The sequence below is a fragment of the Topomyia yanbarensis genome, chromosome 3 (genome assembly GCF_030247195.1).
Source record: "Topomyia yanbarensis strain Yona2022 chromosome 3, ASM3024719v1, whole genome shotgun sequence".
Lineage (NCBI taxonomy): Eukaryota > Metazoa > Arthropoda > Insecta > Diptera > Culicidae > Topomyia > Topomyia yanbarensis.
In genome coordinates this window covers 381,918,246-381,990,334 of record NC_080672.1, presented here as the reverse complement: position 1 = coordinate 381,990,334, position 72,089 = coordinate 381,918,246, and the positions used below count along the sequence as shown (strand labels likewise).

Here is a 72,089-nt window from a genome sequence, read left to right as displayed (position 1 = left end):
CTTTCGATTTGTGAATAGATTCTGAGCAGTTTCGCTCAGTAGTTTAAATTCTGGGTAGTTTCCATTAGTAGATTAAATCATTGAAATATATATTTGACATTGTCCAAAACCCCACGAATTCCGAAATAAAACCTTCAAATAAATAAATAAAACCAAAATGTTCAAATATAATATTTACTTAATCTAGGTAATCTTCTCAAGTTACAACGGTTTTGCAAGATTGTCAAAAGTCAATAGAGCTAAGGCATTCTTGCTTTGTAGTGAAATCAGTAGTTTTTGCACTCACTTTACATTTTGACTTTTACTATAGTTTTAGGGATCTAGGAAAATCAGTCTACGATATTTTTAATTCATAAGTACAATGATATAAAAAGTACCTAAAAAGAATCAACTTAAATAGATAAAAAGATAGTTATTCTGAGTTGCCTGATAATGTTGTCGAAGATAGTCTTTAACCCATTACTTATGAGAGTCAAATGAAAAAAACATGTGTTTTTTCAGGATTGTTTTGATTACGACATGATCAGTATCATTTAAATTGAAAATTTCATAAAGTCGAGTTAACGCAAACTTCGGATGAAGTCAAAGAGCTAGTAATAGTAGAAAGAAACCTGATCATGAAAATAGGAGTTGAACCTATTTTCTGCATCTACAAATCGCCTGCCTTATCAGAAGATTTGAAGCAAATTTCGACATTCACTTTGTTCGGACATTCTTTGCAACGGTAAACTTTGATTTCACACTGATATATTCCTATTCATGGGGACAACCTTGACGTTGGTTTCGTTCTTCTGATTAGCAAATGCGTGTAAAGTTTCATGAGATGGGTTTTTTGATATTTTTCTACTCATTCCAATTTAGCGTCTTCTACAAATTGTAAAGGTGTATCGAATGTGTAGCATTTTCAAGCAGCGTAGCATTTTCAAGCAGCCCTTAATACTTTGAGCTCTTGACTATTCATTTTTGTAACTAGAGAAATTTCTAACTTGTAAATCAAAAATAATCAAATTTAATTCGTCGATGCACTATAGCCTTTCTTGTAACAAGCAACATATTATTAGAGTTTTTAGTGTCTATTGTCTTATTTTTGGAATTGTTTTCACTAAGAACTTTTCATAATTACGTTCAGTTTCCAGTGATTGTTTCAAGTCATCAGAATTAATACATTTATGCAATAATTTTTAAGCCCCTCCCGAAACAAAATCCTGGCTACGGGCCTGATGTGCCTTTAGAATCGAACCAAATTCCAAGGTATTTAAAAGTCAGGACTTGGGCTATCGTTCTACCAACCAACTGAAGCTGAAGCTGAGCTGGATCACGCTTCCTTGAAAAAACAACCAACTCTGTTTTCTCCGTAGAGAAATCGATGCCTAACTTCAAAGCCCAACTTGATAAATTATCCAAACTATCTTGCAGTGGTTGTTGTAAATTTAAGGCTTTTGGTCCTGTAACAGAAACCACGCCATCATCTGCAAGTTGTCTTAGAGTGCATGGGCTGACAATACAATTATCAATATCATTCACGTAAAAATTGTAGAGAAGGGGGCTTAAACAAGAACCTTGTGGGAGGCCCATGTAACTTATTCTGAATGTTGCCAAATCGCCATATGAAAAATGCATGTGCTTTTCTGACAATAAGTTGTATAAATAATTATTTAATATTGGTGAAAGACCACATTGATGTAGTTTCTCTGAGAGAACATCAATGGAAACAGAGTCAAATGCTCCTTTTATGTCTAAGAACACAGACGCCATTTGTTCTTTTTTTGCATAAGCTAGTTGGATTTCTGACGAAAGTAGCGCCAGACAATCATTCGTTCCCTTTCCCCTCCGAAAACCAAACTGGGTATCTGATAGCAAGCCGTTCGCCTCAACCCAATTGTCGAGACGTCGTAGGATAATTTTTTCCAACAATTTCCTGATGCAGGATAACATTGCAATCGGTCGATACGAGTTATGATCGGAGGCTGGTTTTCCCGGTTTTGGAATAGCGATAACTCTCACTTGTCTCCAGTCGTGCGGGACAATGTTCTGCTCAAGAAGCTTATTGAATAAATTCAACAAGCGTCTTTTTGCTAGGTCAGGCAGATTCTTCACCAAGTTGAATTTAATTCTGTCTAGTCCCGGAGCATTATTGTTGCATGAGAGGAGTGCAATTGAGAATTCCATCATTGTCAAAGGCGAATCTATGAAATCGTTACTTGTGGGAGCATCGCGAGTGATTTTCTGCGCAGGAGCAGAATCGGGACAAATTTTCTTGGCAAAATTAAATATCCAACGATTCGAAAAATCTTCGCTTTCATTAGTCACGTTTCGATTCCTCATTCTTCTGGCTGTGTTCCAAAGAGTACTCATTGATGTTTCTCTTGACAAGCCATTAACGAAGTGTCTCCAATAACTAGATTTTTTGGCACGACGTATACTGTCAAATTTGTTTTGCAAAATGAAATAATTTTCAAAGTTCTCACGTATACCCCCTTTCTGTTTCATAATTTCTTTGTAGGCAACTTGTTTAGCTTCATATGCATCAGAGCACTCTTTGTCCCACCAAGGATTAGGGGGCCGTCTATTTATTGTCATTCCAGGATTGCATTTCGTTTGGGCTTGTTCTGCTGCTTCAATAATTAAACCCGCTAGGAATTCATATTCTTCGGTAGGGGGTAGCTCTTCTGTCGAAGCAAGAGAAGTGGAAATTAATGTTTCGTATGTTTTCCAATCAATATTTCGTGTTAAGTCATAAGGAACATTGATTGAATTCGTAAGGCCTAATTCACTGTTAATTGAAACAACGATTGGCAAATGATCGCTACCGTGAGGATCAGGTACAACCTTCCACGTGCAGTCTAACCGAAGTGATGTCGAGCACAGAGATAGATCTAATGCACTTGGACGTGCAGGAGGTCTGGGGATGCGTGTTGTTTCGCCAGTATTTAAAACTGTCATATTAAATTCGTCACAAACATTGTAAATCAAAGAGGATCGATTATCATTGTAGAGGGAACCCCACAATACTCCGTGCGAGTTGAAGTCTCCCAGTATCAGACGCGGAGCAGCCATGGATTCCACTACCTCAAAAATTTGACGTTGTCCAATTTGAACTTTGGGAGGTATATATATAGAAGCGATAGACATGTCTTTGCCTTTAATGTTCGTTTGGACAGCTACAGCCTCAATGCCCGCAAACAAGGGGATGTTAATTCTATAGAAAGAATAGCACTTTTTAATTCCTAGAAGCACTCCTCCATACGGGGTGTCTCGGTCTAGGCGAATAATGTTGAAATCATTTAAGTTGAAATTAATGTTTGAGGTAAGCCATGTTTCACATAGAGCAAAAGCATCGCATTTTAAATTATGCAGTAAAATTTTTAAGGAATCAATTTTAGGTATGATACTTCTGCAATTCCACTGTAAAACAGTGATGGAATCTTTCATTGGAGGAGGTGAATTACCCATTGAAAGATACAATCGCTGCAAGGATGGGCCATTGAGCAATCAGCTGCTCTAAAAATGTTCTAATTGTTGGGAGGAAAGCTGAAAGTATACTCTTTAGTGGTTCAGAAATATTGAATGCTTTAAAAATCCAATCAACAATTTCAGAAAATTTCAATAATCCTACCCCTGGCTGAGGCTCAGAGGAAGTCGAAATTTTATTATTACCAGTAATGGTGTTCTGTTTGGATTGTACGTTCTCAAAACCGGGCGGAATTGATTTCGGTTTTGAATCGGAATTTTTCGGTTTTGGGCGCAGTTTATCTATTGGTGGAGAAATTTTAAGGCCCTTGCTTGGCAGCTTGGGAAAAGAAGACTGTTTTCTTTTTCTGGAATTTCCGGGTAAAACAAATGATGTACCTTCGCACGCTCCGTCAGAGTCAGACTGTTCCGAAAATAGAGATGTGTAAGTGTTTTCTAAGAAGATGGGTTTAGGGGTAGCATTTTTCAACATTTCTGCATAGGAGCGCTTAGACCTCTCCTTCAAGGATCGTTTAATTTTATCCTCACGCAATTTATAAATGGGGCATGCAGGGACCTCATGTGAGTTTTCTCCGCACATTAAACATTTTTCTGAATTTTCATTACATGTATCCTCTTGATGAGAACCCAAGCTGTTTGCAATTAAGGCAATTCATTACACGAGGGATAAAAAGGCGAACAGGGAGACGAATCTTATCGATAATGACATAGTTGGGCAGCGCAGACCCAGCGAAAGTCACTCGAAATGAGTCAGACAGTCGATAAACTTTTTTATCTCCTTCGTGTGATACTGAATGCAATTGCTTGCATTCAAGTATTTTTACGTCTTTAAGTATGGTGTCTTTGAAACGACCAACCCCATGCTTAACTAAGTCATCAACAGTCAAACTCGATTCTGTGATGACCCCATCAATTTCAATTTCCTTTGAAGGAATATACGCTCTATACTCACGCGTAAAAAGCTCGCAAGAAGCAATTGCATTGGCTTGTTTGAAACTACCAACGACAATGCGTATTTTATCTTTATTGACTTTGACGATCTCTTTTACATCCGAGAATCGCGAAGTCAAATCTTTAGAAATTTGAATAATATTTAGCGCCTTTACTTTACGCCTAATAAATACAATCCATGGTCCCGTTGACGACTCTGGGTAAATTTTAATTCTAGTCGGATTTACATTTTCAGCATAAGGCTTAGGGGGAGGGTCTGTTACTCGTTCTCCCATCTCTTCATCCATTTTACCTAGCAAGAAAAACTATCACAAGAAGGAATGAAAAATATACCTGTTATACCTGTAGAACACACCTCATGTGTTACGTTTTAAACTCGGTGCCCGTTGTTTGACAATGTGACACCTGCTGTTCTTCTTCGTCGCGTTGCTTCTTCAGTAGAGAAATAGTCCTACCTGCAACACTTCAAAACTCTCTCCGATTAAGCTGCTCGTCGGTATCACCACCACTAGCGCGCTCTCTCCGTTTCCACCACCTCGGTAGACAAATGTGGCTACCTGTGGCTTGCTGCGAAAATCCCACTGTCGATGCGGCACTTTTCAGTGCCACTTGTTTTCCTTATTCGTCGTACCACTTCTGCGGTAGACAAATAGAGCAAATGGGTCTACCTGTGACGCTTCCCTCTCGTCGATTAGAATTGCCCGACGACACCAATACACTATATTTTTTTCTGTGGGTACAGGCACGATCACTGTCGATCTCTGCCACCGCGGTAGGCAAATTTGTCTACCCGCGGTTTGCTGTCAAAACACCACTTGTCGAGGATGCCGTTGACCACGCCTCCGACGTATCAACTGTCGACTCACACTTAACAAACTGATCTCTCTCTCTCTCCCACAATAACGCATACAGCGTCTCGCACTCCGTCACTCTCTCGAGAACAAATCCTTCCACCTGGAGGCACAACCGTCTCGGTCGGTTGAAAAACTGTTATGATTCTCACAATCTTAGTCTTAAAAGAACGGTATAGTATTCGCATTGATTGCTACTGTATTCCATTCGAACGATGTATTGGTTCCGGAGTAGTGAGTAAACGAATCCGATCACACGTGAATTTCTCATATAAACTTTTTTGCCTTTCTCCTATAGAAAGGTTATGCAATCACTTTGAAAACCGATTCTTCAACCGAGGCCCGGGCTTAAACTGTTATACCATTCGGCTGACTTCGTCGAGTTCGGCAAGTGTGTGTGTCACAGGTTGCTATTGAAATTAATTCTGATCCAACGCTAAAGAAGTCGATTGATAAGTCGACATTAAATGAAGTTTCCCAGTAAAGTTCAACTGGAAAGGAACTGGAATTCTGGTCCGGCTCCAGTGTCACAGCCGATTCTAACTATGAGCCGGAATACGAGCTGGAACCAGCCAGAATTCCAGTTCATTTCCGGCTGAGCTTAACTGGGTTACTGTGAGCCGCGTTTATCAACATTCCTATTAAGCTATTAAGGTCTAAAGAACTTTCGGTGAGCGTCTACACGAATTGAACGCTTGATAGTATGCGTTAGAAAAAATGCGTTGAACTTTGTCACCGGTTTATCCATATAAAGCATTTATTAAACTCTAAAAGAAGAAAATCAGTCGATTTATTAGATTATCACGATTTAAATCATGCAAAATAGTTGGTGAAAAAACAATTGACCGGGTGGAATGGTGCTTTTGAAAAAGTTACGGTGATTTTTCGTCACATCACCACACTATCCCGGGGCACGCAGCACAACTGCGTAGTGAAAAAACCACAGCCACTTTTTCAAAAGCACCATCCCGCCCGGTCAATTGTTTTTCCACCAACTATTTTGCATAATTTGTATCCTGATAATCCAAAAAATCAACTGATTTTCGTCTTTTAGAGTTTAATAAGTGCTTTATAAGGAATAATCGACGGTAAAGTTGTATACAATTTTTCCTACCCATACTACCAAGCGTTCAATTCTTACACATGCTCAAAGAAAGTAACTTGAGCCTTAAGCAATGTTGGTAAGCACGGCTCACAGTAAAAGTCAATTTTATGTCGACATGGTCAGTGTGCACAGCCTAATAGATTACGTAGTGGGCTTTTCTGTGGCCAGAGGTTTTGTTTCCCTAAGTGTTCGAATCGGAAGATCCGAAGTGAAGCTCGGCCTTTTCTCTCTTTTCATCGTGCGCCAAAGAATCAGCATGCTCGTTCGGATCTCTATGTTTATTTCCAGGGTCACGGACGCCATGTTTAATTTTACATGTATAAAACTAATACACTCAAAAGTGACAAATGTTCCCACCTTTCTTTCCCCTCATGTTGGTTTTCGGGTCCATGCGGAAACGAAGTCGCGCATTTGGCGATTCTACGTTGAAACCGCTCGCAGATAGCGCAGGAAGGAAAGTGTTACTGATTTGATTCTGTGCTGTCATAGTGCATATATTTTCTGTAAACATTGGTAAAAAACGACTTTTAAACACCAAATTACCGATCAAATTGTTGATAATTGTTTATGAAAATGAAGGAAAACCATCATTTTATAAGATGATGAGTAAACATCTTGCGAAAAGAGTGTAAAACATAGTGGTTTCTAATATTATTCGTAGAGCTATATGCGCGCTGTTTCGAAATGTAATTTGTTGAGCACCGTAGCCGCCGCAACAGCATTTCCCGTTCATCCTAAGTTAAGCTAAACCTTCATGAGATGGTGTAAATTCATGAAACTCTCCAGATCAGGCGAGGAAAGAATATATCCGGCTAATAGGAAAGTATCAGCTTTGTATCATGCACAGCCGTTCCTTCTCTCCGATAGTCTTCACTGAATCTCCTACGTAGTTCAAAATATGAAGGAGTTCGACATTGGTACTGATTGGGTCTCGGTTTCGAGTTGGAACTTTATTTATGGAACGATTTTTTATAACCACAATAATACCCCGATTACATTTCGAAGAAATATATGAGTGAAATAGTTGCAAATGGCTGTAATTTCAGAATAATTGCAAATAAAACTAAATTTATTACTCGTTTCATTCATATTTTGGCAGTGGTAAGCTTTTTCCGAGAAGATAATGAAGATTTTGTTGTAAGCTACGACTCACTTACGGGTGAAAAAAGCAAACTGTATCACTTTGCCAGTTCATGAGCTGAATCATAGGTGTCGCATGACTAATTTTGGCTTTGCCGCAAATCGCCAATAGGAAAGTGTCAGCTTTGTATCATGCACAGCCGATCCTTCTCTCCGATAGCCTTCACTGAATCTCCTACGTAGTTCAAAATATGAAGGAGTTTGACATTGGTACTGATTGGGTCTCGGTTTCGAGTTGGAACTTTATTTATGGAACGATTTTTTATAACCACAATAATACCCCGATTACATTTCGAAGAAATATATGAGTGAAATAGTTGCAAATGGCTGTAATTTCAGAATAATTGCAAATAAAACTAAATTTATTACTCGTTTCATTCATATTTTGGCAGTGGTAAGCTTTTTCCGAGAAGATAATGAAGATTTTGTTGTAAGCTACGACTCACTTACGGGTGAAAAAAAGCAAACTGTATCACTTTGCCAGTTCATGAGCTGAATCATAGGTATCGCACGACTAATTTTGGCTTTGCCGCAAATCGCCATTTGGCTATGTGTCAAAATCGCTTCACTGGTGCCATGCTCGGTGAGATGGCGAATTTCTCATAATTTAAATCGACCGTTTTTGCTATGGGCTATGTAAATTCATCTCAAGTTACATCTGTTTGTCTGTGCGTATATGTTTAATTCAATAAATAGGAGGAACTGGACCAATTCGGACCTAGTAATTTTTCTAAGTCGACTTTTTCTGATCTTTCACCGTATTGTGCATTAACGGTTCTGCGCAAAAGTACATGAAAAGTCCGAATTACCCCAACCCAATTCCAATTCAGACCACCCATTTATTATCGTTTTTTTTGCAATAGGAATGAATTCCTATTTTAGCGTAAGTTATTCCTTGTTTGATTTTCACTAAATTTCGAATAGTGAAATGAAAAATTCTCTTTGAAATATAAAGCTTTGTAGTAAATGTACAATAAAAAGTGAGAGCTCAGGTCAAATTACCCAAAAGCAGGTTTTGAGCTATACGAGTAATTAATGAAATAGTGAGGCAACCTCACTAATAGGCTCAAAGTAAGCCCTTTACCTTATCAAAGTTTGCTTATTTTAGTGTGGAAATTTTGAAACAGTTTAGACGTGGTACCATAAAAATCACAATAAGTTGCGAAAGGAGAAACTTGCTCATAGTGACAATTGGTTTCGAAAATATTGAAGAAAAGTAAAAAACGTGTCACACTTACATCGCGCCATCTTGTAAATGGCACGAGTACGAAAAAAATGTGAGACAACCACAATCACACCACTAGATGGATAGATATATATTAAATCTATGTATAAAAATCGGTCGACACGACCGAAATTAAGGCTGTCCTTTACCATCTACATGCCTTTTGAAATTATTGAAAATATAAACAATTTTTGATTACAGGACTATTTTGTTGTGCTGTTATCGTCGCAATGTGGTATAAAAGAGATTTTTCTAGCATTGTTCCGTTCAGTAATCATCAATGTGTTCAACAGTGTCAAGATGATAAAAATACCAGTATCTGTGATAATTTCGGTTTGTATCACGTTTCATTTGGCCGCTAATTAGTTGCAGTAACTTTCCATTTCAATCGATAGTTGGTTTTGTTTCTGCTGTGCAGTTTTATTCGCTCCTCAACTTCATTGCCAGCGGTCGATAGTGGCTTGGTGGACCTTGCTGGGCATAATCAACAGAAACGAGAAGTCGTATTTCGGCCACTGTTTGTGTACCAAGAGGAAGAAGTCGAAAAAGAGCAAAACTTGAAACGGGAAGAGGAAGAACAATGGCTGAACCAGGAAAAGGAAGAACAACGATTTAGACAGCAAGAACAGGAGCGTGAAGTTACTACAGTACAATCTGATTACGATTATTCGTAACTTATTACCGAATGGATATCCAGACTGAGAACCCTTGATTTGCTTATAAGTGAATATTTATAGAATATTTCTCCGTTATAATTTTAATCGAATCATATTTATTAAACTAAAGTAACGAATATTTTGCATTGTGGTTCATACTTTCGATTTAGTCACGTTTATGCTAGTTCAAAATCAGTAGTTTTAAATTATATACTGATTGAACACTACAAAAACCTATTTTAATCCACCTAGCGGTGCAATTGTGCCTTTCTCAATCATGAATCACGAGAATGTGTGCGTTGTTTATATTCATTAAAAACTTTTAAATGCATATATTACATTTTATTATTATACATCACATGACAACTATATTCACGAAAATAAATCATTATTCGAGTTCTAAAATTTTGAAAAAGAAAAAACAGCCATGGTAATATTGAACTAAAAAAAGGTGCGAAATCGGCAAAGTCCCAAAAAGTCGATCTTGATAAAAAAAAATTTCGAGATAACATAAAATCTCGACGTTTCATGCATTTTAAAGATGTTTGGCATCAAAAATACGAATTCGATTTCTGAAATTTCATGGGGTCCCCCCTTCGAAAAAAAAATTAGAGTTCCGACTTATATGGGAATTTCATATGTGACCGGACGATTTAGTCTATATTTCCGGACCCATATAAACGATCCGTACGAAATTTTATAGACATCTATGGGGATACTATAGCTATCATTTGGGACTAAGTTTGTGAAAATCGGCCAAACCATTTCCGGGAAACTGATGTGAGTTCGTAAATTTTGAAAGATGGCCGCTTTTCCCGGGCACTTCCGGAACCATCTATGGTGGTCAATGTAGTCAACGAAAGTTTGGTTGGCCATCGGTGACCTAGAACAGCAAATTTAAGTTATTTGAGAGACATTTTAGCGAAATTTTTACCTTTTTTGCTTTCATCGGAGTATCGGTTTGAATCACAATTTGCTATGTGATCGCACGCCACAGCCTGTAACTCCGGAATCGGAAGTCGGATCGGGATGAAATTAAATAGCCATTTACGGGGACGCAATACCTTTCATTTGAGACCAAGTTTAGCCGAATCGGTCTAACCATCTCCGAGAAACCGATGTGACTGTTATTCTGAATTTAGATACTTCCGCCGGGGCTTCCGGAACCGATGATGGTGGCCAATGTGGCCAAATAGACTTTGAATGGATGTTAGTGACCTAATACTACAAATCGAAGCAGTTGTGGTCATATTTTGGAAAAATTTTCACCTTTATACATTCATTGCAGAATTTCTTAAAATCGACATTTTCTGCGTGTTCGTACTCATCACCCTGTAATTCCGGAACCGGAAGTCGGATCCATTAGAAATTCCAAATCAGCCTATGGGAACGTTGCATCTTTCATTTGAGACTAAGTTTGTCAAAATCGGTTCAGCCATCTCAGTAACATTTTTGGTCACATACACACACATACGCACATACACACACATACATACATACACACATACATACACACACAGACATTTGCCGAACTCGACGAACTGAATCGAATGGTATATGTCACTCGGCCCTCCGGGCCTCCGTTTAAAAGTTTTCAGAGCAATTGCAATACCTTTCTATTGAGAAAGGCAAAAAGTGAAAAATTTATTAAACATTAATTTATCAATTAGCGCAAAAACGGATCAAATGCAACGAATCTTAGAATCTACTTTGACTTAAATGAACCTCAAGGTTCCAGAATATGTTCGCTCCAGAATACCCAATTTTGTAGAAATAACTCACAAAGTCTTTAATGGTGGTTAATAAACTCAGCGTGATATAGATGATTTTACGGAAAAACGGCTGATAATTTCTGTTTTATTATACTCTGATAAGAAACAAAAAGAGATTACAGTTAGTACTGACTACAAACATTAAGACGCCCATTTCAAGCGTTCAATCAATTATTTCATTAGAATTTACAAAAGAAATCGATTTTTGTATTGGTCTTAAATAAGCTAAATGTTTTTAGAATTATGTCTGTGTTAACCTTCTAAGTCCCAGTATTACGAAAAAAATTCTGCATGTATTCCAATCACCGCATGCAAACAACTTAATCTCGGGATGTAGTAGGTATTAGCTCTACCGATATTCCAATTATCTATTACAGAGTAACAGAGTTCTAGCGGTGCATTCCACGGCCATTTCCCCGTCGCACAGAGGCGTAACTAACTTCAAATCCTGGCCAAAATAGAAAAAAATATAGTTTTTTGTTTATTTGTCCATATTTTCAGCCTAAATTGTTCTTCGAAACATACTCTAACGTTTAGCTTAAAAAGAAAAGCGTTTTCGTTTGATAATTTTGGTATGCAATAATTTGAAATCAGTGATTTTTTTACACATTTTATTAGCTTGAAAGCCATTATCCCTAATTTTTTTTAGATTGCTCAAAAACTAATTACCCAAAGTCAATATATAAAGCAAAATCGTACTTTTCATAGCAAACTCCAGCAACTACAATCAATTAAGGCCAATTTTAGCTTTTCTGTGTCATTTTTGGGTAGGTTTTATAAAAGTGCTCACTTTTTTCAATTTTACACATATTCGTCAGTAAAAAAAGTACCTTGTCGGGAAATGTCGGGTAAATCTGCTAAAAGGAGAAAATTATTTGGAGTGTCCTCTCACTGTTCCACGAAGAAAACATTCCCAATTAATCCCATTCGGTTTTTACAGCTGTTTGAAAATGTCGTGTTTTTTGCTCAAATTTATGAGAATACAATTTAAAAAATCAGTATTGAGGCTATTTAAAGGATCTTATATGAAAAGAAAAATTTGAGACGGCGCCGGTGGTTGAGTGGTAAGCGTGACCGCCACTCATTCCGGTTGGCCTGGGTTCAATTCCAGCCAAGGTCATTGAGATTTTTCTGAGGTGAAAAAATCTGTGGTGACGTCTTCCTTCGGAAGGAAAGTAAAGCGGTTGGTCCCCGGTCCATGAATTGATGGATCGATATCTAGTCCAGAAGTGAAATCACCTCTCTGGCGTCGGTAAAGAAGAAGTTGTATCCAACGTCTCTACTTACTAACAAATATCCTCCTCCTGTGATACTTGTAGAGTGCGCTGTAGTGCGGCCTCTAGCAAAAGCAAGTATCGGACTAACCATTCCTTCACTTTCCTCCCGCGATCTACGTGACAATTTAGGATTACCAGGAGTTGCACATTGAATGATGTTTCGCTACTCCCAAATATAATTATCTACTTATTCCCTGTGCAACTTCAGCTAGTCCAGATCGATAACGGAAGAGCGGCCAGGGGTGGTCGCACAAGCTCAAGCTCAAGCTTATATGACAAGAATGATTTGAGTCCCCCATATTATTTTTTGTTAGATTGCGTCCATTAACCAAATTGAGCTATTATGACCACGATAGTCATATAAAAGAGTGTGAAATATAACTTCCACTAAACTTGCTATATGAAACGTAACGTACACAAGTTGCCTTGGAAACGTAAGCGAAGCATCAAACAAATTATGCAATCTCAATCTCAATCCAGTTCCTTGTCTCCGGATTGCAAGTGTTAACGTGAATAATCCAGATAGAATACGATAATCACTTGGATAAATTTCTATTACCGAATTTACAAAAACTTGAATATTTTTCTACTATAAGAAAACTAGAAAAGCAAAATAAACATATGAACTTGACACAAAATGTTTTAATTTATGAAAACAGTTGAAACAGACTTAATCTCAATGCGAAGTTTCTTCAAACTGATAGATTACTCTAAAAACACGTTTTCATTGAAAAATAGTAATGCTCGTGGAATTCGTTTATTTTCGGCTTTGCATCACACTGCAAGGAGGTTTAATAGTTTCATATTTTGGTCATAAATTATCTAAAATCATGAAAAACCATTTTTCATCACTTGTTATCGTATAAAAAAAGCTTAAAAACATGTGAAATAATTTTGCCATGGATTTGATATAGTTACTCCACTGTGCGTCGGCAAGCGCCTTTTAGTTATAATACCAGTATTATAATCAAAACTTTCGATTCTTTGCCACGAATGCGTGTGCAAGAAATTGACGCGTATTTAGTGCATTATATAATTTTGTCGTGAGTAACGACTTACCTTTCAATATAGGGGCCCCTTTTCAAAATTTCGGAAGAAAAGTCATGTAAGGTTTGGAACGTTTAAATCTTTTGTTGTACTACATTGAATTAAACAATTTCTTCGCCATCTTGTTGTTCAGCAATGTTGTATTAAATTTAGGAGTATGTATGACATGCATTATTAACGAAAAACGGTGTTTTGAAAAATCTTTCAAAAATTACTAGGAAATTATGAAAATTTGCAGCTCATCTCGGCCAGAGCCGTCAATATGGTGCACCCACTGAACACTTAAACGATGAAAGGTTTTAAATACAGATCCGCTACAGATTTGTTCCATTATCATTTGTGTTGAGCTGTTCTGAGCGGACACCGCATCTCCTCAAAGGGATATACAAAACCGAAAAGGAAATATTTGTAAGCTGAACACGGCTGGTGGATGAATCAGTTGGTGTCCATACGTAATATATTGCCCATGATCGGATATTTGTCCCGTTTTCTATTTGCGATCATAGGCAGTATAGCAGAGGCAATTATTTTTATTTCAAATGGTTCAAAAGTAGCGTACACAACGGAACACCGGATTTTAAAACATCTGACCGCAACCAGTTCGTGATTGTTTATAGCTAAGCTGACCAACTCTATCGAAAAAATCCATACACCATGCGGACAGTGTGCCTGACCGTGGTGAACGATTCGGCTTCGTTGAAGAATGGTGTGCGGATTTTTTCGTCAAAGTTGATCAGCTTAGTTATAGCTAATTTCATGCACTGAGTCGCAATTCTTGAACACCAGGAATTGTGATTTTAATCGGTTTCTGCTATAGTTAACCTTGTTTTAAGACTACATTGCAACATCGGGAGTGAAGCCCATTGTTAGGATTCGATTGGCTTCATGGACTTCCTGTAATAAATAGTTTGTACAGTTCCGTGCTAGTAACAGGGGCCAATTGGAAAAAAAATCTCCCGTCCATAGAATATTTTTCTTGAAAAACAAATTAGCCCTTATCAGCGCTATCACACCATCAACCAAAAATTTCAAACCAACTATTATATTTACTTCCGTCTGATTGAAACTAGCATACACACACGGAAAAAACCGTTCGTGGTTGATTCCCGCTGATTGCGTGAACCGAGCCGCAAATGTTGAACAGTTTTCGTTCGAAGCTCCACCTCTTTGACGATGGAAGTAAACTGATTTCGTTCGATGACCATCCCATTTTGCTTCGAATGTAAACTCAACCGAGTAATATAACCTAGCATCATTCGTGTGTTACATTCCTGCTGGCTACACCATAAAAACGCTCGCTATGGCTGGATGCGGTAATGGAGGAAAGATAAAGGCAAACCCAAAATCCCGCTCATTTCGTGCCGGTCTCCAGTTTCCTGTCGGCCGAATCTACCGTCTGTTGAGAAAGGGATACTTCGCCGAGCGTGTCGGTGCCCGAGCATCCTTCTAGTTAGCGGTCATAATGGAATATATCTCGCATCCGAAATATTGAAGCTAGTAGGAAACGTAGCCCGTGGAAACAAATAGACCAGGATTATTCTTCGTCGTTGCAGCTGGGCACTCGAAATGACGATGAGCTGAACAAATTGCTCGTGTATTGTTATAAAAAGTACGAAATATATTTTCTACTTTCTACATTGAAAATTTCTTTTCCAATCAAAAACACCCTTCTCAGTGCTAAAAGTTGTTCAACAGTGTAGTCACGACACTCCGGTTATGTCAAAGACATTACCACTCCTTCTTTTTTTCTAAACGTCATATCTAACAATGATAGATTTTCTTTGTTTACTTTCTCTTTTGGTTCTTACGTCACTTTTCACCACTTTTACAGTAGAGTAGAATGTGTTCAAATAGGTATGGGGATACAACAGGTATAGGGAATTATCTTTGCAGAGGTCGCTCATCCTGTATGAATTAGATACACGGTAAAGAACAACATTGACACTGTTTTTTAGGTTGATTGATACCGTGGATCAGTTGCATTAGTTACGGCGTCGCTTATGTTTTCGTGTGTTGTTGGCGGCGTGGCGGTTGGTGGGTACTATAGGTCACTGCTTATCGTCTCACAGTTAAGCAACCACGTGAGCCGCAATGACCAACTTCAATTCCACACTCTGGCAACGATGAGGACCCCGAAGAAGTCATTCGCAAGTACAAAGCCAGACGCAGCTGCCAAACAAACATGTTTTTTCAGCATTTCCTTTCGCGTTTCATTATTTTTCACAAAACCAGAGCATGAACATGAGCATGATTACCGTACAATTCGAAGTTTCTACTCCGTGATTAGCCAGAATAAGCGAAATTGCACAGAGAATCAACCAATGGGGACTGGGAGTAGCTATCTATTCTCAATGTGCACGTTTCGAAAGTGCTAAACTTTGAATGATAATAATGTTAGTGTGACAAACGTTGTTATGGAGACCGTGTATACCTCTGCATCTCGATTTTTGCCGCCGGAAGGAGTTTTTGTTAATAGGATGGAGTGAAGAGTAACACAGAATTTTCTCGTCATGTCATTGTGGTTTTTTATATAATTCGAATATTCTTTGATTGATTTTCGATAAAATGAAATCTTGGCGTTCTGAATCCGGTTTTATTGTGATATGAATTTCTCCACCGCGCAAAATCAAGTGAAACTCACAGGGACAAAGTCCTTTTCAATTGCACTATGTAAAAGGAAGTTTTCACGATGATTCCAGCTCAAGCTTGATAGAACAATATATGACAAGGAAAAATAATTTAATTCTTTTCAAAGCGGCACTAAGAAGAACATCAGTCTGCATCAGTATGTTAAACTATCGGAAAGCATTTCAGCAACGTAAAGAACGCGGCGTTCTGGACACTGGTGAGATTGTTTTATATATACAATATTTTCGCACTACCCTTCTACCATCAGGCCTAGAAGTCCTTTGTTTGGCTTCAGATTCAATCGTCAAAGCGGCCCAATTTTCGCTATCATTATTTCAGAGAGCGAGTAAAGGCGCTATAACCTTGGCGCATTATCCAGGACAGGGCTAATAACCTCTGCCCCATCCCAGGACCTTGAGATCACAGGAGTGACATGAATCCTCTTCGCCAAGTAACTCCCAACGAATTACCAAACCCCCATCAAATTGAAACGGTCGGTACGGTTGTCAACGTTTCTTCCTTATTCAAGTTTCGAAATAGTATAATTTTGAATCATCTTTATTTTGTACACTGCAAGTTGGCTTGGCCGCTTTAATGATTGTGTCACATACCATACCATTAATATTGACAAGAAAAATTGCAGGGGAATGTCTGCAATTTTCCAGGATCCCTACATGTATTGGCTGTGTATGTGTAGACTAGATAGGATGGAGTGAAGAGTAACACAAATCTGGATGCAACTCTCAGAAGTGTCATATAGTGTTTATAGCTCTGGGCAGCCGGCTGCCAAGACTTTATGGTAGATTTATCGCTTGTTGAATTATTTTGAAATGTTCGGTTTCAAAAAAAGTAACTTCAGCTCCGAACAGCTGACAGACAGTAATATGGTTTATCGAATCCAACGGCAGGTGAACAATTTTACTATTCCTTACTTCTTCAATCCAGAGAAACACGACATTCCGAAAACAATACAATATAATGAAATGCGATAACTTTTTGTGTTTCTAGACATGTGTCGATATACCAATATGTTAAGATTTCGTAATACAAGCACAATTTATCGTGAATAGACTATGATATTTTTATTTATGATTTTTTTATGTTTTTAACGACATTTAATTAGCAAGGGACTGGAAAATGACATATATTTTTTCAAAGAGCAATAGTACTCAAGGGAGAGCAAGGGGTTGAAGGAAGAAAGTTTTAGAAAAGCGTGGATAGGGTCATATGAGCAAGCTTAAAGTCTACCAGCGACTTAACCCTTTGTCTGCTACCGTAGGAATCAGTATCTTTTGGCATTGGAAATGCGAATCTCGTAAGTCTAACAATAATGTATTATTTTCTTTCTCCGCAGACGATTGATTCTTATGTTATAATTATTCGTTCGCATTGTTATGCTATCTGAGGTGCATTTCAAATGGTATAAAGTAAGCACTACCGAAATACCTGAAACGATTAACTTTGGTGGAAGTTTTTTACGATAATTCCTGGAGCAAGATTGGAGACAATCAGAACGGCAGGAAACCAACTTGTTACTTTTTGTGTTAATAATCAGCTATATTTTTATACTAATAAAGAAATATGGGTAACATGACAATAAGATGATGTGCATGTACTACTCCAAAGCTCATGAAAGTTTTCAATACAATAAGAACAATTAATATAATTGATTAACGATCTGATGGACTAAAAGCAAACCATTGAATATTACAATAAAAGATTTGTTCTTCGTGCTGATATGTTTACCGCAAATTGGTAATTCAGAATTATTCTTGCGAACTGTCAATTCTCAGCCTTTAAACATAATTCAAAGACTTCATTCACTTAGACAAGACCATGCGTATTCCCCATGTGCATTAAATCAGCTCGATTGGGATCAATCGGCGGATACATGTTCCCTTACAATGTCATCAAATCAAAGAACACTTAAAATTATATACGACAAAAGATGTTTAATATTTTTACATTAAAATAAGATCGGAACAAAATTGTTAAATAACCGAGGTGGTTCATTTTCAAAGACTTTCTAGTAATAGGTGATAAGAGACGCGGACGAAAATAGGTCGGGTTACATGTTTTGAGATTTAACTAAAAACCCCAAACAAAAATTTAGGCTGTAGAGGGTGAACAGATGAAAGTAAACAATGATTCTCGTATTGTAAGATATGACTTTTTGAAGCGCAAGATTTGAGCTTTAACTTCAATATAATAGAAAACAGCTGTATAGAGAAAACGGAAAACAACCGTCCCCAAAGCAAAACAGGTTAATTGGCAATTGGCAGCACAAGGTTACGCACGTGCCAAAAAGTTGAGTTGCCAACATAAAGCATTACCGGCCGGTAAAAACAATTCGCGATAATTTGCCACGTTACACACCCGCCTTTCGTGTGAGGTAGTAGTTGAATGAGTTTTACCCGCTACCCGGTATTTCCAATCCAGCCTTTTGCGTATCATAATAGCTATCTGCATCAACTGTTCGCAATATCTTAAGAAAGCCTATTTTGACAATAGACCTTTATACCTTCTCCCCAGTAAGAGGAAGTCGTCCCAAGTTAGTCCAATGCGTTGTACATTTGTTCAACAAACGCCAAACATTACTAACTGGGCGCTGCTGTCACACTGTCCTAATCAAGTATTGTCAGGGACTGCTTGAAAATTATGATATTAAAAAGGCTGTATATGTAAATAGAGTGTCTCGATATAATATTACCACATTACTAAATTTGAATCTGTGTAATACAATCAAAGCCCCGATCAATAGACTAGATTTTTTGCAAGTGTACACTTTGTACTATATTACAAACTAGCTAATACCCATCGCACGTTACTGTGACTTTCAACGAAGTAGGAGGAAAACACAATTTGTTCGGAAGCGCCATCTGGCGGGCAGATAATCCCCAACCAATACCACACAAACACGCTCCATAACAAATAATTTTTACGGTTTACGGTTAAGCCGTTTGGGAGTCCATAAATCACACACATACCAACATTGACTTTTATGTATATAGATATGAGTTTTACATATATTGTACATTTCATCGGTAACGTTAAGTGTAACAGGTATCAAATCCACTAAAATATATTATCAAAATTACATCATAATCATTCTCATTTTTTCGTAATGGTGATACATCTCCCGATCACACATACGAAGGCAACAATCAATTTATTAGAGTCGTAAACCCATTAAAAAGTGTATTTCTCAAGTTCAGTGTGTACTAATTGGCATTGCTGTCATTAAACATTAAATCGTCAAGAAATTGGGTTTCCAATGATTCATATTTCTTCATTTGTTTTGTTTTGAACCAAATTTTTACATATAATTACACTACATTCACCAATTGCGTGTAATTAATCCCATTAGAAAAGCTTGTGTTCGCCAAGTTTTTTTCCGTCACTTCGAGCAGTATATGATGAATTGTTTGACCTACAAATATCCTTATAGTGTGTTTTGTATCGATTGCAGTTTTAAATCACGTGCAGGATGTTACAGCTTTTTAGTAACACGCAACAAGAGTAAAGCGACGAACCCCTTCTTGTAGTGTAATCATAAAGAAGATGGCCGACCGACCCACCAATTTGATAGGCAATTTGTTTTTCACTCTAGTTGTAAACTCCTTTAATAGCAGAAGCTTGTATCGTTAACACCGCACGATTTGGGTTACCAATTATTAGCCAAAACGTAAGAAGTAAAAGTAAACTTTTTACTCCCGCATGAGATTCAGTATGTATTGAATAATTACCGATAAATGAAGAAGAATACGCTCGTTACAATGCGAAATGATCGTAGTGCAGATCGTGTGAACAAAAAGTGCGCTAGGAAATGATTGTTTGGTGTCGTAATGGGTTGCATCGTTGTTTTTCGATACTCTCTCGCTGGTGTTTCCATCATATCAGCAATATTTGTGTCAAACTCGCTTTGTAGTCTGACACAATGTGCTCTCAGTTTCGGTCTCATCAATCGTTTGACTGGGCTTTAGATTGAATCCATTAGGGGAACGCATCGGTTCGTTTTTGCCCACCGGTGCACGTTCGCACCGGCCCCTTGTGAATTGCCTTCCAATTGATAAGGATGCATAATCCAAATTGCGTCCGATTTGTCCAAATGCTGATCAGTTCGGTGGCTATCTTCGCGAAGGACGGACGCAAACTTGGCGCGAAACGCGCAACGCTTGCTGCGCGACCAGAACAGTCTTCAAACATGTGGTTGCTGCAAATATTGCTGTACTGCGGTTTATTAGCAGTAGTTTGTCGAAGTCAAGGGTCAGTGGTGATATACTGTTTATTTCGGGACACATTTTCCGAGATTTGATAGTTTTGTGTTAGTGTTGCTGTGTTTGAATTGCAGATTAGCGGAAACAAGAGTTTTAAAATAGTTGCGTTTGCGTTTGATGGTTCATTGAAAAAACCTTAAATTACGTTTTTGGTATATGGGAAGTGTTAATTTGTGTTGAGTGCTGTGATTTATGCTACATAGAGAAAACTTCTTGACACATAGACAAGTGAACATTGCCACATGACTGAAATAGTGCTCTCAGTTAATTTTAACCCGAAAAGAAACAGCTGGAATAAGCTTACGTGAAACAGACACGGAAGCATTCGTTCAAAAAATGTTGAAGATACCTACGTGAATTTTTGGTTCATTCAAAAAAATGTGTGCAACAACACTAAATCATATAAAGAGAGCTGGAATTCAAAATTCATCTAATATAGAGACTGGCTCAGATGAATCCGAAGATTTGCACGGCATTATTGTCCTGTTGGGAAGAAATTCATGAAAGGTTAAGATCTAGAAATTGGAAAGTAACAAAACAAAACGTCAAAGAAGTATTCTTCACCCTCAAAGGAATAAGTGGCACTCGGTGGCGAAGGTACGGATATAGGTACTAGGGGTAAAACGGACATATTAAAAATATACTCAAATATAATATGGTTACTATATCTTTCTATTGGAAAACATTATAATAGGACAAACCTTGAATTGTACAGGTATCCCAACGTATTCTACATATAAAATGTTACATGGTTGGCCAACATTGAACAATGTATGTATGTAAAGTATACTTTTAGTGGAATGTACTTCGATCATGTTTTTAAAATAAACAAAAAAAATATGAAAATGATCTGATGAAGGAAAGCTAACATAAGGTCAATGAATGTAAATATATGGTTTAGTTAGGTAAATAGTTAATGGATTTGTGTTTTTTCTCTAATATAATATTTCAGTTGAAAATATTTGTCCTGAATTGCATATTGCATTTTTTCAACCCTTAAATGTATGCTGTTACTATTTGGCAAACTACGGATATTAATTTGTGCGATATTTGTGATATAAACATAATCATCTCAACATAAGGTGGATATCGTATCCATCTCGGAAAATGTGAACTAAAGAAAAAAGAAATCTATGCCTTTAAGGGTTAAGTTTTATCGAAACGATGATTGACAATTGAAAATTAAATTTGATGGTATGTTGTAGCCTGTAATGATTACTCAGGTTGATATCGTTTTGGTCGTTTTCGCTGTGAAGAAATCAAAATCGAAAGCGGAAAATTTGCCCTATGACATTGAACCAAAAAATATTATTCTATCAGTAGTGTGATCGAATTAAAAACACTTTGGGATGTTGAAATTTCTTGTTGATAACAAAATAAGTATTCAATTTGACGTTTTGCTGGATAAAATCAAACAAAAGAAATATATTTTATAAAACGCAACGTATGTTATGATAGCCAATAAGACATGAACTGAATCCAAAATGAGATTTTAATTAGTTGCTGAACTAAAAACGTGATTCCTACTTGCTCTTTTTGATTTCAATTACGAGAATTCTCGTAGATATATCAACTTTGTCAAATATTCAATTTTAATAGTTTTGTTCATGTAATCTATTTTATCAATCCATATTCACTTCATTTTAATGATTTTTTACCTTTTTTTATTATTCGTTGGACTTTTTTTATTCGCTTTTTCTCACTGATTATTTATTTCATTCTTGTTATTTTTTGTATTATGGGGCCTTTCAAAAACGTATACCTTTTTTGCAAGCCGTTAATCGTGAAACAAAGGTCATAACAGAAACAAATCATTCATAGTACTTTCTAAGAAATTCTCGCTTTTTCTGTTTATGTTAACAGGCGCACGACTTCTTAAGTCAATGATTACAGGCTAAGGCTGTGCAAAACCTAAGTAGATCATCACAGGACTTAGTTAAACCTTTCGTGCCCATGCTGTTTGTGGAAAACAACGTTTATAAACAGCCATAAGTTTTGATTGAGACAAGATTTGCTCACAAAAACAAATAAGGCTAATAATGTAACTATCGCCTTTCATTTGAGTATTGACAGTGACAAGGATCAGCTCTCGAACTGAAGTCATTGCAATTAGTATGATTGGATTCCGATGGAGCAGTACTGCCAAGGACAGTTTAGGTTGACAACGGAATATGATTTTTTCATATATCTTCGTTATGTTGCAATATTACTAAAAATGATAAAACTTTTCAATTCACACTGTCTTTGGCAACGTTTTCCACACAATTGGTCTATTGTAAATATTCTAGGAGAATTGTATTGAGCACTAGAAGGTAAAAATTGAGCAGCTTCTAGCACTGCGAGTAAAACACCTATCTTTATGAAAAAAGGCTTTTCGTGTTTCTTGACCACACCGTTTTCAAGGAAAAATGGTTTTAAACCCCTACATACACTAGAAAAAAGTTGGGCATGAAATGGTTAAGGATGAAATCTGTTTATTATGGCACTCCATTTTTGACACTTCCAAATTCGTAGTCTTGTCCGTCACAAAAACATTGGTTTTCTTATCAGATGAAAAGATCCCTTACCAAATAATAATTCTTTTTCGTGAAAATAAACTTAAATCTACCAGGAAACTTGCTGCGAGCAGGAGCCTTGTAGAATTGGAGCTATAGGATTTGATTAAAATTGGCTTTCGCATATGATTCATCGTCGTTCAAGACACAACATTTTAGCTTCATCAGCATTTGGTCTTACATCATACGAGTTTCGAATTTGACCGCTGTTTGTTGTTTTTGAGGCTTCGGTTGGGTTGTTTAATTAACTTTTGTAGGCTTTTTGGAGGCGGATTCGCCATCAGTGGTATAGCGGTTAGTGTTCAGTTTTATCGCCAAATTGTTATCAGAGATGTTGGAATCAGCCTTGATTTTTCGAACGACCTTAGGTTCTTTGGAAAGAGTAATTGCGGGCAGTTATGAAAGCCTGAGCCAAAGTTGCAACGGCATGAATGGCATCTCTCGAATGGAGTGTGGTTTGCATCGGCTTCGCATCTTTTCTTCGGTTCATTTTGATCATCATTTATCGTTTATTGGATATCCGATAACACTAGTTTACCCAAAATTTGGTTAATTGCATGAAGTTAAGAAAAAAGGTGTTTTCTAAGTCAATTTTGGGTCGCTGAGCACGAAAATCATATCCATTTCCTTTCTCAAAGAACCGTTTTTGTGATTTTTTAAAAAGGTGTTTTTGAGCACTTTGTGCAGTTTTTAGTCAATATCTAAGGAACAAATCTTCGATTAACACAAACGTCGAAAGTTCGAGTTTAAAAAAAAAAGTTTTATTACAAAAAAATAATTCTTCATATATTCAGAATCTAATGTGACAGATTTTAACAATTTTAAGGTAATCGCGGAAAGCTAAGAAGAAAGGTGTTTCCTCAGTTAATTTTGGATCGTTGAATACGAAAACCATTTTTTTTTTCAAAGAAGCATTTTCAAGATTTCTTTGAAAAAGGTGTTTTTTGGGGCACTATTTTAGTTATTTGTCAATATCTTGTTCAAATAGGATCCGATCGAAACAGTTCGAAAGGTATTGATGTACCCTTTCCGAAAATGTATAACATGCGTAGATCAAATCTCGACAAACATATGATTACGGTTTAAAACCCAACTGTCAAAATTCTCTTTGAAATGAAATTTCAGACAAACTGTAACCCGCCAATCACAGATGTTAATAGTAAACAAAAGAAAAAAGAGAATTTTGACAGTTGGCTTTTAAGCCGTAATCATATGTTTGTCGAGAAATATACATTTATTATTATTACAATCAACCAAAGAAAAAAAAAGTCTAATGTTCGACCTTTTTTTTATAATAAATCAAGAACAGAAGAAAATTCTTTTAGAATCTAATGAGATAAATCATCTTTTTGTCTGTGGTGAATACATATTTTACGAATTAAAGGAATTTTAGCCTACTGCTTCAACAGGCTTCACAGCTGTTTCTCAGTTCACAGAATTTTACGTGGCTAGTGCTACGATCCCACTGAGACTCCTTCCCGATAAGGACTCGAATATTTGACGACTGGCTTATGAGACCAGTGCTACACCCTCTAAACCGCCGCACCAGGGCAGTGTCCGCTAAAATCATAAAATTTCCATTTCGCTCAATGTGCCATAGCATCAACATTTTCCATCCGATGTTAGTGATATTAGGCTCAAAAATTAACGTAAACAAATTATTTGTCATCTTAGATTCTAAAAGTTCCAAAAAAATTGTTTTTTGGTAAAAAAAAATCATTTAAAAATGAGTAACTTTAAAAAATGGTCAAAAATGCACTTTTTTAAAACTTTGGTCGCTTGCAGCACTAAAAAATTTACATATGATCGACACAATGAAAACAAAAAAATGAATTTCGTTTTCGTGTTCAGCGACCCAAAATTAGTCTAAAAAATACTTTTTCTTGAAGCTTCATTTTTCTTGTAAACTAGTGGGGAACTGGTGTCCACTAGGAGGTTGATTTCACTTGCTTGTTTTTGCTTCCATGTCACAAGAAGCGACAAAACAGAGCCTTCTTCTTCATTTCGTGCCTCTTTTAGATTTTGTAGTATATTTTTATATCCTATTTCTTCTTATCTATGCGTAAAAAGCTTTATTTTAATAAAAACGTTGGCATGCTATGTATTTGTATCACTTGTATGTCAGTTTCAGGTGTTATATCTGTCTTCACGTATAAAAAATATCGAATTGAAATTGGGTTCTCCTCGTTTTACAATTCTTATATTTTTTCATGCTTACTTTCACATTTATTTATTTATTTATTTATTTATAATTAATTAATATCAACAGACACAGTGTGGTCCTAATGATAATTTCTTAATCTATTTAAAAAGTCAAATTGTAATCTGCTACGTGGAATGTGAAGATCGAACTCGGATGAAACTCTGTTGAAGGTCCGCTGCAAACCAATGATGGCACCGTTCACTCCATAGTTAGTCCGGCGAAGAGGTAATCGGAGGAATAAATTATTGCGAAGGGCGCGAGGGCGAACGTTCATGTTTATCGCACTGAGAAGCTCGGGGCAGTCAATTCGATCTTGCAAAATATCCGAAATCGTCATAGCACGGAATAGATCCCGTCGCACTTGCAATGTATCGAGTCCAATAAGCAAACCCCGGCTTTCATAACTTGGCAGCTGGGGAGGGTTGCTCCAAGGCAATCGACGAAGGGCAAACCGAACAAATCTGCGCTGTACTGCCTCAATTCGATGGACGCCGTTGAGATAATGAGGGTTCCACACAACTGAACAATATTCCAGAGTTGATCGAACGAGTGAGCAGTAGAGAGATTTCAAGCAGTAAATATCTGAAAAGTGCTTAGATATTCTCATTATGAACCCCAAACAGCGTGATGCCTTTGCGACAATATAGCTGATATGCTGTTTAAACGTCAGTTGTTCATCGAGAAAAACTCCGAGATCTTTGACGCAATTCGCTCTGTCAATTGTGGATTCAGCTAGACAGTAATCAAATCGAATTGGCGTTTTTTTCCTCGAGAACGTAATGACCGTACATTTCTTGGGGTTTAGGGTCATTCGGTTGATCTCGCACCATTCCGCAAAGGTTTCCAGTTGGCGTTGAAGGAAAGCTGCATCATCAGTATTCCGGATTCTATGGTACAACTTGAGGTCGTCGGCGAAAGACAACCGTGGTCCTTCTAAACAAAAGTTAACGTCGTTGAAATACAGAAGAAAAATCAATGGACCGAGATGGCTGCCTTGCGGAATACCAGATGAAGCACAGAACTCTTCGGATACACAATCATTCAATCTAAAGCCGTGATGTCATTTGCTATATGAAGAATTCATTGGTCATCTACAGTTCCCTAGGCCCATGACCATTCGTCGACCTTGAGGAACTCATCTTGGTCGACCCATAAGTTTTCTCATAACATCGTCAAAAATCATGTGAATCAAAACTTATGTAACAGCAGATGAGCGCTTAGCTCGTTCGACTAATCCTATACCGTGGAAACGGGTGGAAGCCTCATATCATTTGCTGTTGGTCTGGATTGTTTCAATGTTGAGTAGTTTCCCCGACGGCAATCCCTCAATCATGAGTACCCCAATTAAGCCATCGCACGCGCGCACTTCACTCTTCGTAACTGTGCTGGGAAACTGTTCCGAAAGCTATCGACAACGGCTTTTTGCTGTCGTGATCCGTCATAATCTGGTCGTCGCTTATTAGCTTGACCAAAACAAAACAGCAAAACTGCACAGTCATCGCTGTGGTGCAACATACTCATTACACTTTTTGCTCCAAGAGAAAGATCAGATCCATATTTTATTTACAAACATGCTCTAAAAATTAGCTAACCTATCTACGTCAACAATAACGATCATGAATTGAAAAACAAACGAAATGTACATAAAAACATGAACGAGCATATTGAACAGCCAGTGACGAGATATGTTGGCTACACTACTATTGTGAATCCTTTAAAAAATCCACAGCTTTACTTTTCTATCATGCACCGTGCACCGAATTACGCACCAATTCGATCAGCTAGTGGCGGATACAGGGGAAGGGTCCGGGGGGTCCGGATCTCTCGCGAGTTTTTTAACTTGTTTAAAAATTTTACATTAGTTTGAATTTTATATGAGATTTAAGCTCATCATCATTTCAAACCAAATTTAACCACCAATACTGATTTTCGTTAAATGAGGTTTTTACGTATTACGTATTGTACAACGTTCGTTCTAATATCGAAATTTTGCACTTCTCCCGAATTTTTTATCTGGATCCGTTCCTGAGATCAGCATAAGAGCAAGAAAGATTTGAAGTTTAGTTTAGTTTCATTCGCACTCGAGAGTTTCCCATAGATCAACTACTTGCTCTTTTAAATATCAGACCGTTTTGTAAAACGCCACTGGTTTAGCCTAGCACAGTGGGGTAGACAATGGTTAGGGGAGAGTAAGGACACTTGATCCTTGGGGATATTTGATTCCCTGGCCATATCTCATACATCAAATATTCGGTCGTTTATGATGTTTAAAAAACCAATCTGATGTATTACATTTGGTTTGGAAAAGTTGTATAATATTTTAGAAAATATATGTTTAAATCCATCTCGAAGATCTTTTTACATTTTTTTGAACGGTTGTACGAGATCGTCGAACTAATTATATATAAATGTTTTCAAGTACGATCACTTTCTAAGGGCTTTTGTCTAGCAAAACACGTTTCGAATAAAAAGTTTCACAACATATACAAAAAAGATAGATTTTGTTCACCTCATACAACAGGTATGTTTGATCCCTGTAACACTGGGTATTCTTGATCCCTATCAGTAGTTCTCGCAAACACTTTCGAAATGTATAGAAATAGAAAAATAAGATTTTCATAAAGTACCTGACACTATTAAACCTAAAACGTTGCACTTGCGTTTTCCACCCTAGAAAGTTACACTGAGGTATTAATGTACTCCACGCATTTGATCGCAATTTTCACAGGTAAAATAGCAAACAAAAGAAATGTATAATACATCATTTTCTACGTTTTTTAAGTGCGAAAACAGCTGTGTAAGCGAAAGTAAGTAATTTGTTGAATCAATGATACATCAATTGGTTTGAAAAAAAAGTGAAAAACTCGCGGTTTGGACTTTTTATACAAGAATTACTATAACTTTGCTAATTTTCAGCCGATTTGAAAAAAATCAAATGATTATAAAGTTGAAAGAATGGTCTTGAAACGGTATAAAATGGAATTTCGATATTTTTGAAAATTATTTAGAGGAGTGAAAGTTTAAAAATCGTGTTTTGGAAATACCACGAAATGGGGTGGAAATTGAAATGAAAAAATTTTTCTGACCAGTAATACATTGGTAAGACGCAACGTTACTGTTACAGCAGTTATTGTGCGCAAATTATACTTGCGAGCAATTGCTTTGAAAAACTATAAAAAATAAACAATAAAACAATAAAAATCAGCAAAAATGAAAACGATTTTTTGTTCCGCTTCAATATTAAATTAAATAAATGATTAAAAACGATTATATAATACTAAGTGTTACTTACGTAGTAAAACAACAAGTATTTAAACTGGTATTGTCACGAATCACATTTCCACCGTACACTGGTGTACAAATGTACCCCACGCCAACTTGGACACCTGCTTCCACAAAGGCTATAAGCAAACAATACCACCTTTTCCTACTCTTACTAGGAACTCTAAATTGAATTATGGTTGGGGTCCCAGGTCGGTAAATGCCGAATTCTCGTTTTCACACGGCTCCAAAGAAGGCGTGGAGTACATTTTTACCCCAGTGCAACGTTCTAGGGTTAATTGATCTAAAGTGTTTTTTTTGCGTGTACAAATTGTGGTATAATTTATTGAAGGTGGGAAAAGCCAGTTAAACAGCAATATACCGCAAATACTTGCATTGACTTGACACCCTGGTTAAGGTTTGTCGTGTGGGTTTATAAAGAGGTAATCTTGTTAATTAATTTGTCACGATAGGTGATTAGCTGAACTTTCGTGTCTAGAAGTCATAGTGTGCTTTGTTTCTTTAGCCCTAGTAGGCGGGGGATCTAGTTACCACACGTTTTCACAAAAACCTCATTCAACCTTATTCACAGCTTTTACACACAGCTTTTTTTTTCATTGAAATGTTATGAGAAAAAAACAAAAGTGGGATCAGCAGTGACACACCGCAAGGAGGACGGATCTCAACAAGGGTATAGAAGTTCATCATGACCAAGGGTACAGGAAATCCATGGTCAAAAAAGGGGAAGAGAGATGCTTATAGAGGAGGAAGAGAAGAAATAACCGAAGAATGGTAACCAAAACGGCCGGAGGAAAGAGAGGTTAGCATACTATCGTCAAACAAAAGGCGAAGCCGAACATACAGAAGGAAAAGACGAAGACTCTCGAGCTTCTTCGAAAAAAAATGGGCATTGATCATCGAGGTGAAGGAAGGAATGACATTCACCGAGCTCCGTGAAAAATCGCAAGGTGAAGATCTATCCGGAGTTAATCCAGTAGGCGGAGAAGGCGGTGAAAACCGCACTAAGAAAATCGAAATGCTCTTCGAATTGAAGAAAGATCCAACGGTCAAGAGATCAGTCTCCAAGACACCTGTCGAAAAGTCGCTAAACGAGAAAGAAACCATTAAGGCCTTGACCCGAGACAGTGGTTGAGTGCAGGAACTTGGATGAGATCACAACGGATGTAATCCGGATAAGGAAGGCGTACGGCGGCGCGCAAACGACGTCGATATGGCTTTCGACGACTATATCTGGAAATCTTTTGAAAATAGGCCGAATCAAGGTTTGATGGTCAGTGTGTCCATTGTAGACTGCTTCTAGAGGCACCTAGCAACTGAAGAGATGCTTTAAATGTATGGGCTTCGGTCACAAGGGCCAGTACAAATTTTATTTATACAGAAAATGTAGGTAGAAGGATTGCGGAAGCATTGCAAGAGAATGTACGAAGCAACCGAAGCGTGAGACTGTCTATGCGATGGAGAACCAGAAGGTTCAATTTTATTCATTGCTACACTGAACCGCAACTGTTGTAGCAGTCGACAGACGTATCGAGTCCCTATCAATATGGTTATGGTAACGAAGGGTTTAAAGGTGAAATGGCACCGGGATCGAATGTATTCCCTGAGATCAGCAATCCAGGTATTCTCGGACATGTTCAGGAAAGTGATACCAAATTTTCTAGATGAAAGTCACAACTCTGCCAGATGAAAGATGCAGAAGCTAGTGCTACAGCCAATCCAGGTTATCTGCCTAAGGATTCATCGTCGTATAGACTAATGTGCCTGCTGGATTCACTTGAGGAAATCATGATCCTCAACAGACTGACAACATCTGTGGAGAGCAATCTCGGGTTTTGAAGAGCTTATTTGGATTCCGGAAGCTATCTACAGTGGAAGCTGTTTGGACCGTGTTCGAGAGAGCCCACATGGCGCACAAACAGCAAAGAAGAGGAAACTAATATTGTGCCGTGATAACAATAGTCGCCTTTATTAGCAACGCCTTTGCTGAATTACTGCATATAATGAAAGCCTCTAGATTTTTGAGAAGCTGTGTTCAGAACCTGATTCAGGTTTACGAGACTAACAGGGGACAGAAATCGGTTAGAGGAGTCCCAAAAGATTCTAGAACATATAACGGTAATTACGGAATTACGGAGTTTTCACATCCGCAACACGTGTTTGTGACCCTTTCATTTCGCTGTTACCACAGAAGTCTGATAGGGTAAAATAGGTATTTTGGTCCACTTTAGGACACAGTTATAAAATTTTGCGAATAAGACATATAAAAACTACAAAGGTTGGTAAATATACTCTTGCACAACATCGACCTGCATCTGTTTACGCAAGTATTTTAAACATCTTTTCTCGAATATGGAAGTCTGTTCTGTGTAATAACAGTATTTATTCAAAGGAAAACCTGAAGTGAATTATACCCCATTTTAGATCCCATTTACATGTTTGCCAAAGACAGTTCAGTAATAATAGTTAGATTATGCGGATCAGTCCGGTTTCTCACCTTGCTCAGTTCGGAAGCTAGAAATCGCTCCGTGTGCTCCTAGTGTGAAACGTGAACAAACAATGAGTTACAATGCAAAGCAAGTTGCGAGAAAACTGTGTTGCTATTGACTTCTCGACATTTCGAGACGATCGATTCATGAAGTGGAGCAATTGTTGAAGGTGAACAACGTAGCAGAATTTAATGTTGTGCAATTCTACCATCTATGTTATGCGTTACTGTGTTCTAAAACACTAGCCAAGCAGAATTTTTTGCTTCGCAGAACAACTTGAAACACGTCGTCGAATGTAATGACATCTTATACCACATCCCAACATATATAGATAATGACAGTATTGAAATGAAGCTACATGATCTGGCGCTACGTACCAACGGATAGTGTTAAGGAAGATACTTGGAGGAACTTCTTCCCAGGACTTTGCAGCGGCGTTCGTGTGGTGAGATTGCGTCCGCCAAAACCTATTCCCTCCTACTTGACTGTTCCATGCAAATCAGTTCAAGGTATTGCATATTCTCAACGAACACTAGACACATACCCAAGGCAGATTCCCATGTGCCAATACTACTGTACCGATTTTGCTGGCTATTTTCGGCAAATTTAAGACTAAGAGAACCGATAGCCATGAAATTGAAAGGCGGATAGGTATTCTAGAGCGAATCAGTTATAAACTTTGAACGGAAAACTAGGACTAGGCAGGCTCATATGGAGATGATCGAAAGAAAATATGAAGAATCCTTTGCCTTCTACTAAGTAGGAGTTGGGCGTTGCACCCAAGTCTACCGCATGGTCATTTATAGAACATACCTCATCATCATGTTTTACCGCCAACGCCGGCATTGCTTTCGTTTCTCTTAGTTTTAAACTTGCCAAAATAGACAACAAAATTGATACAGTGGAACCTTGCGGCAAATAAAACATAGTAACATGTGCCAATACTGTGATCAGCTCCTATACCACGAAAAACCTTGCAAAGAGGCTGCAAATGAAATACCATCTGTTACGATCAAGGCCGGTATACAGTTATTGTACACTAAACAACAACCAGTTGTTAAACTAACGACTGCGGACCGGGCAGTACGAAAGACTAGTTCAACAATGATCGGGCCCAGTACCACTAAACCAAGTGCCTTTACCAACAGTGAAGTAACAACTATTACACCAAATGCCTCCAATCCAACAACCAAAACCACCAATAAAGAATCAAATGCCGAAAGGAAAAGATATTGAAAAAGGATTACAATATTGACTGTAAGTACAAGAAACAAATAAGAACAACCAACCGTGAGTATCATGAATGCAATGCCGATGCAATGTATTTTTTCTTATAATTTACGCAATTTTACTTTCATCGATTAGTTATAATTAGAGTAATATAATTTGTTCAGTCAAACATGACGTATTTTAAATACAATATGTTTTCAAAGTAGTTCGCAATATTGCTACATTCTTAATTTTGTTCTTCATTTCGGTATAGCGGTAGATGAGTTTCCACAATTTTGTGATTTATAATGGTTATATGTAACTGCAACAATAATCTTGATATACAATAACTGTAATAAGAGTTTTTCGATAAAACTGCTTCTAGATTTTCAATTTTTTTACAAATTTGTTTAATAAACATCGAAAAAGAGATATGTGGGATGGCCCAAATAACTCTGTTACCCTAGCACCCGATCGACACCGGTCTAAAGGCCTTAGGTTTGCGTGGAGGTGCGAGATAGGAATGAACTCTACGTTATGTTGCATGTAGTCTCATAACCACATGCAAAAACTTAGTCTCGTAACCTAGTAGGTGTTAGCTCTACCGATTTTTCAATGAGCCATTTCAGAATGCGATAAATTCCGAGGGTCGTGTCGGTAAACCCCGCTCCGATTCGCTTCCGATTCCTAGCCACAAATAAGTGGGCATGAAATTGACAAATATCTAGTGTATCATATGACTTGACCTTCGGTTTTCATCCGAAATGCTAATGATGTGAACATCATCAACATATTAGAGAGCCTTGATTGTTCCCCAGCTACATGTGTTTGGCCTTTCCGAATCATAACATTGGTGGTGACATGAAAACTACCGAATAGGAATTGACAACAGCTTGATTCAACATCTGAAGTTACCCAAGTTGTCTATTCCATGCAGCCTGGTTTGCATAGCGTAATATGTAATTCGACTTATTCACTTTCATTCACCTATTGTTTTTGAAAATTGAGTGAAGTATTTCTCCAAATTCCATGAAAGGTCAAATAATTTGTCATTTGATTCCTGATTTCATATTATTTCTCATAACCTGCCATGCGCGTCCTTCAATTTCACTTTTACATTCAATTTGGAATATGCATCGCAGGTTGTTGGCAACAACATAAGACATATTCCCGACTCTATTTCAAACCTTCAAATGAAAAGTACGGGTCCAAAATTTTCCATAAACAACGAACATAATCAATTTTAATCTATACTGATCGCAAATCGTTTTTCTGTACAACAGATGTATAAAAAGATTTGAATGTATCAATTATCGAAGTATGACCAACCTTGATGTCACATCTAAGGTATTCTACCGTGCCCTGATTAACACAGTTCAAGTATCCTAGTGGCCAGTGGGAGGTGTCAGTGTGGTGATGGTTTCCTTTGTTAGATATGGTAATTACCTAATCAAATTTATGTTTCGCCTTTTAGCTTATCAATAATTGGACCTAAAATTATAAGGGTAAACCAACCGTTTGCGATAGTTTTCAGTAACTCGCTACCGCATACCGTCCGATTGGACGTTTCATTGGAGGGATCCAGTGGCGATCAAACAGTGATGAAAGAGAACTTTGAGATAATGATGAACAGTAATACGGAAAACACAACCACGTTACAGGTATTTTCTGTTGACTCTACTCAATCAATTAAGTTTATTTCAGTTATGTACAAATTGTGCGGCGATTTTTGTTCCATGTTAACAAACTGGCAGGAATTCCACAACTGCAACTAGTTCGAGTAAAATCCATAGATTTCTTTCTGTAGGTGGGGGATGTTCCTTGGGGTTCGTACAAACTCTCGATGAAGAGCATGGAGAGCGATTTCGATTTCGAAGACACCGTAGATTTAGTGTATGATCCCAAGACGACATACGTTCTGATGCAAACTGATAAACCGGTGTATAAACCAGGTGATATATTACGCTTTCGAACCATGGTGATGGACGTAGATACAAAGCCTGTCACTAGCATGCAAACTGTACGAGTCAAGCTTAAAGATGCTACTGGTAATACCATTAGACAGTGGCCCTATGCCCAGCTAAATAATGGAGTTTTTGAATCTTCTGTTCAACTACCTGCAGCACCCGTCTTGGGGAACTGGACCATGACTGTTATCACTGCGGATAGTGTAAGTCAACCATTTAGTATTAATTTTGCCCTGTTATATATTTTTCCCCATTTTTCCAGGTTGAAGAAATGAAGATAAAAGTACAGGAATACGTCTTGCCGAAGGTTTTCATAAGAGTTTACGCTCCAACGATTTTGCTAATTCCGAAACGATTAATTCGAGTAGCTGTTGAAGCAGTGGACCCATTTGGGATGCATGTTGCTGGCATGACTCGAGTAGATTTATACTTGGACAAATGGAGTCGCCGACCAGATCAATCGAAAACAGTTAATTCATCGGGGTTAGCCACCATGGAGTTTCATCTCAGAGAAGAGCTAAAACCGGATGACAAAATGCATGGTTTTAAAAATGTTTTGATAAAAGTTCAATTAACAGTGATGACTACTAGTGAGTACTTTTATATAATACATATCTATTTGCGAAAATGCGCAGCTATAACATAGGAGAATCACCTATTTACAGACCAGACGGTGAACCACGAGCAGACGATTCCAGTGTTCAAGTTTCCATACAAAATTTCACTGATGAAGGTTATGCCACGGTTCACGCCGTGTGTGCCTTTCCCGGTAGAAATTTCTCTTAAAGATCACTATGGAAAAGTTGTAAAGAATGCTGAGTTTGCTGAGGTAACAGTGCGCTACGAAGGCAGCAATCTTTTGGATGAATCTAATTTTGTTGAGCGCTTTGATGAAAGGTTCGATAAATATGGAATAGCGTCTCTTATCCTACGCCCACCTTTGAACGCGTCGCGCATAGAGATTAAGGTATGAATTTGTAGATAAATAACATGCTTGAAACTGGAAGAATAGTCAACAGATGGTCAATCAATTGTAGATATAGTGGCACGAACTGCTAATTTCAGCGGGTTTCAGACGAATGGATGACGAAGCTAGTTCACTTGTCAATTGATTCAAATGATCTGACAGAAACCGGCTACCGGAAACCTTGACTTAAATCTACTTATTTTTTTAATTTACTTTCAATATTTTCAACAAACTATCTACCACTATTTTAATAGGTAAAATATGACTCAGTTGACTATGGGATCATTGGAAGTAGCGATAGCGTTGATTCAAAGCCCAAACAGTCCATCCATGTCACAATGCAGTCTGGTTCTAAGTATGTAACCGGAAGTTTTGTAACTTTTTTACTGTCACTGACAAATGCACTATATCTCTCATTAGAATTCGTCCCAACTGCGAGGTGAACTTTGACGTGCACTGTTCGGAAAATATGGATCAATTTTCTTACGTGGTTGGGTCACGTAAAACTATGATTACATCCGGTACTGTACCCGTACAAGATAAGCAAAACTCTGAGTTTCGATTGGAGTTAACACCCCAGATGGCACCCAAAGCCACGGTATTAGTCTACTACATACGAAACAATTCACTGATCTTCGATGAAATTGACCTGAACTTTGAGGCTTTCAACAATGACGTAAGTATTTTAGTCATAGCTAGTTTTTTTGGAATCGATCATCTCGTACCACTTCCTTTATACAGTTCAAACTTCAACTCGATAAACGAGACTATCGTCCTGGTCAGGAAATCAATGCTAATGTCGAAGCTACTAATGACTCTTACGTCGCCTTAGGAGCCATCGATCAGAATGCATTGCTTATGGGAGCTGAAGGGAGTGAGTTCAACAGGCACAACTTTCTCGAGCTTATGGAGGTAGGTTGCAATACTAGGGTGGATAATTTTGCAAAAAAAAAGTTACTGGCAATCACACAGTTCCAATCTGGATCACAAGTCCAGAAGAAGAATTCTCGGGTTATTATACTCACTTCTACATGGATCGGATTGCATTTTAGTATGCTCGCCGGTTCCTGACTTTGTTCGGAATGGCGAAAGAAAAAAGAGTAGTGGAGAGTGAGGACACTTGATCCTTGGGGATATTTGATTCCCTTGGCATGTCTCATAATCTATACACAAACAGTTCACATATAAGTAGAAAATGAAATATTTGGTCGCTTGTGGTGTTTAAAACCCAAATCTAATGTAGGTATCAGATTTAGTTTCAAAAGTTATATAATATTTTAGAAAATGCGTGTTAAAAACCATCTCGAAGATCTTTGTGTAAATTTTTTGAACGGTTTTAAGAGATTGTCGAACTAATTATATATGAATATTTTCTAGTACGATTACTTTCTAAGGGCTTTTGTCTAGAAAAACACGCTTTTCGAATAAAAAGTCACAACACATACAAAAAATTAAATTTTGTTCACCTATACAACAGGTATCTTTGATTCCTGTAACACTGCAGGGTATTCTTGATCCCTACACTGTGAAAAAATGCATAGTTAGCGTACTTTCTATTCCCGTCTCTTTTATTCTGCTGTAATTTTTATGCATTTTCTAGCATATACTTCTAGTAAGCATTCAATGAGTAGATAGACCAAATATGTCCAATGTATAAAACTTACAGCATAAAAAACGTGAGGCAGATAGAAAAGTATGCTATCCATGCATAAATAAAATTCTGCGCGTATCATTAGCTCTCTCAAACACTTTTGAAATGTATAAAAATAGAAACCATGATTTTCATAAAGTACATGGCACTATTATTTGATAAAAAAAATGAACAAATTATGGTATAAGTTATTGAAGGTTGGAAAAGCCAGTAAAACAGCACTGATTTACCGCAAATACTTGTCTTGACTTTCTGTGGTTAAAATTTGTCGTGCATCCAAAAAGGTAGTCCTATTAATTACTTTATCAGGATTGGTAATTAGCTGAACTTCCGTGTCTATTAGTCATAGTATGTTTTGTTTCTTTAGTCCTAATAGGCAGGGGATCAAATTACGACACGTTTCTACAAAAACCTCGTTTTGGCATGATTTTCAAATCTGTTCATATTACTGACAGGATATAGTATTCGAATTTACACATTATTCATAGCTCTTACCATTCGAATTGTCTGCAAAATGATGAACTTTGCAATTAAAATTTTTATATTATGGAAAAGTAAAGAGAAAAGAACAAAAGCGGGATCAACTGTACCCACTGTCTTTTTTTTTACAAAACATGCCACACATAATTTCTAAGACAAACAGAAAGTTCATACTAACGCTTGTAATAATCATCATTTCAAGCATATTTTTATGTTCCATTTTCATGGGTTCCATTGTAATCCTATTGATATATTCCGGGCTTTTATCAGTTCGATTATTTGATAGGCACATTTGCGTTAGCTTGGCGGCACCGATTTATTTTTTACATTTTAAATACCTTAAAACTGGGAAATAACAATTTTGAAATAATTTTTAATGATAGATCTAAGAAGATTTTTACAGCTATCTTAAAACTAGGAATACAATACAAAAGGAGAAAACTAAGAAAACAGTTGTGTATGGGTTATTCCACGTCAGATTTACAACCAAAATTTTTATTACTTCCAAAAAAATTTCTTGCATTCTTTAGCTAGAAGTAATTGACACTTTTTTTTTGTTTTTGCTGAATATGATATTTTTTTAAGTTATTAGTTTTTGAACTTTTGAAGTTTGTTCAATTTATTTTTCAATCATTGATAACTCGGAAACGTTTTAAAATGAGCTTACCGAAAAAAAATTTACGAAGAATTAGTTTTTGTTAAATAACTTATAAAATTTCCAATTATTTGAAACAAATTGATTTTTTTTAAAGTTGGACCAATATTTTTTTTTACATATTTTTTACTTAAAATATTAAAAATCATGTTAAAAAGATTGTATAAAAATTTGGGAGTGGATATCAAAATACTTTGCAAGATACTGCAATTGTAAACTTAACCCTTTCATGCCCAACTTTTTTCTAGTGTATGTAGGGTTTCACAACTATTTTTCCTTGACAACGGTGGGGTCAAGAAACACGAAAAGCCTTTTTTCATAAAGATAGGCGCTTCCCTCGCAGTGTTAGAAGCTGCTCATTTTTTACCTTCCAATGCTCAATACAATTCCAAATGCGTGGAAAACGTTGCCAAAAACTGTCTAAATTGATAAGTTTTATCAGTTTTCAAGAATATTGCAACATAATGAAGATATATGACAAATTCATTTTTCGTCGTCAAGGTAAACTGTCCCTGGCAGCACTGCTCCATCGGAATCCAGTCAGACTAATTACAACAACTCCAGTTCTAGAGCTGATCCCTATAAGTGTTAATACTCAAATGAAGGACAATATTCATATTTATTAATCTTACTTGTTTTTGTGAGCAAATCTTACGTCAATCAAAAGTTATAGCTGTTTAAAAACGTTGTTGTCCACAAGCAACATGGGCATGAATGGGTTAAAACAAGATAATTTTACACTAAACGCCCAGTGATAGGCCTGTTATAATTGAAATATCTCGTAAAATACTTCGAGTTCCATTATGAATTTTTCACACAATCTTCTCGATATAGATATAAAATATTTGAAAAGGCTAAAAAAATGATTTTCTTTGGCGTGGCCCTAAAAATTTTTTTGCTTCTAACATTTGTAGAATACATAAATTACATAAAAAACTAATATTTAAAAAAAAATCCGGTAAGATTATGCGAAAACGCAATTTTTAGTATTTAATGTTTTTTTCCACTAATCTAATAGTTTCTAAGTTATCAAGGATTGAAAAAAGTTCAATTTAATTAAATTTATGAAATTTAATTAAACATTTTATAAAGTTCTAAAACTTATAACTTGAAAAATATATCAAATTCAGCCAAAGCCTAAAATTCGTATCAATAATTTTTAGCTAAAGGATGCAAAAAACTTGGAGGGTACTAAAATTGTAGTTGTAAATCTGACGTGGAATGACTCCCATTCTACAAATTCAAGGCTTTTTTTGGTGGTATCCAAGTGTTAGAAGCAAAAAAAAAATTTTTGTTAAGCCGCCCTGAAAACAATTTTTTTGATAGCATAAGTATACAAGGAAGATTATTTGAAAATTTCAGAATGGAACTTGAAGTATTTTACGAGATATTTCAATTACAACAGGTTTATCTCTGGGTGTTTAGTGTAAAATTGCCTTGTTTTAAGTTTATAATTGTAATATCTCGCAAAGTATTTTGATATCCACTCCCAAATTTTTATATAATCTTGTTAACATGATTCCTAATATTTTAAGAAAAAATATGTAAAAAAAATTTGGACCAACTTTAAAAAAATTCAATTTGTTTCAAATAATTGCAAATTTCATAAGTTATATAACAAAAAATATTTTTTTGTAAATTTTTTTTGGTAAGCTCATTTGAAAATGCAACTTTTTTTATATAATATTTTTTCCATATATCGAATCGTTTCCGAGTTATCAGTGATTGAAAAATGTTCAATTTATTAAACTTCAAAAGTTCAAAAACTAATAACGTGAAAAAATATATTCAGCAAAAACAAAAAATACGTGTAAAATATTTCTAGCTAAAGAATGCAAGAAATTTTTTTGGAAGGAATCAAAATTTTGGTTGTAAATGTGACGTGGAATGACCCGTATACAAGAATCGGTTCAGGGTTTATTCAAGATTGTATACTAAAACTGGGAAAATTCAATCAAGTTTGCTTTTTGTAACGGAGTCGTATGGTTGGCAGGATCTCAAAGGGATCTTTTTCATTGCTTCAATCGTTATAATTTTTATCTGAGAATATTTTTTTCAAAGTTTCAGTGTATAGCCGATTAACATCTCATGTCTGTGAGTTCCTTCATATTTTCCTTCTAAAAACCTTAAAGCCCATTTTATGAAAACTATGTTTTCACAACTCCGTGCACGGTTAAAAAACTATGAAAACTATATACAGGTATACCTCGATTTAACATACATTTTCCGACCCAAACATGTACGTTAAGGGGGTCTTCTACTCGCGAGGCCTAAAATTGAGCACTTTTTTGGGAATAAACTGTAAAGCATCTACTCAATGGATTTAGAAACTTTTTTTTTTATTTTGAATATACATGTTTTGACTTTTCAATTTTACTTTTGAAGAAGAAAAGAAAAATCTCTCGCGACCTTGAAACTTCATTGATAACATTGATGTTGAAACTGTATGGGTCCCGCTTAAGTAAAGTTGTGGCAAATTGGGTAATCTGTAATCAGAAAACTCATATTTTTTATAATCATAGTCACGTTGGCTATATTTAGACGAGAGGGATTTCTTTTATTATATAATTTGTAAAAGTTATGTAACGATTTGTGAAAGTTTCCAATGTTTACCATTTTGTTTGGTCTATTAGGGGCCATAAAAATGGAACAAATTGACATTTTGCGAATCCCTTTCGACCAAACCAAATTGGAGAAAAAATTATTGTAATCGGACCAGTACTTCTATGAAAAGTCTTACTTGACCGCTTAAAAAAACACTACTTTCGAGAAAACGCATTTAAAGATAAAGTACGGTGTATAACTCAATAGTAGTAACTAGATAATCTACTCCACCAGATCCGCAGAGCTCACCTTCCTCATCACGAAAATGTTCTTGACTTAGCATATTTTGCCATCTCTGTTGAATTCAGGCCTGTTTTGCCGCGACACCCACTTTGCGTTCAGAACGAGTTATACGTTCACTGTCGAGTCTTTCAGCTTCAGTCCCCAAGGTAATTCCCATAACCTCCATAGCTTGTAAGATCGATGAAAATACTTGGTTGAAGATACTGATTGCCAAATAAGTCACAACATTGACCAATAAGGCGTTAAGGGACAGATTCCACTATTCAGAGACTCATTGATGGTTTGGGTGTGAGCTCCTAAGCATCTTTCTAATAAACCATTAGATGATAGACTTTCGTAGATCCTGACAGGTTCGAAAGTTCCTTTTACTTCAACCTAACGCCACTAGCACCAACAGTCCTTACCAAGGCGAACATTTTGAGTGTTGAGGCTTTTCGTTCGATGACGAGCAGGGTTCGAGGGACGCCCAGATTGCATTTCGCATATGTTCTACAGAATTTGTGTTTCTCCGAATCGCCAGCGCACAAAATTGTGTTAGCTGGCCAATTGATTTGTCCGTCAACTTTCCCTTTCCTTTCCCACCGATACCTTTGTTTTCTTTCTTCAGTTTTCGTAATCTCGTTCCCATACGCTTCTCAACATGTACGACGTATTCTTTCTTAGTACGATAATCTCGTCCTAAAAAAACAAGAAACCATTCACAGATACTCACATATACATAAACCGTCAAGAATGGACCGAAAAAAATCGATTTTTTGAAACCATGAGAGTAGAAGACCGCCATCGAACTTTATGTTAAATTGAAACAAAAAATAAATATTTGTTGTCGAAAGGATTTAATTTTTTATTCAGCGCATGAAATTTTTGCAAGGATACTACTGATTGTATCCACTTAACAGTGACATGGAATCAGAATTAGGAATCATAATATATTGGCGCAAATAACACGTTCTCCGTATGTAGTCATGGATTTGTACCTTGACGTGTCTTCATCATTTCTTGTGGGGAGGGAAAGGAGAAGGAGGAGGGAGGGAGTCGAATTGGAAGGATGGGGAAAATAACAGCAAAAAAACAAACAACAGGTACTTAACTTAAACTCACAAGTAGCTTAAATCGCCGGCGAGTAAGCCTAAAGCTCTTTTCCACATTGAATAAGAAACTTTAGTATGTCTCTGAGTTTCAGTCATCGAAACACGGTGTCGTCTATGTAGGGATGGCCGAAAACTCGAAATCGCAATTGCGCTACTGCCCTAGCAGTTGCATAACAGATAATATGAGGTTCCGTAGTCGGAATCACAAAGATCACATGAAAAAGACTCAGCGCACTGAACAGTTTCTGTTTCACCGGATTTCGAATAAGAAACTGAGCTGCACTTTCACCACCGTTTATCGTGAAATAATTTCCAAGGTTCGTAATGAGATGCTGTTAAAGCCCTGGTCAGAATGCCGCAGTAGAGTTTCGAAAAATGGAGATTTTTCGAAATCACTGGGCACGGTTGTTCTAGAAACACCTTGGTTTGGCGACACATTTGTAGATTTCTCCAATAATTGCGGTGCTATGACGAAGCCCAGGACCCTGGCCAATTCGTCATTCCATTCATTTTCAGTAATACCAGAATGCCCGAGCAAGGTAGATAGGGTTAACAATGGTTAGTTCTTCGATTTGGGTTCGACACGCGATCACTAACATGGATCGTGATTTGTCTGAGCTAAGGGACTTGTTTGCAGCTTCACTATCGCAGCAGAAGTTAATAACTTTGCCGGACAAGCTCTGTTGAAGGGCCGATTGCACCCTGCACACAATCGCGAATATTTCTGCTTGGAATATACTAGAGTATTTATCTAGCGAGTGAGATTGTTACGCCACACAACAATTCCTCTTTCGAGAGAATCTTCACAAGGAATGTCCTGTAAGGAAAACTACATATGAGTATAATATTGCTGGGAGCCAGAATTTCACCCCATGTAACCATTTGTGACCGCAGTCGGGTATGACTGGTAGCAAGATCAACATGGTTACTGTTCCAATGACTAGCAACCTTCAGTCTGTTTGCAGGTTATTTAAGGTGTATGTGTAATGGTTTGATATTTAGAAGGGCCCCAAGGACAGAAGTCGGAATTGTGGTAAATGCACTATATATCGCAGATGGTTCAGCTTTAACTGCACCGTCATCGCATCTTCCTTTTGTTACCAAACAAGGCATTCGTATGATAGTATTGGATGTACAATTGTCGTATAAAATAAATGTATTTGGGGTTGAGACCCCAGATCTCTCAAAAAGTCTTGAGCAAAGAATGCGGTTACTAAGCATTGTGTTTATCCAACCCGAGAAAGGTGCAGATGCTCCATGACCGCACGTCGCTTCCAGTATAGACTGGACACTTGACACATTGTCAAAATCACCCTCAATATCTAGGAATACGCCCAAGTAATATTATATCAGCGAGAAGCCCTTTTCAACGTTGTAAACGACGTGAAGCATAGTGATCGTGCACACTTAAAAATATTTACATCTCGCAAGATGTAACATAAAAGGAGCGTCACAATTCACTTGAATTTACATTCAAGAACAAGTAAAATATGTGCCGCTGTGTAGTTTGCTACATTTAGAATAAGTAGATTGTACTACGTATGTACTCCATCAGTTCAGAACCTCTCAGACTGATGTCTGAACTGCCCCAAATGATGTGATGAGCATTTTCATTACTGCCCATAATAAGCAGAAGCCCGCTTCTGCTACAGTGTGATAAAATGCTATTGAAATCACCAGAAAGTTATGGCTCGTTAGGCGGCAGATTGTCTATGTTACCGACAGTCAGAGTAACTGTGACAGCACAGATATCGTGAGTTGTGAGCTCCGATATGAGGCTCGCATTAGTAGATTCATTTACTAGAATGCATGACTTCTGTTTTCAGTCGTCTCCTACGACATGGGACAACCCCCAGCTAACAAACCGGCACCATCGGCGAAAATATTTGGGTGTGTAGAGCGAACGTTCCCAGCCTCCGTTCGTCATTGAGAATATTTTAAACTACCTAAACAACTTTAAAACAGCACGGGGGTTCTCAGTTTGGTGGGTTTGTACCACAGGAGCAGGTGGTTCATAACGTAATTATTAGCCGGTTTGAACAACCACTACCGACTCTACACGGCGTATCTAGGCTACTCGAAGAAAGAAGCCGACATTGAAGGACAGCTTCCATAAATGACCGAACAGCCAGCAACCCTATACTTAAATAAGTCTTCGCTTATCAGATCTGGGTCGGCGACCAGCCCATCTATTTCCACTGCATTCGCAGGTACGTATATCCTAAAATGCTACGTTAAAAGCTTGCATCAAACAATCTAGTTTGCCTGCTCGAGGTTATTCACGTTACCTCTCACTTTAACTGCCCGCACCTTTGTTATCTGGGTCACAGCCGAATAGGCTTAGTAAAATCTCGTTAGATATCTAAAATATTCATTAATTTGCCCGATTTCGATTGGGTCGGCTCCGAAAGCAGATCACCCAAAGCCCAGTTGACTGGTGCGAGTACTGCTTTATTCGATGATTTATGGGGCTATCTCTATCAGGAAGAGAAACATTACCTGGGGATGGATTGCCATCCACGTTCATGTCTGTTGGTGGCTCGTTTGATAGGGGAGTCCCACGCCTTCCGCCATTTTAGGCGATCAGCACGTGGTGGATCCAGAATAAGTTTCACTATAAGGACACTGAGACCAAACATTAGAATAACGCACAAAGAATTTCAATACAAAGTATTCATCTTTTTAACGATCGAAGCCAACTGGTTCTATTAGTAGCGATGCAATCACTCAATTTTACGATGGGAATGCAGCAAAGAAAAAAATCACTCGCTCGAAAACGAATGTGAACCATTTACATAATTAATATGTTTTACTCCATAAATTTTTTGTTAAAACAATTTTACATTAAATTTTCTTTTGCTAGGGTATGGATTTCTTCATCAGTACATCAGCGGATGTGAAAGTTAGTAAGTAGAAATTAATCAAGTATTGCTTACAAATGCTTTATTACTATTTTTACAAGATATGGCAGACGAGATACCCCAAAGATCGCCAGAACTACAGACCCCAGTTATTGATCCAACGTTATACAATAGAACCACCTTCCATGAGTCGTGTATGTGGAAAAATTTCACCATGCAAGGCGACAAGATGTCATTGAGTTCTATGGATAAATTACCGGATTTAATTACTTCGTGGCTGGTATCGGGTTTCGCTCTTAGTCCCACGAAGGGTTTGGGATTCATGAGCCAACCTCAGACTGCCAAAGTACGGAAACCTTTCTACGTGATGGCTGATTTACCGTATTCTATCAAACGTAACGATGAGATACCAATACATGTGATGGTCTACAACTTTATGGGTGATACTTTGGTAACTGATGTGACGCTGGCCAGCAAGAATAATGAGTTTGAGATTATAGAAAAAGGTTCAGTTAACGGTAAGTGCGACAGCCTCAATCGAGTGAAAACGTTGAATGCGCCACTACTTGTATTTTCATTGAACGCGAAAAATTTTATATTGGTCAATTCTAGATATGCAGAAAACCAAAGTGGTTGCAGTACCGATGTCTGGTAAAAAGACTGTTATGTTCACGATCAAAGCAAAATCGTTGGGTGAGATTGCGTTGAAAATGCAGGCGAATAACATCGTCACATCGGATGAGGCGGAATACGCACTGCGAGTGGTTCCGGAGAGTCGCTTGATCAAGAAGACCGAAACGAGATTCATCGAACTACCACGTCGCAGAACGCTTGACTATGAGATCGACATTGACATACCACACAACATAGAGGATGGGTCAGCCAATATCAAGTTCATGCTCTATGGTAGGCCGGACAGATTTGATGATGTGCTGGACACTATTAATAAGTCTTATCATTTTCAATAATAGGTGACGTACTAGGACCTCCTCTTCCTAATATAGAATCACTGATTCGCTCGCCGGCTGGATCGGGAGAGCAAAATATGCTGATTTTCGCGTACAATACCGCCATTCTGGATTATCATTCTGAAACAGGATCTCTTCAGGACGACGTTGTTCAAACTGCTGTAAATTATCTAAAAAGTGGCTACAAGAAACAGATGAGTTTCATGCACACAGACAGTTCTTACAGTAACTCTGGTCCAACAGATCTTATAGGAAGCACATTACTAACAGCATTCGTTACGAAATGGTTCATGAAGGCCGATAAGTACATCGATGTAGATAAGCGAATGGTGGCGGCCGCATTCCGATGGCTAGCGAGTGCTCAGAAACCCAACGGACGATCCATCGAGTTCGGGGTGGTAAAACACCCGGCCATGCACGGAGAGTTGCTATCATCCAAGTTGGCACTAACATCCTATGTGTTAATAGTGTTTCTCGAAAATGAAGCCGCTATCGTTGAGCACAAAGCGACGGTACAGAAAATGATGAATTATCTTGCAAAAAAGCTAAACACTACTACCGATATCTACGAAATAGCCCTGATCACATATGCCCTTACTCTGGGAAGTCATCCAATGGCCAAAGCATTTTTCGACAAACTGTACCATAGCTCGGAGTTCGATAAAGAAATAAACGGCAACTACTGGAACAGACCCCCGGTAAGTATAGAAACCACCGGATACGCACTTCTAACCTTTATTGAATTTGGGAAATTAAAACAAGCAACTACCATTATGCGGTGGTTGAAGCAGCAAAATTACTCAACATCAACGCCACAAGCTTTTGTCGGGATAGAAGCGCTGACCAAACTAGCGAACCAAAAAAGTCCATTTAGAAATGATTATCGGCTTATGTTGCGACACCATAGGCGTATGCTTAACGTGATGGAAATGGATCGAACGAAACCACGTAAGGTGGAGCTAACTTTGCCCTCAAATATTCGTACTCTGGAAGTACATGTTGAGGGGATTGGTAACAGTATGTTCCAGGTCATCTATCAATACTCTATGGATATTGAGAAATCGAGAAGTAGCTTTAAGCTGGACGTGTCCGCACTCAACAGTAGTACCTACTATGAGCAACATCTGAAAGTTTGCGCCCGGTATGCAACGAAACAACTCAATGAGACTACCAATGCGGTCATGGTCGAAGTGTTTTTCCCCAGCGGGTTCATTGCCGACGAAGAAGGTGTTCAGGATCTTTCGCTGAAAGGTGATATCCGGGTAAATTCAGACACTATTTTTTTCAGCAGACCTTATTTGATTACAAACATGCTTTCATCAACAGAAAACAGACGTGCGTTTCGGTGCCGCTTCGGTTGTGGTGCACTACGACAGTTTAGGATATGAAAAAAGTTGCTTCAAGGTTATCGCTTACCGAAGGTTCAAAGCTGCGATGCATCGGTCGGCTTACGTTGTGGTGTCCGATGATTCTAACCCAGGTATGTTGGGCGCAGTGGGACAGTTTAGTTTTCATCATTTTTTTAAATGCTCTCATTGCAGATCTTGTTGCTGTCAAGTCATACGAGGGAATGGTGCAACAGATATGCGATATTTGCCAGGAGAAGGATTGTCTCACGTTGTCATGTTGAGCGAATGTGGGGCTCACAGTGACCAAAAGACAGGACCATACAATTAGACTGAGCTTAGTGAAGTTTGTTCATTGTGTATTTTTTGATGCACTTTTGAACGTATATATTAAAGTTCAATTAGATCAGTTAATTTAATATTCATACATCCTGATACAATATAGGGAATTGTTCAACTTTCGATCCAAAATTCGATGGGCCGGTGAAATTTAAGCATTCCCAGAATATTACAATGAACTTGCTATTTAGATTGCCTTTATACGAAGACTGGAACTAGAAGATCGAATAAAGCTCGAGTACGTTCCATAATTCCAATTCAAAGGAGACGCATCACTTATGGCAAACTTTGTTAGTGAATGGCAGTAAGACGATAGAAATAATTCTGTTAAGTAGTGCAAGGATATTTATATATTTATAATAATGAAATGCTACTGCTTGAGGCAGACTTTATATTTGTTCAGACTTTTGTATTTTTAATGATTGATAAAATAAATGGGAGCATGTAATGTTGTAATTAAAGGTGTGACCGTGTTGGATATATATTTTATTCTGGGTTACAAGTTACCAAACATTGGTCTTGAAAGTGTTAATTGTGACATTTCACTATGTCGCTCAAAAGTTTTGATTAAAAATAGTTTAAGATACGGTTAATATTGTCATGAAATTAGTAGCAAGCACCAAGCCTCAAAATTAATCGGAACGCTTATTTGAATGACTATAGTTATGAAATATGCATTTCGAGTTCATCTTATCAGAATCCGACACTAAATTAGTAACAAGACTAAGCTAGCGTCGGATTGAAGCTCCAAAAAACGAAAACACGAAGCTGAAAAGTAAATTCCATAACTAATTTAGTTATAGGTGTTGTGTTCTTCATGATTTCAACACTCTCAACCCCAAGCCTCAAAATTAGGCGTAACGCTATTTTGAGTAGTTCTATATCCACTGTTCTCCAACAGATCCGAAAATGTTTGATACATATGGATATCCTCAACTTTGAAGAGGTGCTTAAATGCCTCAAGATTGAAAATCAGTTAATAATTAACACGAAAATTCAATTTTCCCGTGACAAGTTTTTTTACCCACAAAATGTACTGTATGTATGTAATTTCCATGTTCAGCTGGAATATTAGTTCAGCATATGAAATGATAGATACATGCGCTGTGCACTAGAAAGGCTCACGGTTGCATGGGAAAACTTCAAAATGATTTAAACTAGCGGGCACAGCACTTTTTGAGTTCCTTTTGTGGTCCCAAATGTCTGTGCAAAATTTGGTAGCAGTTGGTTGCTTCTAGGGTATGCGCATTTCGTTCCAAGTTTACATGTGATTTTATATGGGGAAATCAATATTTTACATTTATGTTAATAAAGATCGCTATTTCACTGAATATGAAAAAACAGCTTTAGAAAACTATACTTCAAACCTTGGTTAACAACTTTGTTGTAGACCGTAACTAGCTACGAGTTTTCAAAAAATAGTTATAACGATTTTAAAACTTATGGTAAAATCCAAAGGCAGAAATTGATTACTTTTTCCAACACTGCCGGTGCACCACCGACATCGACATTAAAAACTTAAATAAATGAGAATAAATTCATCGCAGAAAATTGGTACCTTTGAATGAAATGTTCAGAATGAATTTCAGAATAACATAGACGTAGTCAGAAAATGAAAAGAAGATGGAGGGGGGCTTGTGTACTCCCCATTCCCTTGTTTAGGTTGTTTTGTATAAGACAAAGAACATTCTTAATATTTTGATAGCCCCAATTTAAATCGTACTACAATCTTTGTTGTGAAAATTTACATTTACAATGTTTAGGATTTACACCTACAAATTTATGTGTTGTTTTTTATTGAGGCAAAAACTAACTCAGGTCTGGAAATCGCGTTGGGTTCTAACTTGAAGTATATTTCACCTCTGTTTTGCGTGATGCTAACTCAATTTGATCAAAAAACTCTTGTTTGAAGTAACTATCCTGGTTTCGTTCCTAGATTCTCAAACGAAAACGTCAATAGAAACAATTCCAAGGCTTCAGGGAATCTAAGGATATGTATTTTTTTAAATTCTGACTCTGAACGGCCTAGAAATAAGGTTTTAAAATATGTAAAACTTATAAACCGTTGTACCATTTTAAATGAGAATACAGTAGAGCCCTTAAATAGTAGCACTCAAACACGTAAGATTAATTTTCAATTCGGCGGTATAAACCTGCGTTGACGATGTGCTTCTTATGTTATACTAAACTATCTAAAAATGGAACTGGGGAGTACAAAGGCCACACTCTCTCTTCTTTTCATTTTCTGATTACGTCTATGTTATTCAGCAATTCATTCTGAACATTTCATTCAAAGGTACCAAGTCTCTGCGATGACTGTATTCTCATTTATTTAAGTTTAAAATATCGGTGTCGTGGTGTACTAAAAGTGTTGGAAGAAATAATGAATTTCCAAATCCAAATGATTGAACCATAAGTTTTAAAATCGTTATAACTATCTTTTTAAAACTCGTGGCTAGTTACCGTCTTCGACAAAGTTGTTGACCAAGGTTTGAACTATAGTTTTCTAAAGCTGTTTTTTCATATTGAATGAAATAGCAATCTTTATTAACGTAATTGAATTCCCTATATAAAATCCCACACAAACTTTGAACGCAATGCGCAAACCCGGAAAGCAACCGACCGCTCCCTAACTTTTCACAGGCATTTGGGACCACAAAAGGAACTCAAAAAGTGCTGTGCTAAAAATGTAATATTCGAGCCACTCTACTGTGTACTGCATACATACGGGGTATTTTGTGGATAAAAATACGTCACGGGAAAATTGAACGCATTTCCCCAAAATTCCACGTGGCCTTTCCTGATCGAAAGGAACGGCCGCGCTTCATGAATCACCGCGCTTAGCCAATCTGTCATATTGTTGCAAATTTGCATAACGAAGGGCTGAATGAGTAAACAAGTTGTTCCAAAAATCAGCCCTTCGTTATGCATCGGTTTGTGAAGGTTGAGTACACCAGATGCAAGTAGTGCCAAAATCATCACGTTCAGCAAAAATAAAAAAAATCAGTCCCAGTAACACTGTGTGCGGGGATTATCTTAGTTTATCCAGTGCGTAGATTGAAGAGACCCTGGTCAATCAATCGTACTGTCCTCCCTTGACTTTTTGGCGGTGACCGGGTTGCTTCCTCCAGTGGTTAATGAAGCGAGCTATGGCATTCGCCTTCAAGTCGGAGACGATTTCGTCCTACATGCCGCGAACTGCCAATGAGTCCACTTCCTATTTTTACGCTGATTCTCAGCAGATCGTGGACAGTGGGTCACAAGTACCACCTATAGTCCGAATATGAGGATGACGGGACGTTCCCGTTTCCAGGGTGCATATGATTGACAGGGAATCAGATGGATGGACGGAATGCCCTTCGGTTAGCTTGCAATCGCAAGATTTATGGCCGCAGCTTCTGCTGAGAAAACGGAGCGTGGGCGAAAGGTTAGGTCAGCTTTTGTGCCGCAGAACCACCTCCAGCCGGTCGTTCTTCCAATTTGGACGCGTCGGTGTAGATTCGGACGGTTTGGGAATCTTGGAATTTAGCTTGGAATTTTTCTATTTTTTATTTAATTAGATTAAAAAAAGTAGTTAAAAACATACTGCATAACTAGGAGCATGTGAAATATTGATATAAAGAATTTTTGCATGAATGCAGAATTGTGATATTTTCAGGTGTATTTAATCATTTTACATTACATCCAGCAATATTGTTTCTCAGTGATGAAGACTGCATTAATAAGACATATTATTACAAATTTAGTTGAACACAGACATTTGTATAACCTCAGCTTAAAACAAACTGAAAAAGCAGTGTTGTTGTGTATTGTACCAGCTCCAAAAATATATTTTTAAACGTTTTATTTCAAATTTGAATGACACATTATACGGCGAGATCGGGCAAAACAGTATTATAAAACAAAATTTCAGCTATTCAAGAAACATTCAAACTCATTTGATTTCTTCCAATCCACACATTCCAAGTGATTTGAAAATATTTCAACTTTTGCTAATATGAGGTATATCGAAATGCCATGTACGAATCTCTATGAATATGTGCACACGCGTCCCATCCATTCTCCCTTTCCAGTTGATCATCTGTCTACGCAACTGGCAAATCAAATGTATTAACACAGATCGCCTCGAAATTACAAGTATTCAAAAGGATATAGAAAATCGACCTGTGCACTGGTAGGTGGATAGATGCCAAATTGTTCCAAAAACCATTTATTGTCTATTTATAGTTCATATTAAGGCATAATAACAGCAAATGCAGCAGTAAATAATTTTGGCCTGAATTCGGACTCTGCAACTCCTCTGTGCGTCGCCTTCAAACACCTAGCGTCGACTGATTTCATAGTCTTCCGGAAAATACTCGTCAGCTTCAAACACCCGACTTCGAATGACTTATATTTAAAATTGCCCAAAACTTTAGTATTCTGTTGGTGCTCCATATTGATGGCTTTGTCCGAAATAGGCTGGAAAATTTTAGTTTTCTTCATCGCGTTCGACAGATTTTCCGAAAATTTTCTTTCGGGGTATTACGCCGGACTGGGGGTTTGTTCAGAAACACAAACAGTTTCTCTCCAGGGAACGTTGATATGTGTTGGCAATTTGTACAGCTAATTATTAACAACAAATAAAACGTGTATAGTGAGCATCCCCTAAAATGGGATGAACATAGGATCATCATCCCTACAACATTCCAAATTTCAGACTTCAATCCTCAAGAAATGTAAAAAACTTGGTACTAGTATCTCTTTGTCAATTTTTTTTCTTCTGTTTCAATAAACATTCGATTTTCAACGTATTTGGCAATAATAGAACTAGTGCTATACACCTATTAACACTAAGATTCCGTCCTGGGCGAAGCGTTCTGCACAACTAGTGGAAACTATTTCACTAGACAAAGAATATATCTGGAAGTAGGTCTAATTATAAAGCTAATATCACGGTATTTTGAGGCTGCTGTTCGGATACTGCCAGATATTTAAAAATGTTTCTTTTTTCTAAGAAAATATACCTAATACTTTATTAGCATCAAAATGTGTACATATAAAAAAAAAATAATAGAAAAACAAATACTCTTAACTGGTGACCTCACCAGAGATTATCACATTTGATGTTTCATTTAGTTGTATGTTTAACGTTTCCATTTGTGTTGCATCACTCTGAAACAGCCGTTTGCGGTATATCTCGTTCGTGCTAAACATTTTCATAACTTGACCAAATACCCTTTGGTAAATTCATCATTGATTTAATAACGTTAATAAAAATTGCTATCATCTAATGGGTTGTATGTGCTACGCAGCGAATAATCTGAATACCGAGTTTCTCGCGAGGGATCGTAGTACTGAGTTTGTGGAGGATATCGAGCATAATAAGAGTTTCTTGCTGCCGCTTCATCTGTCGCCTTCTGTCGTGCATTATTTATCCGTTGCTTCTCGATCTGCTGCTCGCGATAGACAAATAGCGGTCGAAAAATTATTTCTCGTTTCGGTCGATTTTCACTTGGTCCAGTTGGAGCTATCACAAGAGGATTTGGGTTTGGTGTAAGTGTCGGATTGATTGAATGATCCGTGGGAATCTGTTTGATAGCTGTTGGATTCGGCATGATTGAGATGTTGGCTTCCGTTGAGGTAACCAGGTGAGTTCCATTGTGGGTGACCATAGGGAAGCATGTGATTGACGTTAAGAGGGTCACACATGCGAATATCTGCAATGCACATAAAATGACGAGTTATATTACTGTATCCATGTTCTATTTAATGCAATAAGGTTGAAGCTATGGTTTGAAAATTTGGAAGACCAAATATTGAGGCAGTTATGGAGAAGGAAGAAATACAGATGATAAGAAACTATAGATGGTGGTTAAAATTCACAATTGCTGTTTGCAAAATGCGGTCCCAGATTGAACAAAAATACTAACAATTAAAAATTTCATTCTGTTGGGTACTGTATAATTCAGTTTTATGGAAACATTTCAACGTTATTCTAAACATAGAACTATATTTACCTCGATTATGTGTGCTACACCTGTCATTTTCATAACACAGCTTACTGACTTTAAAAAATGATAATATTCAAATAATTAATAACTATTTGTGTTTCACAATTTCTAGTAGGAATACAGTATGAATTTCACTAAGAACTTGTACGTTCTTCTGCACAATCAACACTGACTTTTAGATCGCTTATCACTTTGATCTTTATATATTATAACAGACGCCTGAAAATTGCACATACGGGGCCGTTTTTCTCACAACCCGCCCAACCAGTATCCCACCTGACGTCCTGTGCATGATGAGTCAGGAATTATTATCCCCAATACATATTAGAAAATAGAACCTCGTGTTCGAATGGGGTATTACACCAGCCTTGTCGAACTATAGTGAGTAATGGATTTGTTTCGTCGAATGAAATGACGCAGTAAGCATACCTTGCACCACCTGAGCCCGGAAGAAGAATAATTAGCAGCTTTCCATAAAAGGCGTGGATACTGCTGTTTACTTTGGAGTACGATGAAATTCCAGATCCAGTATTTAGCAGTGATTGTCTGTAGATTATTGAACTTTCGGCGCCATAATCCGGTTTTTTATCATTATCCAATTAGTCCCCCGCACTGGAATATTCGAAGATATTATTATTTTTTAATTTTCCACCAGCCGAAATAATTTCTTTTATCGTTTTATACGATTGAATGCAACAAAAACTTAGTAAATTGAATATAATGGCATGAGCTAGAAGTACATTTGACGAATTTCGCGCCAAATCGTATTCAGAGTTGGCAGCACCCTCTCAGATTCTAATGAAATTTTCTGCACATGAGAACTTTGTCACAAAAAGCCACTTTGCATATTTTGTTTTTTTTTTTCAAAAATGATCTAGACTGTCTTTTGAAAAGGGCCAAACTTTTTTACCAATTTTTTTCAAATGGCTATAGTCTAAAAATGACAAATCTTACAAAAATAAATGTTGTAGGAGTGGTTTTCAAAAATTTAGTCAAATTTTCGAATAAAAATATTGAAAAAAAATTTCATTGACTCCTACACTGAAAAAAAAATCGATTTTAAAAATTGAAAGTCGATTTACAAAAAAAAACATTTTTGATTTGGATGAAATTTTGTTTCAAGATGGATAATTATGTTCCCTACCTACTGTCAAAAATACAAGTTGGGCACTTTTAAGGGAAAAAAAATTATTTGAAAAAAAATTTCCTTGTCAAAACTGATTTTTTTTGTTCAGTGTATTTTGATCGAAAACTAAACCAATAAAAATCATAATCATCTCAGAATCCAATAAAACTCAGTTTGTGAGAAGATATTGTCTAATTTAGCAACTAAGCATATTTTTATTAAGGGGTTAACTACTTTTACATTTTTCATGAAATCGAATTTGTTTTATTACTTTATCTGAAGATACAACTCCTTGAGAATGTTTTCCTAAATTTTTATAAAGATCCGAGAAATAGATCGATAGTTACAGCGCTTCCAAGCGCGCTTCGTCTACCAAGAGCAATGGTAATTTGAAATTTTAAACTCGATTATCTCGAAATGTCGTTTTACTAAAAATGGTTTTTCCGTGATCACGATTGCCGAAAAACTACTCAATCAATTTTCTTATTTTTTTTTTCAATTGATAGTAAATAATTTTTCTCGTACTTTAACGATTCCTTTTTTATTCACAATTTTTTTTTTCACGGGTGCGAATTTTCTAATACAATTTTTAGAGCTTAAAACAGCAATTTTTTACTAAAAACGTTCTCGAATGCAGGAAAAAATATTATTTATTCAACTAATCGTTATGGTACGAGGAATACTCATATACTAATGGATTTTTTTGAGTTTTGGGATTTTAGATGATCTATTGGTCTCCAACCGTGATCACCGCAAACCTCTAAAATAAAAAGGGTTTCGGGATAAAAGCCATAACTCCGCCAATTATCAATTTATTTTTATACAATTATGCTTGTTTATTTTACTGAAAAATACACTACTAAAATATTATTAGTTTGATGCAATGAAATCATTGCTTTATTCCTTTAAGTAAATTCAAACTTTCTTGACATTTTTATCACTAAAAGGTATGTAATCCCTTAATCAAGAATCCCATTGAATAGAGTTTATGTCGTTAAACAAATATTCCATTATTACTTTTTTATTTTCTTGTTTAGTACTAAGGAAGGATCAGAGAAAGAAATAACCACCACAACATTATGTATTGAATTTTACATAATTTTTTATTTATTTTTATATATTACATTTGTCTGAAAACTATCTTCATGCATGCTATTTTGTATTATTTCTATACAAGGAAAATATTTTTGGTTCATCATCTGAATTAGATTATCTTTTCGTCTCTACTTTGCCCCCAGGAATAGGCACAAAACTGTGGAATTTTTGAGTTCCAGATATTGTTTTGGCGTTATTATACAGCTCTTAGATTTCTTCTGACATTTTGTTGTACTGTTCAGTGAATATGTAGCAAAAAATTAATTTTGTGATATTTTTATCAGTTTATTCAACTGCCCAGTTATATAACTCTCGGGGACTTGTTGTGGTATTTCGCGAGCAAGACTGGTTCTTTTTGCCATTCGCTTGAGAGCCACCGTATAGCATCACAGGGTCCTTTTCCATAGGATGCTGCGCTTAACTCATACTTTGACTGGAATCTACACAAGCTTGCAAAGTTTTTCTTATTTTTGCATTGTGTTGCTGCTCCATCAGACATAAAATAAATTTTAGAAAAGTTTGTCAATTGTCATAAAATTTATCAGTTTTGTTGTCTTCCAGTCTTCCAGTCATCCAGTCTTCCAGTCTTTTAATTTTCCAATCTTCATTCAAGTTTGTTATGAATATATACCAAATTCGTTACTGATGCTTTTGGCATGTATCAGGCAACTAGCAGCTGGGAAAATGGATTCTGAGATGATTATGACTTTCATTGGTTTAGTTTTCGATAAAAATACACTGAAAAAAATTCAGTTTGGACAAGGAAAAGTTTTTTTCAAACAACTTTTTTCCTTGAAAGTGCCCAACTTGCAATTTTGACGGTAGGTAGGGAACATAGTTACCTATCTTGCAACAATATTTCATCCAAATCAAAAATGGTTTTTTTGTAAATCGACTATAAAATTTTTAAAATCGATTTTTTTCAGTGTAGGAGTCAATGAAGATTTTTTTCAATATTTTTATTCAAAAATTTGACAAATTTTGTGAAAATCACTCCTACAACATTTTTTGTAGGATTTGTCATTTTTAGACTATAGCCATTTGAAAAAAATTGGTGAAAAAAGTTTGGCCCTTTTCAAAAGAGGCTAGATCATTTTTGGTAAAACAAAGTATGCAAAGTGGTTTTTTGACAAAGTTCTCATGTATAGAAAGTTTCATTAAAATATGAGAGGGTGCTGCCAACATTTGTTCGAGTTGGCGCGAAATTCGTCATTTATTTATTCGCAATACTAAATCAAAAATATACACTATGGTGCAAATTGATCACACAAAAAACACGAGATAAAGTGTATAATGTGTGCTTTTTTCATTGAGCCTTATGGATGGGACAACCATGTTTTGGTGTTTTTTTCGATATTTTCTAAACAAAGTTGGTAATCTTATTTGTGCATTATTATTCAGTAGTGGTACAGAATACAATCCAACAGATAACTCATTTTCGACAAAAATCCATATGGGACTCTTATGCTTATATGAGCAGCATATGTTTTGCATAATGATTGCGCTACATATCTAAGCGCTGTTGTCTGATCTGCTTAAAAACCGTACATATACCACGTGATCAGTCACAAGAGGGGGTACGAAAAAGTTCAAGCTAGTCCACGCAGAACTGGTGGGGGTATGGGAATCGTTCACGTTGACTCATTTTTTTCCTTTATTAGATTATGAATTGCTTTTTCTCCTCATTTTTCCGAATAGTAAGCAACGCTCCAGGATTGACAAAAATTTCAGCGTTTGTTTGTGCATATGGACTTTGATCAAATATTTGATTTCTACTTTGACAAGAAGTGGGGTAAAATGGGCATTGAAAATTGGTTCTAAGGCCGAAATTTTAAAATTTCTCTAAATCTGGTTTAAATTGACAAAGTATAATTCTGTTTAGATTTTCTGATAATGCTTTTGGAGGGGTTGAAAATAAAATATACCTTTTCGCTTTGTCATCGATACATTGAATAGCATTCATATTTTACGTTTCAACGACATTTAATTAGCAAGGGACTGGAAGGTGTAAAATATTTTTCAATATCAAAAGCCATAGTACTCAAGGAGGAGCAAGGAGTTGAAGGAAGAAAGTTTAGAAAAGCATGGAGTAGGATCATATGAGCAAGCTTAGAGTTTCCCGGCGACTTAACCCTTTGTCTGCTACCGCTGGAGTCCAGATATTTTGGCATTTGAAATGCGAATCACGTGAGTCTGCCGCATGTCCTGGACGAGCGTAACGTTGTACTTTATACTGTCGAAACCGACAAAAACTCACTCTTAGTCGTTAATAAAAAAAAGAAAAAAAAATGTACCATGATGGGGATCCATCCAGCAGCTTTGGGTGAAAGCTGTCGACGACGTGTTCAATCAGCACACAGTGACCACTGACCATGCGACACAACTGTTGATGCAAACAAAAATGCCGATCAAACAAAACACCCCGGCAGGCAATTGATGAGGGCAAAAACTAACTCCTTCAATGAGTTTCAACGTCGCAAAAGCTTAGTGTGAAAGTTTACCGTGACTTAACTTTTTGTCGGTTCATGGATATATGTAAGAAGATATACAAGAAAATATAGTACCTACTTTATTTTTCTAAAACTTGTACAGGTTAACAAACATATATAAAAACACAAATAACCTAAATTTAAAACTACGTTTCCATCTCACAAGAGATTATCACATTTAAAACAGTTCATTTCAGTTGTATGTACCGTCAATCATTTCTTCGAAAACAGATAAATAAACACGCAGTTGAAGTAGTTCCTGTTTTTGCTTTCGTTGAATATACTACGAAGTTAGCACACGATTGTACCTAAACGGACAACCTGGAAAGTTACTCATATGCATGTTCGCACAGATCCCTATCGTTGGAAGAGTAGTATCCCTGATCGTATGAGCTACACCAGGGACAATATACGTAGCGGGTTGATCGTCGACCATCTGAATACCAGGTTTGTTGCGGATTGTCAAAATAACTAGATGGACGCGGACCATTTGAGTAATAGGTTGGTCGCTGGTCATTTTTTGAGTACTGGGATGGTCGTGAACTATCTGAGTACTGGGTTTCTTGTGGACCATCTGAGTAATGAGTTGGACGTGAATTATCTGAATAAGAGGTTGGTCGTCGATCATACGAGTACTGGGTTGGTCGTGAACCATCTGAGTACCGGGCTGGTCGCGTACCATCTGAATACTGGGTTGATGGGGGGTGTCGAGAATAGTAATTGTTGCTTGCTGCCGCTTCTTCTGCCGCATGTTGCCTCTCTTTACGTAACCGTTCTTTCTTGAGCTCCTGTTGCCGATAAACAAACAACGGCCGGAAAACTGGGGCTCGTTTCTGTCGATGTTCGGCTGATTCAGCGTGATTTGTCAAAAAGGAAATTAGCGCTTGTGCTAGTGCCGGGTCAATTAGTCGATTGGAGTGAACCGCTTTGCTAGCTGGGGATACCGGTGTGGTCAAGATGTTAGCCGCAAAATCGTCTTCTGTTGAGTTGACCAAGTGATTTTCATTGTACGGTACCATAGGGAAGCATGAGTGCAACGTGAAGAGGGTCAGAAAAGCAATAATCTGCAATGCACACAAAATTTTATGAGTAATTTCACTATTTCATGTTACATATACAATTTTATTGCAACGTCTTGACTGCAAATAAGACAAAACTTTTCATCGAGTCAATTATGTAGAAAGAGGAAACACAGATGATATCGTCGCTGTTGTGCTGTCTTATGACAAACGCCATTTTGGGGTAAACTGAGTTAGATATGCCACATTAATTGTTTAAAAAATCTCTACAAAGTGGCGTTTTCAGAATTTTGACATTCTGCTTAGTTACTGAGATATAGCGAGAAACGTGCTGAGAAACTGTAAGTTTTTTGCTTCAAATGATTGTGTCTGGAGATAGGATCAAGTTATCTTGAAGTATTAGATGTTTTTTCTGTGTAAAACTATCTGAGAAACACAATGGCATAATCATTTTCAAAATAAAAATACACAAATAGTAAGAAAAGTGCAGTTTAAGTTTTAAATTGGAAATATAGCATATTTGGCAGCACTGTAACGAAAAAAAAATACTATTTTTTCTAGATTGTCTGACAAATTTCCTTCAAAATGCATCTCACCGTTTGTTTATAAACCAAATGAAGCCAAAGATATGAATAAAAGTTAATATTTAATGATTTTTTTTCTATGGAAAATTTTCCATGCACGATTATGACACGCCATATATATTTTGTCATCAAAACACACCTGAGTGCGACTTTTGTTTACATTTATAGTAAAAACTCGTAAAATAGTCAACCGATCTTTGAAATATTTGAGAGATTAACAGATTGAAGCATCATGTGTCTTCTTTAAATTGTTTATACAATTTCTATTCAATATCAAACTTTAAAAATCGTTTCTCTCGAAATGTGCTAAGTGGCGCTTGCCATAAGATAGCACAACAGCGACGATATGACATAATAGAATAGAGTTAAATTCCCATTGTGTGCGTAGCATGAATTAACTGTTTTGACCCCAATTACCTGGATTATGAGCGCCACACCTGTCACGTTCATTGTACTGATTTCAATGCAATAAACTTGACTCTATTAAATGAATTGTTTATCAATAAGCAATTGCACTTTACAATTTTTAGTACCAAAATCGTTTCACTAAGAACTTCTACACTCTTCTGTTGAATCAACACTGAATTTTCGATCGTTAATCACCTTCAGCTTTATATATTACAACGGGAGATCGAAAATCGCTAATACTTTCCCGCTGCTCTCGCATCCAGCCTAACCAACACCATGGTACCTACATGATGAATCATACGGAATCGGCGCCATTGATCTATACTGCCAACTAAAGCATAAGCGTGCGTTAAAAATAGGTTATATGTAAGATTATGCCATATCATTGTATAATTAGCACTTAACGCTTCTATTAATAAAACAGATAATTTGCGGCTATATGCAAATTTTCATTGATTTCTGTATTATTCCATGATTTTACAAAAAATACTGCACTCCCTGTCGGGCGACCTTACGACAGTTGGCCTGAACATTGGCCATAGCCGCCGAAAAGAAAAATGGCGTATTCTGCCAGATGGTCGCATTAATGATCAGTTCCCCAGAAATTTTCAATTGGGCGCTGCTGGGGCAAGTTAGATGGGCTAGCGTTGTTTTGGACTACTGGGAGCTTCAAACGCTACATTTTCTCCAGTGGTCACTTCACTAGGGTTTCTGGGGGACTTGAAACAACAGTCATTCTCGTCAAGCAAGTGGCACATCTTGTCGTCCATCATCACAACCACGTTTTACTTCGTAGAAAAAACGAGCACCTTTAACCGCTACCTCTGGGTGGCCACTTGAGCTTCTTACACGGCCAGCCTCGACTTCCGCTTTTTCATGACGATGGCCAAATACTTTTTGACCATCTGGCCAGTCGCACCGATCTCCCGGCCCAAGTTGGGGAAGGATTTCACCATAGGAGCTCCTGGAACTTATTTGGAAACCGTTTGTTGGTCAGGCATTGGTATTGTGAACTCTGTTGTGGGTTGGTTTGCCATAGATGATTTAGTAGTCGGTTGAGACGAATTCTGCTCTGAATCTTTCGCGCAAGGTTGTCCATGGCGTACTATCTGATTACAGTACTTACGCGTAGGAGTTTAGCCCTCATGAGTGCATAATGTAGTTTGTTTAATTGTAATTCCGTGAGTATTGAGTTTTATTGTCAAGAAAAAGGGTACAGGCCTTTCGATCCGTATCCTCAAAAACAACGCCGTTAGAAGTACCCGGGAAGAAGTTTCTCCAACTATCAGGTCTAAAGGATTCTACTTCCTCGTATGCGTCATGCATTTGGAAATTTGTTCAGGAGGGGTACGAAGTGATAGGTCATGTATTCTTCCATCTATATAGTCATTTTCTATCTACACGGAAATCTTAATTTCAACGTTGTAAACCTTTCAACACTTTTGCCAAGGTGTTGAATGATATTAATACTGCATTGCGGCGTTGGGTCGAAGTTGAGCTTTTCCGTCAACTTCACTCATGGTGACAATAATAATCCAATGTTTCCTTTGTACTCGATACAATGATCTAACCCGCAAAATGACGCTAAGGACCGAACCATCCAGCCGTTTCGCGACAAGATCACCCAGCTTAAGGACCAACTCCAGAAAAAGCCGGACCAAAGAGACGTCGCCATTGCAAAACTGAAAGAACAACTTCTAGATGAAAAGGTCCAAAATAAAGACCTTCGCAAAGAAATTGCACAACTTCGCAAGGCCTTTCATGACCTCGAAACGCAAATGCTACGAGAAAACCTCTCCGCACACAACCAAAAGCTACACAACAGTACGCCAAACATGCCATCTCACGAACCACTAATAGAAATCTGAAAGCCCCAACAAAACCAGCCAACCTCGACAGCAAGCAAAGCAGGCCAAACCGCGACAAAAGTTGGAAGCTGCGACAAAAGTTGGAAGCTGCGACAAAAGTTGGAAGCCGCGACAAAAGCCGGACCGCGATAAAAGCCGGAAAAGCAACAAATGGATAAATCTAGAAGTCCGTTCAGCGCAAGAGTTAACGACGAACACCAGACACTGCTACCGGAAGCGAAACGGCCACCAGACTGTCTATTACCATCAAACCACCCAGTAGACTCATACCACCATTTGACCAGACACTGCTACCGGAAGCAAAACGACCACCAGACTGTCTATTACCATCAAACCACCTAGTAGACTCATACCACCATTTGAACCGACAAGAACAGTTCAGCGCCCCAAACTCTTTTTCAAGGTCGAACTGCCGATGTTTGAATGACCACACGCTCCAAAAAATGAAACCAGAACCTACCCACAACACAACGCACAAAAACCGCTGATACAACGCCTGTAGACCCCCTGTTATACCCCCGCGGTCATTGGAAGGGCATTACGCCAGACCACTCATCAACAACTGCAACAACAATCACCCCCTCACCACAAACAAAACACACGAAACCGAGAGCTTCCTACCCAGGGAGAAAGCCTCTTCCCCTGCACAAGCCCTGTCCGCGAATGTACCGGTCCTCACCAACAAGCTTTCGGCAGCTGCTGGTGCAGGGAGCCCGGATCTCCACCGGGTAAGTCTAACCACACCCTACTCCCACCACGAACAGTCGAACGGCTCCGAATCATTTCCAGGTAGCCCATCGCACAGCCTCAACAGAGCCGTGATGACAAAAAACACCAGCTCAGAATATTCCTCGCTTGTCGTCCAGTGGAACATCAACGGCCTAATGAACAACCTAGGGGATCTACAGAACATAATCGCCCGCACCGAACCACTCTGTATCGCCATTCAGGAAACCCACTAGTACACCGGCGTTGACCCCTCCCCATGGTTTGGAAACAGATACGAGTGGGAGACGGCCAGAGGAGACAACAACCATAAAAGCATCGGATTAGTCAACAAGGTAGAAGTCCTATCGGTACACCTCCCCCTCAACACGAAATTGATAGCGGTCGCCAGCAGCATATCAACCCCCATCAGCTGCACCATTGTATCCATCTACCTAACCTACCACAAGAGATTAACAACATACGAAACCATCTAATCAGCCTGATCAACCAGGTCTCCGCCCCATTCATCGGCATGGGGGACCTCAACGCCCACCATACGGCATGGGGCTCGGGCAAGTATTGCCACCGAGGTAAAGAGATCATCAAACTCATCGAGGAACGCCTCTTCCGCCCTCGACGTCACATTCGCTTCCAGTTCCATCGCTGGGATATGCGGATGGTCCACGGCCAACGACACCGCCGGGAGTGACCATGTTTTACTACGCATAAACCGCCTCCACCTCAAAACTACCTGACAAAGACATTGACATTCACATTCGCTTCCAGTTCCATCGCTGGGATATGCGGCTGGTCCACGGCCAACGACACCGCCGGGAGTGACCATGTTTTACTACGCATAAACCGCCTCCACTTCAAAACTACCTGACAAAGACATTGACTATACGAGAATGCCAACTGGGCCTACGACACTGCCATACAGTCCCACCTTGTTTGAAACCGTACGTATTTGCTGGTCAAACTCTCTGAAACTATAGTCAACGTTGCGAGAGAAACCATTCCCAAGCGGTGTACCAGCTGCCATCAAAGCCAAATCACCGAGCGGATAACTTCAGAACGCTCCGGAACGCCGCGAGGAAAACAATCCAGGTGGCTAAAGAAACCAGCTGGAGGAACTTCGTGGACGGTATCCACGCGGACTCTTCAACCAAGGAGCTGTGGAGACGGGTGAACGCGCTCAGTGGCAGGCATCGACAAAATGGCTACTCTTTAGCGGTGAACGACACCATTATTACTGACTTCGACGAAATCGCGGAAAATATAGGCTGCCACTTCGGATTGTAATCCACCGGCAAAGCCCTACCAGCCGCATTAGCTTAACAAAAAGCAAACTCGAAGCCTCCCCTACAGACCCTTTACCGGAGCTGAACTTGCCGTCGCTCTCACTAACGCATGAGGAAAGTCCGACGTTCCTGACAGGATAGGTTACCCGATGCTTAGGCTTCTTTCGCCCGGAGGCAAAAGAACCCTCCTAGACTCTTTCAAAACTATCTGGGAATGCGGGTTCTTCCCAGAGTATTGGAAACTGACCCAAACAAAAAATTCCAGTGACTCGAGCGACTTCAGGCCAATCAACCTGCTGTCATGCACCGCCAAGACACTGAAGAGGATGGTAAACCGGTGACCGATCACATGGCTGGATGACGAGAAACTACTCAACTCACGCCAATTCGCCACCTGTGCTCCCTCGGAAAAGTACTAGACAGAGCAAGGTTCGAAGGCATCCACGCTGACATTGCCATACTCGATGTTGCAAAAGCGTACAAAAAAGTCTGACGCGAAGGCACCCTTCAACAACTCTAACGGTGGGGCATACAGGGGAACATAGGCGTATTTTTCCAAAACTTCCTAACCAACATCCACATCCAGGTATGCGTAGGCGACACACTCTCCGACGAATTCCGCGAGGCCAACGGTGTACCGCAAGGATCGATGCTGGCCGTTACCCTCTTCTTAGTAAGGATGAATTTGCTCTTCGCCGCGCTGCACGAGGGCAACTATGTCTTCGTGTAAGCGGACGACATCATATTGGTGGCCCTCGGGAAGACGATGCCGCGCACAAGAATATCTCTGCAGGCCGCCATCAACGCAGCACGAAACACCCAGCCACGCTCGTCCAATCTGCCTCAACGGTACAGTTGTTCCATTCCGAAAGGAACCAGTCGTCCTCGGGATCACTCTCAACCGGAAACTGACAATGATACCACACTTCCGGCGACTGAAAAAGTCTGCGGGAGCGGAAAGCGGTTAGTCTGGACCATTTGCTCCCACCACCCCAAAAACAACCGTCGAGCAGCGCTGAACATCCCTTATCCACAGTAGAATCTTCTACGGGATCGAGCTAACTTGCCGGAATCTAAACGGACTCTCCGACATTCTCGGGACCCTATACCACGGAGCTGCCTGTGTCGAGGCCGGAGTACAGTGGTAAACATTCGTTTAACCGACCCTCATTTTTTCTAATTATTTCGAAAAAAATACAAATTAGTTTTCATTTTTTGGAATTGCATGGTAGATCTTTTTATATTCGACATATTAGTCATAATCAGTTAACATTAATTCGCGTTAGGGTAACAAAAATTAAAAAAATGAAAAAGGGGCAGGCATTCGTTTAGCCGAATGTAAAATTTCGCCTATGAATCGACTAAATTAGAGATTTCGAAGACAATCGATAACTAATATTTAGTATGGCCGCCATCGTTTCGGATCACATCAAAAATTCGGTTTGGCATCAAGTGCGAAAGCTTTTGCAGTGTTTCCATATCGATTTTGGCCCAAAACTCTTAAATTGCTGTTTTTAGATTGGAAATGCTGTCAAATTGACGACCGTTCGCATAAAACATTCAAGCGAAGACTACATATTAAGAAGACTGATATCTCTTTCCTTCCCCCATACAAACAAGAAGCGACAGAGGATACAGCGCCTCTATTGGAGGAAGGTAGGAAGCTTAATGTAAAAGTGTATATGTGTCCGTGCATCACCATGGGAAGTACCACCTTCACCCGCAAGTGGCGTGGCTGTTACTGTCTCCAGATTCTGGACAGAGTTGCCAGTCTTCTTGATATGCAGTCTTCGATTCAAGCCAAGATTCCCCAGAGGCTTTCTATGGAATTGCAATCAGGACTGCAAGCTGGCCAGTCCAGCAAGGAGGTGTTTTTCTTAGCAAAACAAGCCATGGATTGCTTGGACATGTGGATAGATGCACTGTCTTGCTGGAAAACGATGTCCTCATTTGCATCATTGTTAATATGGCCGATCAAAACATCTTCCAATAGCTCCAGATACATTCCGGAATTCGTCCGGGTGGAGATAAAACAAATGAGAAGCTTGGCATTGTAGGAAAAGCCACCCCATACCATCAAACCTCCATCTCCAAAGTTTCGCTTCGATCTCACGACGCTGGTTTGCTCCAAATTGTGTCAGTAGCAACTGTAACAATCCGATCCGTCTAAATTAAATTTTTTTCTCGTCAAAAAAAAAACAACACTACGCCATTCTGCCTTCCTCTCCATGTACTTTCTGGCGAACTTGAGCCAATTCTGCTTATGAGTGAGGTTAAGTTTGGGTTTTCCATGCAATTTCTTCCACTTAATGTCCGGCGATTCATTTAAATCCGAGCAATATGCCGAGAGGTTACTGGAACATCCAGCTTTTGTTTTATCTGGGAGCGGGACGATCGCTTTCGCAGAGATTCGTGCCTGATTTGGCCTTTCAACCGCAAAGAAACTTGGTGCGCTCTTTTGTAGGATGTTCAACGCCATATTTGGACTTTTTACATTTCTTACAAAAGAAATGTATAGGATTCGCTCAAACTTTGAAAACTTTTTCCGAGGCCCGGAGGGCCGAGTTTCATATACCAATCGACTCAGCTCGACAAATTGAGACAATGTCTGTATCTGTGTGTGTATGTGTGTATGTATGTATGTACAAAATGTCATGTAATTGTCTCAGCAATGGCTGAACCGATCTTAATGAAACTAGTTTCAAATGAAAGGCCTAACGCTCCCATTTGACACTATTAATTTTGTTTTTCGATATGTTGTTTACTTTCTGAGATATGGGTAATTTTGTCAAAACAGGGCTGGTTTGAAGCGAAAAAAATTCGAACAAGGAAACAATATCGCGTGAAATAAACAGAAACAAAAAGCTTAAGAAAATACCTTTCTAACAAGCTATAGATTGTCAAAATCCGTTCACGAGCGGCGGAGATATTAAACATTTTGTATTTTCATTCTTCGCTTACCAATTTCCACTAACTAAAAATGAAACCGTTCCATACAGAGTATTGCTTTATTGGTTTTTAGGGTCAAAACTAAACCGATTTTGAATATCCGGGTATGTAAACACATCTGCGTGATTCAAGGATTTTGATTCCGAAAACATTTTGTGAATTTACTTAATAATCAATTACCTATTTCTCAAAAATTAATAAGCAAGTTCATTTCAAAGACAAAATAATGTGTAAATTCACTTCAATGTGCAAATTTGTCCAGAGTTTTTTTTTATTTCGATTATAGAGGTTTTAACCTTAAGGTCATTCGCCTCTTCGGGTTAGAAAAATCTCTTATGAAAAATTTCTAACCCTATGTGCTGGGTCGGGACTCGAACCCAGGTGCGCTGCGTACAAGGTAATCGATTTACCAACTACGCTACATCCACCCTCATTGTCCAGAGTTGATGTATTTACCCGTTGGATTGAGCAATGCGTTCACTCGTGAGATAAACGTTGGATGGTATATGAATACATCAAGTAATCCTGCTAGTAGTGAGAAAATAGATTTCTAATATAATTCATATTCATATTATACTCGTAGCATCACCAAGAGCAACTGTATTTTTGAATAACAAAATTGTAGTGAAAATTTATCAGTTGCATTATTGAAAATAAAGATTTAAGTAATCAAAATTTCGCACTATAAACAAAAATAATGTCACAGCTCTAACCATCATTTACCATTCCTCACAACTGACACTGAGTTGTACTGAAAACCACAATATACATTTTTCATGATCAATGTGACTAAAAGCATATTTATTTGCGAAAAAATACGACATGTAATTTCAAGAATGTTCGTGTCTCAAAGCAGTCCAGGGGCACTTTCAATACTAACTGGCTTTTCTATGAATTTAAGTACTTATTCTGGTAGTTTAAACCATTTCTTTGCAATGGTATTGCCTTGAATAGGACTCATTAACCCATATCTCCAGAACGAGAGTTCCGAACGAAACAATTCGCAAGTAATAAGGATGGGTGGAAAAAGACTGCATTGTAATCGACTGCATGTACGAGTTTTATGCCATCGACAATAATATAATTGCCAACATAGCCTGGACACTTGACACTCTTTTCTAGATATTTCAATGCGAACGAATACTATTTACAGGTGGCCTTTTCTCAGTTTACTATTTCTAATTACGCGTTAAAATATTGGACCTGAAAATTCCATTCTATACAAAATCATTTTTCAGATGTCTGTAACCAAAAAGCTTTTTTTTAATTCCAAAACAAATTCCTGATTTCTAGATTTTCTGATGACTAATTAAGGATCATCAATAAGGTAGAAACACCAGATAATCCTAAAAATTTCCTCAAGAAAAGAAGAACGAAAACGTGCTCTTTGCAATGGGATTTTCACAAACATTTCAGAATATTCTGAAAGAATGGTTTTGGAATTCGTGAAATTCGTTTTATTCATTTACTTCATTTTAACATCTTTCTTAAAATATCATTATATATTCTCATTTTTTCCAGCTCATTCCTTTAATGTATTATATTCGTTTGGTTTATTTTTTGCATTTTAAATATTTGACTAATAATAAATATATGATCATCTCATTTTAAAGATTTTTTTCATTTAGCATTGTTTTTATTTATGTGACCTAATTTTATCTATTGTGTTCATTTAATTCTATGTATACATTCCGATCAGTTTATTATCTTGTGTATCTTCGAATTATTCATTTAATTTATTTTATTCACTTTTTTCTAATATTTTTTTCTGATATTTTTCCGGTTCACACTTTTATTCATTTTAATAATCTGACTAATTTTGTTCAGTCATTCACTTTATTCATTTCATCTAGAACATTAATTAGATACAATATAATTTCTTCTATTAATTATATTACTTTTTAATATCGCTGATTTTTTCATTTTAATAATTTAATTGCTTAAAAACATTGTTTGAAAAAATGATAAAAAGACAGAAAACATTTTTATTGTGATAAAAATTCGTTATTTTGTTTATATTATTCATTCCATTCATTTTATTGATTTTATTAACTCTCTGTTTATCCTGTTATTTATGAACAACATTTTCAAATAGCTTTACTGCCCATGCTCGCAAATAAGTCCCATAAAGATAGAAAACGGGACAAATATGCGTTCACGGGCAGTATAACTTTGGGCTTGGACAAGATTTCTTCACAAAAAAGTAAAACTAATAACTGTGACAATCACCGTTTATTTGAGCGCTAATAGTTACAAGAAAGATCCGTAGAACTCAAGTTATTGAAATTGCTTTGATTGGATTTCACTAGAGCAGTGTTGCCAGATACATTTTCAGTTATCGGTGAAAAATTATATTTTGATATATCTTCGTTTTCTTCAAATATTTTTAAAAAATGATAAATCTTATTAATTTGCACTGCTTTCGGCTACCTTTTCTGCCCAAACTATTGAAAACTTTGCAGGAAATGTGTATTAAGAATTAGTATGTAAAAATTCAGCAGCTTCTAACACTGCTAGAGAAGCATCTTGATCAAAACAGGTTTTTTCGTGTTTCTTTACTCTAACACTTTTAAGAAAAACGGTTTTGGAATCCTATATATGCAACAAAATAATTAGGTATAAAAGAGTTAATTTAATCCATATTGTTCATATTATTTTATTATTCCAATTTTTTATGGTTTTATTCATATTATTTATTTCAATCATTTTATTAAATGGTTAGTTTTTCCCAGTTCACATATTTTATTCAGTTTCTTAATTTTATCAATTCGGTTTAGCCAGTCCTTTATGTTATTGTATGATAGCTTGTTATCCTGAAACAATTTAATTTACTCTCTTAATTTCATTACGTTTTAATATCGTCTAATTTTAATTTGAGCTAATTTGATTTATTTATTTTATTAATTTGATTTATGTTAATCATTCTATCCATTTTATGAATAACTTTTTTATTTTAAATTTTGTTTTGTTTTATTATTTTTCTTTAATTTATTCAGTTTATTCGAAGCGTTATTCGTGCACATCTCACATCTAGTTGCTTGTAAATTTAGCGTGTGATCGGCAAGCTAATGTATAATACAATAGTGATATGTGTAAGAAATGTCTCATCTCACTGATAGGTGGATTAAATCGGTTTTTTTATGAAATTCCGTATTACTTTCTCAGGTCGACCAATTTTTTGTACGATTGAGACATTAGAGTGTCCTTCCTCCTTGAACAACTTAATAATACGTCGTTTTTCCTCCGTCAGTCGGGTTCCCTTCGCAATTCCTAAACCCATTCAATTTATCAACAATCAATCATAATTCAATACCGCATTATTGACGCACCTTTCCGATTATATGTTGTTCAGTCGAAAAGTTTCCAAATATATCTGAAAACCGCTTGATTTTTTCACACAATTCGATTTTTTACGCAACTCGGCTAAACGAATGTCTAGGGTCAAAACGCTGTTACAATGTTTACATCCGCCGCCACCGGTTCGGTGTGTTTGAGACTCGTTTTCTTTCCATTACAAACATGCTTTAGATATTTTTGTCGCATTTTTTTTAATTCATGGCGCTCGGCTAAACGAATCTCTATCACTGTATTACGCTTCCGCTAGGAAGCAGCCAGGTTGGCCTTCAGAAGGGCGCTAAGCTTCCCAGAGAAAACTTCGGGTGACGAATGCCCTCTTCTCACCACTGCTTCCAGCCTGAACCAGGAGTTCACCAGCAACGACCTCCCACCCATCGCTCGTCTACACCGGGTAAGACCGCGGGCCTGGTACGACCCCAGAGTCTTACTCGCACTATAAAAGTCTGCGACTACCCCAGCAGCATACTGGTTAAATATAGACAGCTAGTTCACTGAGGACACTCACATCACACTCAAATCTCCACCGACGGTTCCAAAGCGAATGACGGTGTAGGAGCGGGGATCAGCGGCTTGGGAAGGGGGCTCTCATTGCAGTAGAAATAGCCAAAAGACCCACCGATGCTCCGACAATCATCTTCACAGACTCGCTCTCGGTCCTGAGGGACGTTGCTAGCGAGACATCCAAACATCCCTTCGTCCAGGCCTTATCCAACGATCCGGTTCGGTAACATGCACTCCTCCTTTTCCTGAAAGACGCCGGCATATACGACCAGATTTAAACAATAACATGGATAACGCAGGCCCTCCTACACACTGCCCGAAGATGTGTGGAGGCTTGCCGCGGCCCATCCAACATCTATCTACCAGCCAATCTCCTACAAGATACCATTTTCCAGGACCCACTCAATCGTAGGCCATCTGTAACACCCTAAGGCGGCTCAAATCAACTTAGACAGCAACTGACCTTAACACCAAGTGAAAATCACCACAAAACTTAAACAAAATGAAATGTAACATTTATTAATTGTAACTTATCTATATTTCATGGACGACTGACTTATAGGTTAAAGGCCTAATAAACAATAGTAATAATATTATTTTCAGCTTTTTGTACGCCAAATAACAAATGATTTTTTTACAAAATTGAATTACACGACCACACCTTCCGTTGAATAGCCTTGATCTCTATGCTAGGATAACTGTCAAAAATGCTAACCCATGTGGCTAAATTTACTGTCAAGGAAGATCGATACTGTCAAACGACATTTGTTTTCATTTTTTTTAGAAAATCAATAAAAATTATCCTGAAGTTTAAAAAGTGGAACATATATGTTGCTTGTTATATTTAGAAATATGAGCGCTATCGGTTTTTGAAATAAAAGAATAATTTTATTCTTCATTTAATGACCCAATAGAGTGAAAATTCGATTATTTATTCATTAAAGCCTTTCAATTAATGCAACTTCCATGAAGAATTTATGAAATTAAATTTGAATTACATTAAGTGAGATTAGATGTTGTTTCCGAATTATGGAAAATCGCACCTTAAATAATGTTTTTGCCTTTCTCATATAGAAAGGTTATGCAATCACTCTGAAAAACGTCAACCTAATCCCGGCCCGGAGGGCCGAGTGTCATATCCCATTCGACTCAGTTCGTCGAGATCGGAAAAAGTCTGTATGTGTGTGTGTATGTATGTATGTGTGTGTGTGTATGTATGTATGTGTGTGTGTATGTATGTGCGTATGTGTCAAATAATGTCACTCATTTTTCTCAGAGATGGCTGGACCGATTTGCCCAAACTTAGTCTCAAATGAAAGGTGCAACCTTCCCATCGGCTGCTATTGAATTTTGGATCGATCGGAATTCTGGTTCCGGAATTACG

At 37.6% G+C, this 72,089-nt stretch overlaps 4 protein-coding genes across 4 annotated transcripts; 3 read left to right on the top strand and 1 right to left on the bottom strand.

The window, feature by feature from the left end:
• The first annotated feature begins 9,033 nt into the window (after positions 1-9,033).
• Positions 9,034-9,446, top strand: LOC131689469 (forkhead box protein P1-like). The gene is made up of 2 exons (XM_058974568.1): positions 9,034-9,076; positions 9,139-9,446. The coding sequence occupies exons 1-2, from the start codon at positions 9,044-9,046 to the stop codon at positions 9,415-9,417; spliced, it is 312 nt and encodes a 103-aa protein (XP_058830551.1). The 5' UTR covers positions 9,034-9,043; the 3' UTR covers positions 9,418-9,446.
• Positions 9,447-34,221: 24,775 nt separating this feature from the next.
• On the top strand, positions 34,222-44,707 carry LOC131688272 (thioester-containing protein 1 allele S3-like). Its single transcript, XM_058972459.1, has 7 exons — positions 34,222-34,305; positions 34,365-34,692; positions 34,768-35,069; positions 35,324-35,424; positions 35,490-35,745; positions 35,811-35,981; positions 44,657-44,707. The coding sequence occupies exons 1-7, from the start codon at positions 34,282-34,284 to the stop codon at positions 44,705-44,707; spliced, it is 1,233 nt and encodes a 410-aa protein (XP_058828442.1). The 5' UTR covers positions 34,222-34,281.
• Positions 44,708-44,883: 176 nt separating this feature from the next.
• On the top strand, positions 44,884-47,643 carry LOC131688270 (thioester-containing protein 1 allele R1-like). Its single transcript, XM_058972458.1, has 5 exons — positions 44,884-45,172; positions 45,267-45,560; positions 45,626-46,884; positions 46,949-47,102; positions 47,164-47,643. The coding sequence occupies exons 1-5, from the start codon at positions 44,884-44,886 to the stop codon at positions 47,250-47,252; spliced, it is 2,085 nt and encodes a 694-aa protein (XP_058828441.1). The 3' UTR covers positions 47,253-47,643.
• Positions 47,644-52,445: 4,802 nt separating this feature from the next.
• Positions 52,446-53,429, bottom strand: LOC131689318 (uncharacterized). The gene is made up of 2 exons (XM_058974320.1): positions 53,307-53,429; positions 52,446-53,006 (listed from the first exon to the last, which is right to left on the bottom strand). Exons 1-2 carry the CDS (start codon positions 53,337-53,339, stop codon positions 52,557-52,559), a joined length of 483 nt encoding a protein of 160 aa, XP_058830303.1. The 5' UTR covers positions 53,340-53,429; the 3' UTR covers positions 52,446-52,556.
• Between the last annotated feature and the right edge of the window lie 18,660 nt (positions 53,430-72,089).

Excerpts from the sequence above, each read along its gene's own strand:
- LOC131689469 (XM_058974568.1), top strand. The coding sequence starts at position 9,044 with ATGATAAAAATACCAGTATCTGTGATAATTTCG. Across the intron at positions 9,077-9,138 it reads CAGTATCTGTGATAATTTCG|TTGGTTTTGTTTCTGCTGTG; the intron begins GTTTGTATCACG and ends TTCAATCGATAG.
- LOC131688272 (XM_058972459.1), top strand. The coding sequence starts at position 34,282 with ATGACTGTTATCACTGCGGATAGT. Across the intron at positions 35,070-35,323 it reads CGTCGCGCATAGAGATTAAG|GTAAAATATGACTCAGTTGA; the intron begins GTATGAATTTGT and ends CTATTTTAATAG. Across the intron at positions 35,425-35,489 it reads ACAATGCAGTCTGGTTCTAA|AATTCGTCCCAACTGCGAGG; the intron begins GTATGTAACCGG and ends ATCTCTCATTAG.
- LOC131688270 (XM_058972458.1), top strand. The coding sequence starts at position 44,884 with ATGTCATTGAGTTCTATGGATAAATTACCGGATTTAATTACTTCGTGG. Across the intron at positions 45,561-45,625 it reads TATCAAGTTCATGCTCTATG|GTGACGTACTAGGACCTCCT; the intron begins GTAGGCCGGACA and ends TTTCAATAATAG. Across the intron at positions 46,885-46,948 it reads CGCTGAAAGGTGATATCCGG|AAAACAGACGTGCGTTTCGG; the intron begins GTAAATTCAGAC and ends TTTCATCAACAG.
- LOC131689318 (XM_058974320.1), bottom strand. The coding sequence starts at position 53,339 with ATGAAAATGACAGGTGTAGCACACATAATCGAG. Across the intron at positions 53,007-53,306 it reads GTGTAGCACACATAATCGAG|ATATTCGCATGTGTGACCCT; the intron begins GTAAATATAGTT and ends TGTGCATTGCAG.